General features: G+C 41.8%; 2 protein-coding genes across 6 annotated transcripts; both read left to right on the top strand.

Annotated features, from left to right (window-relative positions):
* The first annotated feature begins 2,768 nt into the window (after positions 1-2,768).
* LOC115193460 (NK1 transcription factor-related protein 2-like) lies at positions 2,769-4,282 on the top strand. The gene has a single exon (XM_029752145.1). It carries the CDS (start codon positions 2,769-2,771, stop codon positions 3,402-3,404), a length of 636 nt encoding a protein of 211 aa, XP_029608005.1. The 3' UTR covers positions 3,405-4,282.
* A 10,054-nt stretch (positions 4,283-14,336) lies between these two features.
* LOC115193708 (carbohydrate sulfotransferase 15) lies at positions 14,337-68,086 on the top strand. Of its 5 annotated transcripts, none has more exons than XM_029752640.1 (9): positions 14,337-14,578; positions 56,966-57,107; positions 58,035-59,027; positions 59,390-59,732; positions 60,611-60,754; positions 61,328-61,484; positions 61,877-62,033; positions 65,615-65,758; positions 65,928-68,085. In XM_029752640.1, the coding sequence occupies exons 3-9, from the start codon at positions 58,647-58,649 to the stop codon at positions 66,150-66,152; spliced, it is 1,551 nt and encodes a 516-aa protein (XP_029608500.1). In that variant the 5' UTR covers positions 14,337-14,578; positions 56,966-57,107; positions 58,035-58,646; the 3' UTR covers positions 66,153-68,085. The 5 variants fall into 5 exon arrangements, with proteins under 5 accessions (XP_029608500.1, XP_029608502.1, XP_029608498.1 ...); XM_029752638.1 differs by lacking the exon at positions 14,337-14,578 and adding an exon at positions 33,041-33,476; XM_029752641.1 differs by lacking the exon at positions 14,337-14,578 and adding an exon at positions 33,044-33,476 and having other exon boundaries at positions 65,615-65,762; positions 65,928-68,083.
* The last annotated feature ends 4,003 nt before the right edge of the window (positions 68,087-72,089 follow it).

Here is a 72,089-nt window from a genome sequence, read left to right as displayed (position 1 = left end):
ATCTTGACAATTGTTCCTACTTTACATAATATACATACACTTGCATGGTGCACAGACTAAAACGCATGCAAGGCGCGCGCACACACACACATCCACACACACACAGTATTTTACCATTGTTTACTAAAAATACATTTCAATATTATTACACAAAATCATCTAAAAGGGTCATTCAAGCAATAATACTTCTAATAGTTTACACAGTTTAGTTATGGCTTGGCCTTCTAACCTAAAAACGACTCTGTAATGATGGTCAGTTTTATCAGTGTTTGACATCCGCTGTGAATATTGACCCAGTGCTGGTGTCACCATTTCTGCCATCGCTAGGCTTCAATGTTTAAAACAATCCTATGCCACTGTGCATTCAATTCTAATCCCAAATATTTAGGTGCCAATCGATTGATTGTGAACATGAATATATCACAAAACGAGAGAAAACAATCAGACAACATACTGTATATGCGTTTGCTCATTGTGGGAACAGACTTGCCTGTAATCATGTGGATCATAGTTAATTTGTATAATAAATAATCCACTTTAAGATATAATTAGAATACAGGACTGTTGGGTTATCCAAATGTATTAGTATTGGAAATCTATCCCAAAGAAACCAAACTAAATACGATGGTGACTGAGGTCTCGCTTTATTTTTGTTGTGTGCACTAACTAGGCTTTTTTGGTGTCCCTTTTGAAGACAGCAACAGCAAAATTTGCCTACATGTAAAAATTGACTAAGAAACATTTACAAACCTTGAACATTCAAACTTTTTACAGATGATAATACTATTTTAAAAAAACGAATCATGGAGGGGAAATAGAGGATTGCATCACCAATTATTTTCATGGCAGGAGGTTTTTGCCAAACATTTTTATTTAGCAACCTGTCACCTATTCACTTTCGGTAAAGGGTAAAATATCATTGGATTTAATGATATGGGTGATTATCGACAAAATGATTTAAGTCAATTACAGGAGGTCTTGTGAAAGGCTAATGTGGCTGTCACGTGGGAGCCAGAAACCGCGTCTCTTCGAATCGAGCGGAGAGGAGACGCTTTAAAGATCTCACTCCGCTCACTCATCGACCTTCATAAGGCCAGACTGACAGAGAAATCTGAGGGCAGGTGCATTTTATGGGACAGACAGTTGACTAGTTTAACCAACGTTTAAAGAAGTGCAGAAAGTATGCCAAGTGACTACCCAGATGCGTAATAGCGCGCGAGAGTTCTCACCTCTTATCGCTGATCAATTTGGAGGGATTTAAAAGGATGTTGGATTCCAATGAGTCTAATGTGAAAATGACATCTAGTCATAGGATTTCTTTTTCTATAATTGATATAATGGACCCAAATAAATTTAATAGCAAGAAGATACTCGAACTTTTCCCTACAACGGATACGTTTCCTTCGCAGAACTTACGAGTGGCACGTTTTGAAGAGGATGCTGGCGCAGATGGAGAGCCGCCACTTGTGCGCACGGAAGCAGCAGGTAAAGATAACACAAAACTACAGACAACAATTTATTTTTGGTACATGTATACCCGCTGTTTTTTGTTTTGTTTTAGGGGAAAATAGAGAATCAACAAACGTATATAGCCCACGTAACGTGTATTATTCGTTCAGTTCAGCATAATATATTTCTTTAGCATTATAACATGAATAATGTCCATATAACTTATTTTCAACACAGGGATACAACACATTGTATAATATGTCCATAGTTAATACGACGTAGGCCTAATAGCCAATATGAGAAACATCTATCGCTTCTTGGTTCACTGATCAACTAAGAGTGTGGCTATTTTATATCAGATAAAGTGTTGTCATCTCTATATGACCTTCCCTTAATTTTCAAGGCTACGTTTCCTTTTAAGAAACTCACAAAGGGTTGCTCCCACTGCCCGTGTGTGTGATTGGCATTGGGACAGGCTGGCCAGATAATTGTTGAAATCGTCCCATTGAGGATGCCTCCGCTCGCTTTGATCGATATCCCATTACTGCTTCCTGCATATCTCCCTCCAGCACCTTGCAGGTACAAACTTCAAACCACATCCCTTTCTGATCCTAAATATCGTTCGATTAAAACTTCCCTTTAAATAGATTAGATTTATCGATCCACTAACACATTTGAAACTCCATTAGCACGTCATAGGTAGATGGTGAAGCTGGATTTGGCCTGGATTTCTTTCCGCAACATGACATTTGAGGCGATTTGTGATAAATACATGATTTAGGGATTAGAGGCTAAGCCACCCATAGTCCCCTTCTTAACCCTCGCTTCGTTCCACTCGCACAACTCCTGTTTTAATCAAACACATTTTACAGTTATTCTATTAGCTAGGCCTATTTTAGACTATGTATTAGTTTTAGGGATTTCAGACAGAGTCTTAAATATACTTTTATTTTCAATTTCAAGGATAATCCTTTCTTTTTCTAATTCTTACTTTACGCATGGATCTCAAATTAGTCTCGGTAGTCCCAGACCTAGAACATTGTTGTAGAAGGCAACGCGTCTGCCAAGGGAGACTAATCTGAAATAGGCAACTGTAAACGTTTAGGTGGAAGTTATGGATCTAGAGACGAGGGGCGGTCGGGTGGCGCTGTCCATTCAACACCATTTAGGGCCTACAGTTTTGCGCATGTATGCGGTTCCTCAACAACATGCCGCCGGCTTTTGAGATCTTATTTCCCTATGTATGAGGTCAAAAACATTATCGAATTTGCAGAGAATTTGTTTATCTTTTGGAAAGCCCATTTACAGTGCTAATGTTCATGTTTGTGTTCACAGGTGAAGACACAGGGACTGACCACTCAAGTAGCGCAGATCTTAAGCACCAGGCAGCCGTCAACAACCCACTTTCAGTACACTCAACGACTGAGCCAGAGGAGCAAGAAGAGGGGGCCGGGGACAGCATCAGCAGCAGCGCCGGAACTTCAGCCACACATGACCCCTCACCTCACAAACGGCGGCGCTCGGATCACGGTTGCGCCAAGCCGCGACGCGCCAGGACTGCCTTCACATACGAACAACTGGTGGCCCTGGAGAACAAATTCCGCTCTACGAAATACCTGTCAGTGTGTGACAGACTCAACCTGGCTCTGTCCCTCAGCCTCACCGAGACGCAGGTCAAGATCTGGTTCCAGAACAGAAGAACCAAGTGGAAGAAACAGAACCCGGGCGCGGACAGCACGATGTCGCCTGGGTCGAACTCTTTGGTCAGCGTCAACCCATGTCCTGTGACGTGTGTCTCGAGTTCAGCCAGTTACCAAACTTTCCCGTCCTTCAGCTCTGGGAATATGATCTTCCATACTGCCGCGGTTCCTTTGTCGTCCACTGGAGGGCTGTTACATCACTTCTTGCCCAATGGTTATCATCTCCAGCCGTCCTACTTTACCCCACATTTATGAGACCTGACCTACTTCGTCTATGGAGACTTGAGGATGGACACACCGAGATAGGATTATAACTAGGTATTGGACTCTCTCTCACAAAAGTGTCATTTTTAACACTGTCTGTTGAACGAGGTCATGACAGACATTAGTCTGCACCCTCAAATGATAACCAGAAGAATAACTTCAGACTCTTCCCACTGGCCAAAAACTGGTTGAATCAATGTTGTTTCCATGTCATTTCAACCCCCCAAAATCAATGTGGTGACATTGAATTAACATGGAAAACTGATTGGATTTGCAAAAAGTCATCAACATAAGGTAATTCCGTCCTTTTTTCACTCAACTTTTAACCTATAATCCAATGGCCAGGTCAAATTTTTGGTTGATTTCACGTTGAATTCACATTAGTTTGCAACTCAACAAAATGTAAATCAAAACTAGACGTTGAACTGACTCTGTGCCCAGTGGGTTGTTCGATGATGGAGAGTAATGTTGGGACAGAGCCTTTTCTGACACATGGGTGGTGAACAAGACTATTTATCTTTACTGTATCTGATGATGTATACCAACAGTCCATGTGGAGGTCTTGCTGTACAGCTGCTTATCATGGAGGGCCAAATAAATACGCAAACCTGCTGCATGCAGATATCTACATAATTAAGATCCTTCAGTGTATGTAGGAACTATAGAGATTGTTGGCCTGCCATAATGAACTGAAACAATATCCCGTTTTCTCTATCTCTGTATTTGACTCTATCTGGAGCAAAATGTAGCATGACACAAACCATCTCTCCTTACTGTATGTTTGGGTCTGTCACTCACAAGATTTCACTGTTCATATTTGTCCATTTTAAAATGAACACATGTAAATTAAAACATCTATGTAAAACAGATATAGAGTCGTAATATTTGATTAATTATGTTTTTTGTTGTTGCTAGTGTGAAGCAAGATGGAATTAATTGTTCAAAAACAGAGAATTTAGACTGTCCAAGAATGAACTACGATCATAGAGGGGATGCTGGTGAAGTAGGTTCAATGTAGATCAGATTAATTTGTCTCAATACCCCTTCAGGCCAGTATAGCTCCATGTTATTGATGTCACACATTCACTTTTTACTCCACTACAACTAATACTTAGTTTTCAACGACTGACTCAATTGCTGAATTCAGGTAAATCATTAACATTGACTAGGGTCCATGTTTCTGGTGATAATGCATTTGAGGTGAGTGTTGGTGAAATGCTTTTTGGGTCACAATAGGTTGATTATTTTGTTTTAGAAAGGTCATCTCTGTTTAGTGCAGATAATTGTAATTAGGTATTTTTTTTATTTTTATCAACGATGCCTCTCTGAAAAATCTGTAAATACTGCCATCTCCTGGATGAAAAAGGTAAGACTTCAGGGGGCCTACTTCATGCATAAGCACTCACACTAAAATCAGTTTTTACATGCTTCAAATACACACCATAACCACAGAGGGTCGCCATCTTCTCACGTTGTTTAATATACCCAATAAGCAGGGAGTGCATGAGGACAAAACAGATTCAACACAGATTTAACTACATATCTTGGTTTCACAACACTGGCACTTATTACCTAGTTTGTATGCTAGTAATATTGCTTATATAATAATGGTTTGTTGACTTTAAGTACACAATACACAACTCAAATGTACGTTAAAGTAAACTTGTAGGCTCCTTCGTTTTTAGTAGCTAGAGAGTCAACATCCATTTACTTGAATGTATAATTGTGACAAAATATTACTGTAACCTCAACCAAAGTACTTCAGCTAATGCGGTGTACATAGCAATATAAGTAGTCAGTATGGACTACATGGTTGGTCACTGACCTCAACATGGTGTTCCTCTGAGTCAAAATGGAAATATAACACAAACACCGAGAAGCTGGAATGTCATTACTGTCCGCAACTATGAGAGGTCAGCGAAGCTTGTAAGACCTGTGTGTGTGTGTGTGTTTATAGAGACATGTTTAACAGTGCCAAGGAATGCTCACCCTGGCCTCAACTCAACTTGCTATTGCAAACTGTCGCTGATCATCCATCATGATCTTCAGGAGAAGAAGAATACCAAGGCCTTCCCTCTTTTACCACCCTTTTTTTTACTTACTTCATACCTTCAATAGCTCTCCATAGCTCTCCATACATTCCATACCTCTCCATAACTTCCATAGCTCTCAATAGCTCTCCATACCTTCCATAGCTCTCCATACCTTCCATAGCTCTCCATACTTTCCATAGCTCTCCATAGCTTTCCATAGCTCTCCATACCTTCCATAGCTCTTAATACCTTCCATAGCTCTCCATAGCTCTCAATACCTCTCCATACCTTCCATAGCTCTCAATAGCTCTCCATACCTTCCATAGCTCTCAATAGCTCTCCATAGCTCTCCATACCTTCCATAGCTCTTAATACCTTCCATAGCTCTCCATAGCTCTCCAAAGCTCTCAAAACCTTCCATAGCTCTCAATACCTCTCCATACCTTCCATAGCTCTCAATAGCTCTCCATAGCTCTCCATACCTTCCATAGCTCTTAATACCTTCCATAGCTCTCCATACCTTCCATAGCTCTCCAAACCTTCCATACCTTCCATACCTCTTAATACCTTCCATAGCTCTCCATACCTCTCCATAGCTCTCAATACCTCTCCATACCTTCCATAGCTCTCCATAGCTCTCCATACCTTCCATAGCGCTCAATAGCTTCCATAGCTATCCATACTTTCCATAGCTCTTAATACCTTTCAGTTGGTAGAGCATGGTGTTTGCAACGCAAGGGTTGTGGGTTCGTTTCCCACGGGGGACCAGTACGGGAAAAAAAGAAAAAAAATGTATGAAATGTATGCATTCACTACTGTAACTCGCTCTGGATAAGAGCGTCTGCTAAATTACTAAAATGTAAATGTAAATGTAATAGCTCTCCACAGCTGTCCACAGCTCTCCATAGCTCTCCGTAGCTCTCTATAGCTCTGCGTACCTTCCATAGCTCTTACTACCTTCCATAGCTCTCCACAGCTATCTATAGCTCTCCATAGCTCTCCATAGCTTCCATAACTCTCCATAGCTCTCCATAGCTTCCATAACTCTCCACAACTCTCCATAGCTCTCCATACCATCCATAGCTTCCATAGCTCTCCATAGCTTCCATAACTCTCCATAGCTCTCCATATCTCCCTATAGCTCTCCATACGATCCATAGCTTCCATAGCTCTCCGTAGCTCTCCATAGCTCTCTATAGCTTTCCATACCTTCCATAGCTCTCTATAGCTCTCCATACCTTCCATAGCTCTCCATAGCTCTCCATAGCTCTCTATAGCTCTCCATACCATCCATAGTTTCCATAGCTCTCCATAGCTCTCCATAGCACTCCATACCATCCATAGCTTCTATAACTCTCCATAGCTCTCCATACCATCCATAGTTTCCATAACTCTCCATAGCTCTCCATAGCTCTCCATAGCTTCCATAACTCTCCATAGCTCTCCATACCATCCATAGCTTCCATAGCTCTCCATAGCTCTCCATAGCTCTCTATAGCTCTCCATACCTTCCATAGCTCTCCATAGCTCTCCGTAGCTCTCTATAGCTCTCCATACCTTCCATAGCCCTCACTACCTTCCATAGCTCTCCATAGCTCTCCATAGCTCTCTGTAGCTCTCTATAGCTCTCCGTACCTTCCATAGCTCTTGCTACCTTCCATAGCTCTCCACAGCTATCTATAGCTCTCCATAGCTCTCCATAGCTTCCATAACTCTCCATAGCTCTCCATAGCTTCCATAACTCTCCATAGCTCTCCATAGCTCTCCATAGCTCTCCATATCATCCATAGCTTCCATAGTTCTCCATAGCTCTCCATAGCTTCCATAACTCTCCATAGCTCTCCATAGCTCTCCATAACTCTCCATAGCTCTCCATAGCTTCCATTACTCTCCATAGCTTCCATAGCTCTCCATAGCTCTCCATAGCTCTCCATACCATCCATAGCTTCCATTGCTCTCCGTAGCTCTCCATAGCTCGCTATAGCTCTCCATATCTTCCATAGCTCTCCATAGCTTCCATAACTCTCCATAGCTCTCCATAGCTTCCATAACTCTCCATAGCTCTCCATAGCTCTCCATAGCTCTCCATACCATCCATAGCTTCCATAGCTCTCCATAGCTCTCCATAGCTTCCATAACTCTCCATAGCTCTCCATAGCTCTCCATAGCTCTCCATACCATCCATAGCTTCCATAGCTCTCCGTAGCTCTCCATAGCTCTCTATAGCTCTCCATACCTTCCATAGCTCTCTATAGCTCTCCATACCCTCCATAGCACTCCATAGCTCTCCATAGCTCTCCATAGCTCTCCATACCATCCATAGCTTCCATAGCTCTCCGTAGCTCTCCATAGCTCTCTATAGCTCTCCATACCTTCCATAGCTCTCTATAGCTCTCCATACCGTCCATAGCTCTCTATAGCTCTCCATAGCTCTCTATAGCTCTCCATACCATCCATAGCTTCCATAACTCTCCATAGCTCTCCATAGCTCTCCATAGCTACCATAACTCTCCATAGCTCTCCATACCATCCATAGCTTCCATAGCTCTCCATAGCTCTCCATAGCTCTCCATAGCTCTCCGTAGCTCTCTATAGCTCTCCATACCTTCCATAGCCCTTACTACCTTCCATAGCTCTCCATAGTTATCCATAGTTCTCTGTAACTCTCTATAGCTCTCCGTACCTTCCATAGCTCTTACTACCTTCCATAGCTCTCCACAGCTATCTATAGCTCTCCATAGCTTCCATAACTCTCCATAGCTCTCCATAGCTCCCATAACTCTCCATAGCTCTCCATAGCTCTCCATAGCTCTCCATACCATCCATAGCTTCCATAGCTCTCCATAGCTCTCCATAGCTTCCATAACTCTCCATAGCTCTCCATAGCTTCCATAACTCTCCATAGCTCTCCATAGCTTCCATAACTCTCCATAACTCTCCATAGCTTCCATAACTCTCCATAGCTCTCCATAGCTCTCCATACCATCCATAGCCTCCATAGCTCTCTGTAGCTCTCCATAGCTCTCTATAGCCCTCCATATCTTCCATAGCTCTCCATAGCTCTCCATAGCTCTCTGTAGCTCTCCATACCATCCATAGTTTCCATAGCTCTCCATAGCTCTCCATAGCACTCCATACCATCCATAGCTTCTATAACTCTCCATAGCTCTCCATACCATCCATAGCTTCCATAACTCTCCATAGCTCTCCATAGCTCTCCATAGCTTCCATAACTCTCCATAGCTCTCCATACCATCCATAGCTTCCATAGCTCTCCATAGCTCTCTATAGCTCTCCATACCTTCCATAGCTCTCCATAGTTCTCCGTAATTCTCCATCGCTCTCCATAGCTTTCCATACCTTCAATAGCTCTCCATAGCTCTCCATAGCCCTCCATTCTTAAACTATCAGCATAAAATGTGCAGCACATCTATTGCCAGAAGAATATGAACTAACCATTTATGGCTGACATTATTATACGGTTACAGATGTGTGTGTGTGTGTGTGTGTGTGTGTCTTGTAGGGGCCCTTGGAGGATGAACTCTCTTTGTAGAGCAGCCAGAGGGTATATACTGTGGTAGACCACCTATGTGATGTATGCTGTTCCTCATATGCATGTACTATCATCAAAAACCAGGGCCGTAGTACTGTGATACATGGCCACATCGCTCCACCTAGCTTTCAATTATCCTGGAAGCTTCTACCACACTGACTCCTTTGATCTGTTAGTCCTCTTTCTGTGGGTGAACTATTTTAATTAATGCCATGTCTTCTGAGGGCAGTGGAGAATTGCGAAGGGAAGGAGAGAGAGGTTGGTAGAACTATGAAATGAGAAAAATGGACTCTTGACATCAGCTTGAAGTCTGGAGGGTTGACACATTTCTGTCGACCGGATGGAAGACTCCGCTGTCAAGGGCAGAGGACTGTCAACACGTCACAGAGCAGCAAGCATCAATATCACCCTTCTACCTTTCTCAGTCGCCCTCCTCTCTGTCTGTTTCTCTCTCCCTCTCTCTCTCTCACTCTGTCTCTGCACACTCAATATAAACTCTTGAACACTTAGCCTATACTTACATTGCAGGAAAATGTCAATGTTCCTGTGCCAACAAAATGCATTATTTTGTCTTTCTAGTTTTTTTTAAAACAAAAACTCACATATGTAATGGATTGACATCAAGTAAACACTGACTTTTGATATCCTCGTAGCCTATAGGAAAAAATATAATAACTCACTGTGTTTTGCTTCTCTGCAAGGAGGATTGTTGCTATGTGTACATTACTGGTAAATGATCAGTCCCTGTCGTAGTGCACAGCGTTTCATTCCAACACAGTCATAAAACCAGGGAAAAACTGTACTGTCAACACTTGTAATCAATATTTGATGAAAGGCAGCATAATTCTGGATTCCAGCGGCTTTTAGCTGGAGGCTAGCCAATGACAATGCACAATGTCCATGGTGTCTGTTTGGGGTCATTTCGGTCCGGGATGGAGGAACCTGTTTAAAATTCATGTGATAGTATTCTCTGGGGCAAGGTCAGACGCTAATGTTACCAGTGTCCTCATATGCCTGAGGTGGTAAAGCGGGAAAATTACATCCACAGTCCCTGTTTATTTTCTTATCTATTTGACGGTAATGGACAGGCAGGAGAGTGAAGTAAACCGAAATAGCAGGTGGCAGAGAAGGCAGACCGAATCGTGTATGCATACCTCTGCCTATATTCTCCTGCCATAGAGGTCCATAGGGACCAGTTGCATTTCTATTGAGGGCCACAGGGCCAGAGACAGAGACAGAGGGAGACGGAGACAGAGAGGGAGAGGTAGACAGAGAAGGAGAGGGAGACAGAGAGGGAGAGGGAGATGGAGACAGAAAGGGAGAGGGAGATGGAGACAGAAAGGGAGAGGGAGTGGGAGACAGAGAGGGAGAGGGAGACAGAGAGGGAGACAGAGGAAGATAGAGAGGGAGACAGAGGGAGACAGAGAGGGAGAGGGAGAGGGAGAGGGAGAGGGAGACAGAGAGGGAGAGGGAGAGGGAGAGGGAGAAGGATAAACTTGCATGGAATTAAGATTCCAGTAAATCATATGGTGATACAGAATACATTATATTGATCTACAGAAATGAAAATTGGATGTCTGAGTGTTTGATTCAGCCAGAACTCAGTCTTCGGTGTGGAAGGTTTCCTTGTTGTCATGGATACAGAGGGTATGGGCTGCACTAATAAACATTTAGCTAGTATATCTTCTGAACAGGTTTCCACTGTAAACAGTATAGATACATTGATCTATTCTTTTTTCCCTTTGATTTACACTTCAATGATCACAAAACCAAACAAGTCATTCAAGTACATTACAAGGCATTTGGTGAGGGGAGGCAGGCTCATAGTAATGGCTGGAACGAATCAATGGAACGGTAGGCTATCAAACAAATCAATTCTACATTGTAGACTAGAGTCACATAACAGGTAGTGCAAACATCTGAAATGGAACGATATTCATACTTCTAAATTGAAGGCTTCAATTACGCTTTTAGCTTTTTGAAAGGGAAAGATCTTCCATCTTGGTGTTTGGCAAATAATTGCAGTTATTACTGTTGGTTCTCAACTGGGTTATTAATTCCTAATGAGAGAAGGCGACATCCATTTATACACATTCCTCTAAGCAGCAGAAGAAAATCAATGTTAGTATCAAGGTTGTTTTGATCAGAGATAAGCGTGGCACAGACAATAGGACAAGCAGCAGTCCTGATGTTGCCAGTAGCCACCCACACAAGTTGCATTCCATTGCAGGTCGCCAAGGTTATTTTTCCATCGCATATTTTTGCATTAGAATGAGGGAGACGAAAGCATGTCATCCATTCTGATCATATTAACTCTTTTAGCACCACTTTACAGCTAGTGTTTTAAAAACAAGAGTGCAATTTGTTGTAACCTGCAAACTTCTGGATACAGGTTCAGTTTAATTAGTGTCCTTATTGTTAACAGTTTGTTTCAGAAATAGAAAATCCTATTATATGGCTAGGAGAGAATATCATTTTATTAAATACTACTCACTGGAGCAGCAGTTTATCTTGAAATGATTTCACAATTACAATACTGTACTATACAATTCTGTATATACAAAACATTAAGAAAACCTGCTCTTTCCATGACATAGACTGACCAGGTAAATCCAGGTGAAAGCTATGATCCACTATTGATGTCACTTGTTAAATCCACTTCAATCAGTGTAGATGAAGGGGAGGAGACATGTTAAATAATTTTTACCTCTTTTTCTCTCCAATTTCGTGATATCCAATTGGTAGTTACAGTCTTGTCCCATCGCTGCAACTCTCGTACGAATGCGTCCTCCCAAGTGTCCTCTGGAACACAACCATGCCAAGCCGCACTGCTTCTTGACACACTGCTCGCTTAACCCGGAAGCCAGCCGCACCAATGTGTCAGAGGAAACACTGTACAACTGCTGACCGAAGTCAGCGTGCATGCACCTGGCCCACCACAAGGAGTCGCTAGAGCGTGATGGGACAAGGACATCCTGGCCGGCCAAACCCTCCCCTAACCCGGACGACATTGGGTCAATTGTGCGCCGCCTCATGGGTCTCCCGGTCGCGGCTGTCTGCGACACAGACTGGGATCAAACCCAGGTCAGTAGTGACACCTCTAGCACTGCGTTGCAGTGCCTTAAGACCACTGCACCGCTCGGGAGGCTAAATAATGATTTCTAAGCATTGAGACAATTGAGACATGGATTGTGTATGTGGGGCTATTCAGAGGGTGAATGGGCAAGACAAAAGATGTAAGTGCCTTTGATGAGGTATGGTAGTACAGTATGTGCCAGGCGCACTGGTTTGTGTCAAGAACTGCAATGCTGCTGGGTTTTTCATGCTCAACAATTTCCTGCGTGTATCAAGCATGGCTCACCACCCAAAGGATATCCAGCCAACTTTACACAACTGTGGGAAGCATTGGAGTCAATATGGGCCAGCTTTTGACACCTTGTAGAGTCCATGACCCAACGAATTGAGGCTGCTCTGAGGGCAAAAGAAGGGAAGGTGTTCTTGTTGTTTGATATACTCAACAATGCAGGCTTGACCTCAATCTGTCAGTAGAGTCTAAGATTGGGCTTGGTGCTCCACGAGTTATTGAATAAAGTGGGAACTGGGGATTATTGACTGTTACAAAGCATGATAAATATTGAAGTTCCATCTTTGTGTATTGGAGATAGTGTCGCACAACTGGGATAGTCTTCATCTTGCATGAGGTATGGTATATGTATGACTGTATCCATCTTTATTTTAAGAGCATGCTGAAGATGCACACTTAAACACCATCACCTAGGTACTTCAGATTAAATATTATCACATTAAACGTGTGTTGAACAGGGACACTATCAGTCATCTGGCAACATGGCTCAGACTACTAGGAGTTCCATTTGTAACGCCTGAATCTCAACTCGGAGTTGGGTTGCTTGATTGGCACACAGAGGAGTTCATGCAGGAATACAGATTAAGTTCAAGTTTCAAGTTTTAATGTCACATGCACAAGTACAGCAAAATGGCTTTCTTGCAAACTCCAAACCCAACAATTCAGGATTCATAATTAAAAAAATAACAAGGTAGAACAAAAACACACAAGATATAAAAATAAGAAGAACACGATAAACGTTGTAGGTTTCTGACTGACCTCCCTAGCAAATATGTTTTATTATTCAATATGCTAATAATCAGAGCCTAATTGATGAATAACTTTACCATTATGCTGGTAATTTGATGAAGAAAGAACATGCTTGACCAAGTAGTAGGAAAGCACCCCTGTAAGGCAATATCACAGTGCATTAAAGCATGGCATCGGCAATGAGAGAGCTAATGTCCCTTCCAGAACAAACCCCTTCTCTTAGAAAGGGATTTGAGGTGTGCATGCATTGCAGCAACACACACACTTGCAAACGCACACTACCAACCACTTGCACACGCACGCACACACGCACGCACACACACACACTGCGCATCACTTTCCAGCCTGCCTCAGTCAATCGGATAATACCAGTGGGCAGTCAGTGGAACGACATGGCTTATTCAAACAGTAGGTTGGTAAGATTGACTGAGTGCTTTGGAATAACGTAAAAGGCACGGCTCAAACGGAGAGGTTTTGGTGTATTTTTGTAATTTAAGCACATTATGAATACTATTTGAACACACATCAATTAGCATGCTATACACCTCTTAGCCTCTATTTCAATATTTTCACCCTGAAGAAATGGAGGTCTTTTCTGTGACTATTACATCATTTCATTGCATTTACAGTAGACTCAAGGGTAGACCCTCCTCCTCCCCAAGAACCTTCAAAATGGTTTGACCAACTCAGTTGCCTTACCAGTCTGTGTTCCTGTAGCCCCCTACCAATCAGGGACTGACCTGAGAGAGGTACAATATGCACCTCTGTCCGAGTAGCTGTGAAATTCCCCCTGGTTTCCCGGCAATTACAAGGCATTGTGAACTGTTCACAAACAACGTTCTGCACACCCTACTGTAGGTCATTAAATCACACCCACACAAGCCAGAGTCTGCTATCCTACAGTCCTACAGTCAACACATGGATCTACTACACCTTATTCCAGGGAGTATGAGGTGGTAGTGCTCGAGTCCCTTTCATTGTGGAAATTCGGATCACCTTACTATAGAACCACTGTGTATGTAACATGTTGCAAATATTTTGTGTCTTTCAATTTGCACATGTATTATGATCATGTCTGGTTGCTTACATAAAAAAAATATAGCAAGCTCTTTAAATCAATCTCATTTTTGTAAGCCACCGACAAAAGACACCTGGTGGCTAAATGAGGCATTCAGGCATCCCAACTCCATCTGGTTGCATTGCTCCAATTCTTCTTCACAGTTTGCTTCATCTTCAACACGGCAGGACTTCCCATCTAAGCATAAGAAGATCAGAACTGGTTCTCCAAAATCAGACAGCTGCCAGCTTGGATGAAAGTTACCTTCCCTGGAGTAAAGATGTGTTTGAAAGGAGTTCAGTCACAGAGGAAATCAAAGGAAAGAAACACAATGCTGATTCCATCATTTCATCTCTCTGCCAACAACTGGAACTAATTTCACTGAAGCAAGTCATCTCACACAAGGAGGTGCGTATCCTATCCTGTTATCACTTGTCTGTTAGTGTGAAGATCTTCATACATGCATAAAGGCATTTCTAAAAGATGTGGTGTCACAGGTGTGTACAGTAGATATAGTGAAATACGTACCGATTTGTTACTCAACTTATTGAAAGGCCTCTAGATGTTTTTTGAGACACATTTTACACTGGGTTTGTGAGTGTGTGGGCACGCACTGCCAAGACTTGTGCAGTAGGTGACTGCACCTACTGCATCAAAGTCCCAGTAGTGCATCTGTCTGCCAAACTGAAATCTGTCAACATTAATATTCATTTGTTTACTAGTATTGAGTAAACTGTAGTCTGATGTGTTTAAACATCTGGCAGAGGCTCTGATGACTAAGGTATAAACTTGCTTGTGTCACATACTAGCTCTGAACTTTATTTTTTTAAAGTACAAATGTAAAAATGCAGATTAATATCCTCAGTTAAATCAAATCAAATCAAATTGTGTTTGTGGCATGCTCCAAATACAACAGGTGTAGACCTTACCGTGAAATGCTTACTTACAAGCCCTTAACCAGCAATATAGTTCAATAAATAGAGTTAAGAAAATATTTACTAAATAAAATTTAAAAAAATAAAAAAAGTAACACAATAAAATAACAATAACAAGGCTATATACCTGGGGTACAGGTACCGAGTTAATGTGCAGGGGTACAGGTTAGTCGAGTTAATTTGTACATGTAGGTAGGGGTAAAGTGACTATACATAGATAGTAAACAGCGAGTAGCAGCACTGTGAAAAACAAAAGGGGGAGGATGTCAATGTAAATAGTCCGGGTGGCCATTTGATTAATTGTTCAGCAGTGTTTTGGCTTGGGGGTAAAAGCTGTTAAGGAGCCTTTTGGACCTAGACTTGGCGCTCCGGTACCGCTTGCCATGCGATAGCAGAGAAAACAGTCTATGACTTGGGTCATAGTCTATTTTTTGGGCCTTCCTAGTATATAGGTCCTGGATGGCAGGAAGCTTGGCCCGAGTGATGTACTGGGCCGTACACACTACCCTCAGTAGAGCCTTACGGTCAGATGCCGAGCAGTTGCTATACCAGGCGGTGATGCAACCGGTCAGGATGCTCTCGATGGTGCAGCTGTATAACTTAGGATATGAGGACACATGACAAATCTTTTCAGTCTCCTGAGGGAGAAAAGGCGTTGTCGTGCCCTCTTCACGACTGTCTTGGTGTGTTTGGACCATGATAGTTTGTAGGTGATAAGGACACCAAGGAACTTGAATCTCTCAACCCGCTCCACTACAGCCCCGTCGATGTGAATCGGGGGATGTTCAGCCCTCCTTTTCCTGTAGTCCACGATCAGCTCCTTTGTCTTGCTCACGTTGAGGGAGAGGTTGTTGTCCTGGCACCACACTGCCAGATCTCTGACCTCCTCCCTATAGGCCCTTCTCATCGTTGTCGGTGATCAGGCCTACCACTGTTGTCAGCAAACTTAATGATGCTGTTGGAGTCGTACTTGGCCATGCAGTCATGGGTGAACAAGGAGTACAGGAGGAGATTAAGCACGCACCCCTGAGGGGCCCTCATGTTGAGGATCAGTGTGGCAGATGTGTTGTTGCCTACCCTTTCCACCTCGGGCGGCCCGTCAGAAAGTCCAGGATCCAGTTGCAGAGGGAGGTGTTTAGTCCCAGGTTCCTTAGCTTCGTGATAAGCTTTGTGAGCCCTGTGGTGTTGAACGCTGAGCTGTAGTCAATGAACAGCATTCTCACATAAGTGTTCCTTTTGTCCAGGTGGGAAAGGGCAGTGTGGAGTGCGATTGAGATTGCATCATCTGTGGATGGGGTGGTATGCAAATTGGAATGGGTCTAGGGTTTCTGGGATGATGGTGTTGATGTGAGCCATGACCAGCCTTTCAAGCACTTCATGGCTACCGACATGAGTGCTACAGGGTGGTAGTCATTTAGCTTTGCTTTCTTGGGTACAGGGACTATGGTGGTCTGCTTGAAACATGTAGATATTACAGACTCGGTCAGGGAGAGGTTGAAAATGTTAGTGAAGACACTTGCCATTTGGTCCGCGCATGCTCTGAGTGCACGTCCTGGTAATTCGTCTGGCCCAGCGGCCTTGCGAATGTTGACCTGTTTAAATGTCTTGCTCCCATCAGCTACGGAGAGTGTGATCACACAGTCATCTTGAACAGCTGATGCTCACATGCATGCTTCAGTGTTGCTTGCCTTGAAGCAAGCATAAAAGGCATTTAGCCGATCCGGTAGGCTCGCGTCACTGGGCAGCTCGCGGCTGTGTTTCCCTTTGTAGTCCATAATAGTTTGCAAGCCCTGCCACATCCAACGAGCGTCAGAGCCGGTGTAGTAGGATTCAATTTTAGTCCTGTATTGACGCTTTGCCCATTTGATGGTTTGTCTGAGGGCATACGGGGATTTCTTATAAGCGTCCGGATTAGTGTCCCGCTCTAGTGTCCCGCTCTAGCCTTTAGCTCAGTGTGGATGTTGCCTGTAATCCAGTCTGTGCTAGCAAAACAGTCCTGTAGCGTAGCATCCTCATCATCTGACCACTTCCGTACTGAGTGAGTCACTGGTACTTCCTAATTTGGTTTTTGCTTGTGAGTAGGAATCACAAGCAAAAACTATATTAGGAAGTAGCAGTGACTCTTACCAGACGTAGCTGTACTGTTCTGCCGATGCACGGAAAACCCACTCAACTGTATAGTATCCGTGTCGTCGTTCAGCCCCGACTCAGTGAAACACAATATATTATAGTTTTAGGATATTCTCGAACGGAGCTCATCCAGTTTATTCTCCAGTGATTGCATGTCGGCCAATAGAATAGATGGTAGAGGTGGGTTACCCACTCGCTTACGAATTCTCACAAGGCACCCCGATCACTGCCCCCTGAACCTCCGTCTTTTCTTCATGCGAATGACAGGGATTTGGGCCTGGTCTCGGAGAAACAGGATATATTTCGTGTCGGACACATTAAAGAAAAATCTTTGTCCAGTTCTAGGTGAGTAATTGCTGTTCTGATATCCAGAAGCTAGTTTCGGTCATAAGAGACGGTAGCAGCAACATTATGTAAAAAACACACAAAGTAGCACAGTTGGTTAGGAGCCCGTAAAATGGCAGCCATTCCCTCCGGCGCCATTCTCATTGGCTAGTGTACTATACTATACTATTCTATACACTATACTATACTCATCGGTTACTATACACATAACACTATGCTATAAATACAGAATGAATACAACAAATCATCTTAGAGTCAAGGTCTATAAAGTATGATTATAGACCCATATGGTTCTCCCTGTTAGCCCTTGACATGTCTCTCTCTATCCTCTTACAATACAACACCCCTAACCTCAAATTACCCTGACACTGTGACTGTGATTAAAGTGAAAAGGTTGCCAAGGGCACGGCAGCTCAACTACTCCCTTGTATTAGGCCATGGCCTGTCATGCCTTGAGCTTCCTGTCACAGCTGGCTCTGTACAAAGAACTGTAATGAAGAGCATTATCAGTCCGTTGTCCCTGGTCATAACCAAATTATCTGTTTTATTAGGATTCAACAATCCCATAACAATTGCTGCTCTCTTTGTTGGCTAGATAGCGCGCAACAAAAGGATATAGAACAGAATGTCTTGATATCTGGAAGAGAAAGACGATTCATATTTTCATATCTGCAGTTTTGTGACTGTTCTGAGACTGGGTTTTCTCAACAATCTATCTTTGTGATAACTCCTCCAAATACAAAATTGTTCCCTTTCTAATCTTATTAATACACTTTTTTTAATGTCTCCCTCAAGCAGATCTTTCTCATGGAAATGTGACAGCAGCATACAAAGCGACTGAAAAGCACAAAAAGATACATGCTTGAAGGAGAAAATGAAGGCAATCTTGACAGAGAAGGGAAGGCAACAAACCTTATTACAAATCAGAAATCTCACAAATGTAAACAGCACACGCTAAAGACAAGTGGCATAAAATGCATACCAGTAGGCTCCAATTTCTGCACAGCATCAACAAACCTATTGCATTCTATAGCCTACACCTATACTATAGTCTTCAAAGAGTTTATAAGATAAAGATATACAGATGGAGATATATGTCTGTTGCAGTATGCAGTAAGCTATAGTGTTGTGGATGAATCAGCAGGATTAGTTCATACAACTCAGAACTACTGCTACTCTTATAGCTCATTATCACTCCACTATTTTCCTCTAAGCTATTCTCCTGAAGCTAGCCTTGTTGTGGTGTCATGGAATCGTTAAGTCAATATCAAAATGGAGTCAGAGACAAACTTGATTTAGAACGGGGCTTGGAGTCTAGTCTGACATTTTAGAAAACATTTGGATTGTTTCCCAGGCCTGACTGCACTCTACTTCAATTTACAAGACAGTCAGGAAATGGCAAGTCAGTGTTTGAGTGATGCAAGCAACAAGGCCTGAATAAATCCATGGCAAGCCATGAAGATAAAGCTTGTCCACTCCACATTTTAATGCTTCAACTCCCTTTCCCAAGTCTTTGGGAGCACATTGATGTGGTTCTATGGCCATTGGCCCCATTGCAAGTGCTGGATGAAAATATATTTTGTAAGAGAAAGCCTTTCAGCTAGGGCATGTGGGGGATCTAATCATGGTTAGAGAAGGGATTCCGTATCCTTGAGTCATCCTGAACTTCAGCCTGAACCCAGGATAGGCTGAAAGGAATATGTTTCTCATCACAGGGACTTGGCCAAAAACTAATTACGTAGACTCTCTCTGTTCAAACACATCCTAAAGCAGACTCCCAGAGAGGCTCAGGTCATTGGCCACGTACTGTTTGTCCTTTGGCACGTCCTCTTTTGGAATACCTTCATAATGATACTTTAACATTTTTACAGAATCATACATTTCATGTTTACATAGACAATCTCAAAGTGCCACATAAAGCAAACGGCACTTTTGGCACGTCCTCTCCAGGACGAAATCAGTACAGCCTAATGTCCCACTATATTTGTCAGGCTGAAACATGCACTCCCTCTCTATATTAGGCACAGCATTCTCATCTCTCCACTCACAAAAGCTACAGTGCTGTAATGTTTTCCCTAGAATGCATTTTGTTGTTGGTTTGGTCCAGTCAAAGGTCAGCTGCACAGATAACATTCAACAGAACACACAGTTAACTACAGCACATCCTGTCAGAATCAAAGGCCTCAGTGCTGTCAGTGCCTTCACTCGCTAACGCAATCATTTATAGACGTCCCTTCAAAATGGCTTTGCCAACGAACTAATGACTGACGAATGAACTTCAATGTTATTCTATATATTATATAGGCCCAATGATATAGATAGGAGAGGCAACACCATAAATCATTTATTCTGCAAGAGGGTACCGCTAGCAGCATCCTCTGAACAAAAGTCGACTGAGTTCCCAGAAGACCCGAGGCATGGTTACAACAATGTTCAATCAGTGCTAGAGATGAATCACTGAACCATGAGCAGAGATTCAGATTGTTTTGTGATAGATTACAGGCAGAAAGGCAAAGGCTACAGTCGTAGTGTTTCTGCTGTTGTAGAGATCATTAAGACATATAGGGACTCACAACAGAATCGGAATAACACTTCATACACACTCTGTTCTTTATTACAACATCTTATCTCTGATGTGGTTCCTTGAGGGGGCAGGATAAAGGCCAAAGAATACCACTTGTCATTGTTGATGAAAAATAGAGTTAAAAAATAATGTTTTTACCGTTTAATCTATTGTGTTTGTATCTTCAGGAGATGACTAATGGAACATATTTCATATAACTACAGTATATGTGAGAATAGAATAACACTTTGAGAGAGAAACACAGGCATTAGTTTTGTTATATCTTCAGGAGGAAACAGGCATAAGAATTTTCCACGACAAAGCTTCAGTTTGAAAACCCTCTTCATTCAGAGTGAGATGGATTTATCTTCCTTGTGCAGGGACGGACTGGGAGAAAAAAAACGGCCCTGGACTTTGATCCAGACCGGCCCACCAGAACCGGTCCCTGTATACTCCACAACGGCCGCCCTGCTAATGCACGCATGTACACACACGACCAGCCCATAATACAGCCACCTAGCTGCATCAACCATTGATCACTATCGCAGTACTACTTTAAAAAGGCTGCAGAACACACACACAAACGCTGCACATTTTCATAAAACTTCTACAGAACACACACTGAACTTGTCACGATCAAACTACCTCACGTCACATGAAGCCTAGGGTAAAGAAGAGATGTTTTAATATCCACAATACTCACTGAAACACAGAACTGTCAAACTGCTGCTCAGGATCAGCTGACTGGCTTCACTCTGTCAAAGTACTGAACAGCAATATTACAGACAGGAAAAAGAGACAGAAATGTAAGAGTAAAATAATGGTAAGTAAACAAGTTATAGGAAATATGTCGCAACTACCCTTTTCTTTGGCAGAGTGGCTTCCACCTCCTCCAGCTCTGTGTCCTCATCCTGTTCTTTGATCTTCTTATTTGCAAACTGAACAAATGTGTCTGTAGCTGCCTTAATGGTGTCAGTCTCTTGACATGCCTTTCAGGGTTTCCTGTGTAGCCACAACCATTCGATGGGCAGACAGGATGCTCATCTCGCTTGTCTGCAGGTATTTGGACAGTGGTGACGTGTTCTCAAACATCCAAAGAAATATAGTATTGTCTCATACCGGAGAAGAACCTCAGTAAATCCTCTTGCCTTCACACGATCACATGTTGGCCTGTCCTTGTATGGCTGATAGTGTGAGGAGTACTTCAACATAGAGACCCTGGTCTGGTTTTCCAAAGAATCCAAAGACCTTCTTCAAAGCACTATCCTTAGCCCACCAGCGTGTTTCTCAGATTGGAGATAGGCGTCTGTGTCGCGTGTCCTGGCTCTTCTTCTCCCACACGTCCATCTTTTGGTAGGATTTACGGAGTAACACAGCAATGTCGTTAAGGAGAGCAAACAGTGACCCACTTGCTAAGACAATTTCAGTTCAATTTCAGTTGTGTCAGACAACCAGAATAAGGACATGTGCACAGCACCATACATGTACTTGATTGGGGGACTTTGAGAATAACAGAGTAGAGAAGCCCTTATATTTGCCCTGCATATTGGATGCTCCATCCGTAGCATCGCCAATGCACTTGCTCATGTATAATTTGAGTTTATCCACAGCATCTGTCAACAACTGGACAAAGTACTGTCCAGTGGACGCCTCACACTTCACAACAGCCACGAGCCTCTCTTGAACGACATCTGTCACATATCTCACAATGACAGAGCACTGGTCTTGAGAAGTTATGTCCTGAGTTGTGTCGATCTGGACAGAAAACATTCCAGCTTGCTCAATTTTACTTGACATGGTCTCTTGGATAATGGTCTGAATTGTGTGAATGACGGTGTTGACAGTATTTTTTGAGAGGAGTGTGATTAGAGAACCTCTGCCTCATGCCCCAGACTGATGTAGGTTCTTGCTTTTCTCAAAGCATTCGGTGAGATGTTCTTTCAAGCAGACGTCATACATTCCCAGCAGTATTATCATCTCTAAGAAATGACTGTGATCGATACGGGTGTCCTCTGATGTATACGCAGCCTCAGACTGCATCCCCCTGTAACTAAGCCCCCTCTTACCAATGACTTTCACTATGTCTACAACACGTTCCAGCACCTGCCTTCTCCTGCGTACCTGCTCTGTGTGGGCAGATACCTGACTGCCACTGAGCAGACTTTGACTGTCTGCTTTGGAGGACCTTAAAAAGTATGTCTCAGCACTACTTCTGTGCATGTTGCTCTTCTCATGCTGTTCTACCCTTTGGTGAACATGTTTCCAATCTGTCATTCCACTCATAAAAATACGGCTGTCAGTAGGATTCGCAAATGCCATCCAAATTGAACAGTGCAACGCATAGCTTTCTTCATTGTATGACAGACATTTCCGATTGGTGCTGTCTTTAAAACAGAAAACCCTCTGTGCCACAGAGTTTTTTTATTTCTGCATTGGGTGGAAACCAAAAAATGTTTTTAGGTCATCTGACTTGGGTCTATTGAAATAATCAAAAGTTGGTCTGGCATCCTGGCCTTCCCTGAATCTCTCTTCCCCTGAAACTGGACTGGGCCTGTCATCAACCACAAAGATCCTCTCTTCCAATAAAACTGGACTGGGTCTGTCATCAACAATACTCTCTTCCACGGAAACTGGACTGGGCCTGTCATCTACCACAAAGATCCTCTCTTCCAATAAAACTGGACTGGGTCTGTCATCAACAATACTCTCTTCCACGGAAACTGGACTGGGCCTGTCATCAACCACAAAGATCCTCTCTTCCAATAAAACTGGACTGGGTCTGTCATCAACAATACTCTCTTCCACAGAAACTGGACTGGGCCTGTCATCAACCACAAAGATCCTCTCTTCCAATAAAACTGGACTGGGTCTGTCATCAACAATACTCTCTTCCACAGAAACTGGACTGGGCCTGTCATCAACTTGGATATTAATAAAATAATATACTATATAAATTAACTAATAAAAGCCCAATTTTGAAAAACTACAAAAACACAGCAGCAGCCTCACTATTTCATATCAAGTGAATGAATGACAACACAACACGTTTTTTTTGTGTGGCTTTACTCGCCGTTCACACCGGACTGTTGGCATGATGATGAGTTTCAATGCATCGTCTAGTAAGAGGTGAAGTGGCAGGAACTGTGGCGATGAGGATCATTGCTAGCAAATCATTGTAGCCATATTCTCCTGCACAAAATATGAATTTGAGAAGGAAAGGACTTGATTGGTTTTACAGTATGTATACTATTTGCAACCAAAGTGTCACGGATCCCTCTGGAAATTTCATTACGCACACCTGGCCCCTATTCCCAGTGATTAGCAATTGTATAAGTGTGTCCTTTGTTCTCCAGTGTCCTGTCGATTATTGTTACAATGTCCGTTCCTTCGTGTGAGTACCTGTGCTATGTTGTTTTGGCTTTCGTGCCATGTATATTGTGCAGATGATTACGGGTCTCGTCCCGTGTGATAATCATTGTGCACATGTGTATTTATTCGAGGTACTTCTCGCTCTTTTGTTTGGGTTTCTACCCTGTGTTTTGTACACGTGTTTGTTTGGTCTTTGTCCCCGTGCCTGTACATGGCACGCTGTAATTTGGGGCTTAATAAAAAACCTTATTACACATTCCTGCGCCTGTCTCCCGAATCCCTTTATACCAGAGCGACAGAATAATCGACCATTAAGGGAGACAGCAGGAATGGCCCATCTGACGACGCTGCGACTGGTCCGTCCGGCGCCGCCGCAACTCCGGCAGCTGCAACTGGGCCGTCCGACGTCGCCACAACGGGTCCGTCCGACGACACAACTTCAGCAGCTGCAACTGGCCCGTCCGATGCTGCCACAACCGGTCCGTCCGACGCCACTGTAACTGGTCCGTCCGACGCTGCCACAACCAGTCCGTCCGACGCCACTGTAACTGGTCCGTCCGACGCCACTGTAACTGGTCCGTCCGACGCCACTGTAACTGGTTCATCCGACGCCACTGTAACTGGTCCGTCCGACGCCACTGTAACTGGTCCGTCCGACGCCACTGTAACTGGTCCGTCCGACGCCACTGTAACTGGTCCGTCCGACGCCACTGTAACTGGTCCGTCCGACGCCACTGTAACTGATCCGTCCGACGCCACTGTAACTGGTCCGTCCGACGACGACGCAACTTCGGCAGCTGCATCGGGTCCTGATCGACCCGCACTGCGTTCCAGTGATCATCCTCGTGGCCGGTGTCGTTACACTGCTGGTGCAGCTTGTCGGGGGGGGTACTGTCACGGATCCCTCCGGGAACTTTCATTACGCACACCTGGCCCCTATTCCCAGTGATTAGTAATTGCATAAGTGTGCCCTTTGTTTACCCTTGCCCTGTCGATTATTTTTCCAATGTCCGGTGGTCATGTGAGTACCTGTGCTATGTTGTTTTGGCTTTCGTGCCACGTATATTGTGCAGATGATTACGGATCTCGTCCCGTGTGATAATCATTGTTCAATTGTGTATTTATTCGAGGTACTACTCGCTCTTTTGTTTGGGTTTCTACCCTGTGTTTTGTACACGTGTTTGTTTGGTCTTCGTCCCCGTGCCTGTACATGGCACGCTGTAATTTGGGGCTTAATAAAAAAACGTATTACGCATTCCTGCGCCTGTCTCCCAACCCTTTATAGCAGCGCGACAGAGTGGCTGTATAGACATGAAATAACATTTGCTAATTAACGTTTGCATATGTCTAATGCAATTTAGCATTTAGAAAGACAAGGCAAAAGCAAGCAGAATCCAACGAAAATGCTTATTTAGCTAAGTACAATTATACGACAGTAAATCACTGATACTCAAGTGATTGCCATTTCCCAAGAAATCCAGGTGTTGTTACACATGGTCTGCCACTGCGTGGATGATCTTTCTTTTGGTGTTTTTCAGAGTCAGTAGAAAGGCCTCTTTAGTGTCCTAAGTTTTCATAACTGTGACCTTAATTGCCTGCCGTCTGTAAGCTGTTAGTGTCTTAACGACCGTTCCACAGGTGCATGTTCATTAATTGTTTATGGTTCATTGAACAAGCATGGGAAACAGTGTTTAAACCATTTACAATGAAGATCTGTGAAGTTATTTGAATTTTTAGGAATTATCTTTAAATGACAGGGTCCTGAAAAAGGGACGTTTCTTTTTTTGCTGAGTTTAGTGCTACTACTACCAAATAAGTTGGTTTGTTTTTTACATTTACTTGCATTTGAGTGAAGACTTTTGACTCTTTTGTCTCTTGACTTTTCAGCCCCACCCTTACGTTTTTTTACTCTGCTTTTCCATTTTCTATTGTAGCAGGTTTTCGAGCTGTTTCTGTCAATATGTTTGTGAGTGTGAGCGAGACAAAGGGGGCGGGGCTAAGGGTTGCATAGATGTTCGTTTGGAATAGACCAACGGGCCTGGGGGAAAGGTGGGGTTGGCCCATGTCGCTCAACCTTCTGCCAACTTTTTTATTAGTTGTAAAAAATGTATAAGGCAGGTGGCCCACCAGCCCAGAGGGTGACCAGCCCACCGGGAGTTCTCCCGGTGCTCCCGATGGCCAGTCCGCTATTGTCCTTGTTTGATGGCATGAATCATCTGAAGTGTAATTTGGGCTCTTCATGAGAAAGAGTAATGTGTGTACACATGAAAATGGAGTTTCCTATCCTGAGCCAATCCAGATGTGTTTGTGTTTAGTAATTTAATGATATGCGCATGAGTGCATCAACCCCTGTCTAAAAAAGAGTTTCAATAACAAACCAATTAAATATCGATCAGAACTGATTATCCAGTTAACAGGATTCGCCTGAGAGCCTGAGAGAGTTGACAGATGATGTGATCCAATCGGCATGCGGACTCAGCCTCCTACAGTGAAATGTGTATAAATCTGTATCGCTCAAGCCGGGAATTATCAGCAATTAGACTCAGCCTCTCATGAATATGGATTTGCGCTGGTGGGAAATGATTTATTCAAATTAGTGTTTATCTCTGTGTGCGCAGAGCCATGGACCTTCTCCGGCTGGCTTTTTCACTTGTCAGAAATGAACTATCTCACCTTTTAATGCCGCAACTGCTGGGAGTTTGGAAAGATGAACATCGTGCAGCAATCAACATTTAATTTATTTTTCAGCCCAAGAAACAGATGTAATGGATTGGGGGAGAGCTCGATCTCCACAGAAAAATACATTTTCTTCTCAAAGTAGAAGAAACACTACAGAAGACTAATTCACAACATTTTATGCATAGACCGGTCCTTAGTAGGAAGGATTGTTGACATATATTTGACATGTCTATCTAAAAGCATAATTGAGAAATCATTAATCAAAGTTGGTATATTTATGACATTACCCAGGCCTCCTTTAAGACTCCATAATGTTTCATCTGTAGATTCTACAAAGCAAAACTTGGTATCCTATGAAGCTTTACCGCTTGTTCTGTAATATCAATAACACTTTATTTACATTAATATATGAATATGGAAAAATGTGTAGAATAATTTCTAAATGATATTTTTAGATATAAATATATTATTATATAAATATATTTCAACAATCCTTCCTCCAAAGGACCATTCTATAGATAAAAAAACAAAAACATGGTCTCTTTTTGTTCCGTGTGGATTCACTCAGAAAACTTCTCTGAAAATAATGTATTCACCACCTCAGTCTATAACTCCAACCCTGCATATACCTTATTAATAGAGCAGTTCAATGACTCATCACAGTAAATGTTAGCAGTCTCTAACAACAACACTCAGTATCATTTACCCTACAATTGTCCACTTCTACATAACCTTGGTTGTCACAGAATGTAATATTATGTCAAGAGGATCGGCCTTGACAGACTGTTTGGCATTATCAAGAATAATGGGAAGTGGTCTCTGATTCCATTAAAAACCAGGGGATTCTGGGAATATTTTCAATCATTCTAGCTATTTCTCGCCAAATCTAAATAGCATCCCTGCTTCATATGGCCTTTGAAGGCAAAAGAGACCACGTTAAATAAGTTGTTAGAGTTCTTATGGAATCCAAAACACAGATGATGATGATGGTCCTCTTACTGTCAAAGGTCATTGCAACTCCCCCCTCCAATGTTTCTATTCCCCTCATCTAGTCTTCTAGACATGTCATCTCCAATAATGTGAGTGGTACATTTTGCATGTCATACATGGACCGGTTGTACATTTCAGGCCCTGCTCTCAATTGCACCCCCTGCTCAGTCAACTCTGCCTGTCAAAATGGAACCTGCCTTCATTACAAGCCGATGCATTCTCTACAATGAATTATATTCAGTCTAGTTGTCTTATACAGTTGCTGTATAACACAACTGTCTGTATTTGCTTCTTTGCACACTAGAGTCTTTTGACGTCTGATGATGGAATAGAATGCTAATCACATCACTTTAAAGGTGGGTCTAAATCCTAATAGCCTCTGTATGATACAGTTCATAATTCACTAGTCTCACCGTGATATCGCCATGTCTTATGTGACCATGTAGATTCAAAGTAGTCGAGGAAACGTGTGGGTAGTGAATCTTCTCTTTTGTTCCCTGAACACCACACAGTGTGTTTCAATTAGCTGCAATGTGATGTGAAGTACGCGTCAGCTGACGGTTGAAAGGTTGTTTGTCATATTTCAGTCTGTGGAGATCATAACAGGTTACCGTTACAGGAACGTGACTGTAGTCAAACGGACAAGCTTCACGGAGTCCTCTAAAATATGTTATGCGCTTGATACAGATGTATAATCATATCTTCCATCACCACTGCAAGACTACAGTCTCATCTGAAGAGATTTCATTACAATCTCTTGTCTGGTAGCCACTTTAATGTTCTATGCAATTTGGCATGTAATGAAAATCGATTGCTGTGATGAGGATCCTTTTGTTCTATGTGGATGGCTATGGTGAATTACTGTTTAATTTTCTAGGAGAGTGTCTGCTACAAATAATACAGTATATCAGCAAAAAGCCTTACCCCACTGGGCACAGACGTCAATTCAACATCTATTTCACGTTGGTTCAACGTAATTTCATTGAAATTACCTGGAAAAAACATTGCTTCAACCAGTGTGTGCCCAGTGGGACTAGTCATATTTACATATCTACCTCAATTACCTCGTACCCCTGCACATCGACTCGGTACTGGAACCCCGTGTGTATAGCCAAGTTATCGTTACTCATTGTGTATCTACTATTACCCTACTATTACTTTTGTTTTATTTTTCTATTATTTCTCTATTCTCTTTCTCTCTGTATTGCCCTACCCTGGAGGCTCTCACTGGACTAGAGGTTTTTGAGACACCAAGGCTGTGTTTCTCTTGAAACTATGGTGTACACTTTGGTCATGTCGAAAGCATGAAAAGAGAGATTGCTATGGTGAAGCTTACCCTGCCGCCAAAGCCAAATCGCGTGCGTGCATGCGCACGCCAGGATCCACACGTAGAACCACAGCAGTAGTGATGACAGTCTGTGTGTCTAAGCAGTTTCACAGTAAGACCAGCCAACCACACTGCTGACGCTAGTCCATGAAGAAGGAGATGACAGGTGAAACGATAGACTTCCTGATGGAAGTTTCAACATCACTGTCACTTTATATCTTCAGTGTGAGGTTTTGCATCTACACAATCTAAGTTACATAACAAAACAATCCCCATCAAAATCTGTCAGTTTAAGCTAGAGATATCAGCTTTTTTTGCATTTGATGCATCTCAATCCACCGCATCTGCGGTGAAAGGTGGCAGAGCTAGAGCGATGTTAGTAAGACCATGAGACATCACAAAAATCGGTCTTCTCATAAAAACATCTATAGCATCCAAACGGTTTGACCTACTATTAAGGGGAGACTATCACAAACACGATGGTGTTCTCCGTTTCATTCTACGACCCCCATAAGTGTCACGGTACTTATCGGAAGTTAGCCAATTGTTTTTTTAATTAATGGAAGTATGAAGGTATTTTTGTGCCTACCCAAAAAAAGGAGTTAAGACTAGAGTCTTAGACTATAAAGAAATAAAGAATTTGACAGCCAAATTGCAGTAAAAAGCTGCCTTGGCCTTTACAATCTCAGTTTCTCAGATTTATCAAGGTCAGTTGCTTATTCAGTTTCTACCTTCTCCCTCCACAACCTAGTCTCAGGGCAGTTCGGAATATTTGGTACGTAAATCTGTTCCCCTCCATTTAGGTTGGTACATTACTTTATGTTAGGTTACATTATGAATGGAATAGTGGTCACACAATATCATATGAATTAGAGGGGGTAAGTTATAATACGGTCATACAATAACATATGAATTGGATGATGTAACTTATCATTAGTATTACCGGCGTATAGTAATATACGTCTTTTTCTGAGACAAGGTTGCTTGTGTCAACAACGAAGGAGAAAAGAGAACTAACAACAATGAGAATTTACGTAAAAGGTTAGGTGAATTGGGTTAAGATTAGAATAAAGGTTAGGGGAAGGCGTAGCTAAAAAGCTACAGTTGTCGACAACACGACTTGAACACGCAAATTTTGGATTGCTAGATGATTATGGTATATGCCCACCCATCCTCCTTCCTATAATTTCTGTCTTAAAGTAGAAGTTCACTTTATTTAGTAAAATAGTATTTTACCTGATTATGTATTTTTGCTGAAGGTAATTATGCTGCATTCACGTGCTAGTTGGAACTAGGAAACTCTGAAATGTACAATTTGGTTGTAGGTATTCACGTGCCGTGTTCAACCAGTTAGCAAGTCAGACATTTCTCAGTTTCCTAGTTCTGACTTGCACATTGTCACGTCTGTCGTAGGAAGAAGAGGACCAAAGTGCAGCGTGTGTGTCGTTCCACATTTTATTTATACTGTGAAACTATGCAATACATAAATACGCTGAATGGAAAAATAAAATAAAATCGTGAAGCAGAGATGAACATATACACAACTCTAAATTAATCACCCACAAAACCCAGGTGGAAAAACCCCTACTTAAGTATGATCTCCAATTAGAGACAACGAGGACCAGCTGCCTTTAATTGGAGAGCATCCCAAACAAAACCCCAACACAGAAATACAAAACTAGAACCTAAACATAGAAATAGAGAACATAGAAAAAAAACTGTCACGCCCTGACCTACTCTACCATAGAAAATAACATCTTTCTATGGTCAGGACGTGACACACGTGAATGGTTGTTATTTTTTTTATTTAACTAGGCAAGTCAGTTAAGAACAAATTCATATTTTCAATGACAGCCTAGGAACAGTGGGTTAACTGCCTTGTTCAGGGGCAGAACGACAGATTTTAACCTTGTCAGCTCGGGAATTCTATCTTGCAACCTTCGGTTACTAGTCCAACGCTCTAACCACTAGGCTACCTGCCGCCCCATAGGATTATACCATTACCCAAGTGGAGACTGTTTAATATGGAATTAAACAGTCTCCACTTGGGTCATGGTATAATCCAAGGTGTGGCTATGGGGGAGGTTCCAATAACGCTGTGTTTGTGACATCTCATATACCAGTATACGACTGGGAAATGTCCACTTGAACGCCCCTTCAACTGTTAGTTACTAGTGGGAAACTCGTCTATAATCCCTGTGCTCCCAGTTTCCTACTTCCACCTCTGACCTCTGTAATTTGTCAGTAAAAAAGACAACAACAATGGCGGCCTCTTCAGCAGCTGTTGATAATGGTAAGATCAATATACAAATTGATGATACAAATGTATTCTGTTCATCTTCCATTTGGTTTAGAAAGTAAAAGCAGCTTTTTGTGGGGAAAAAAAGCAAAACAATCACATGTCTTCTAATGACCTCAATGTTTGATGGTGTTTCCCAGTTCATTAGGCGAATGCACTAACTCGTATTTACGACTTCACAACTGCAAATGAAGGTTCTTAAATGGTTCTTCCTCAGATCTTAAAGTTCCTTGGAGAACTCTTGCCCGATAAAGCACCTTTGAGTTAAGTTTGGGGTTCTTGGATGTGGCATCTGTGGTTCTTCAGAATTATTAAAGGTTATTGAAATGCTGGAAGCCTGCAGATGTGTCCCTTTATTAGCACACAGCAAATTGGTCAGTGTTAACTAGAGTTGATATTTCAGTGTAACATTTGTAGTGTTGATTCAAGAGTTAAATTAACACTATAAAGAGATAAACTAACACTCAGTGGTTTAAAAGAACCACAGTGTTGGTGTTCATGACCACAGTTGACCCAAAACTATGCCCATTATTATCATATAATATAATAAATAAAGGTGAAATAAAAAATAAATAAATAAAAATATTTCCCAGCATGCTTTATTGCAGGTAGATTTTTTTAATAGTTTCTTTCAATATCTACAGTATGTTTTTGCATGTACATTGATTGATTAAATAATCTTATGCTACTCAAATATAAATAACATAGCATTTTCTAAACTATTCCAATCTGTTACTTGGACTTATTGTACCCGTTACTGAAATGGTTGTTCCAGTTTAGACGTTAGCTTAGTCTTCCCAACCCTGGCTGTCATTCTGAAACAAGTTGCAGCTGAATAAAAATGTAAAATGTTGAATATCCTCACTCTAGTTGGATTCCAAAAGGAATTACACATCACTTTGCAAACCAGCATAATGTGATTTACAAGCCTGATGTGGTCTGTAAAACATGAGTTTCAGGTCACTGTATTAGGGTAAAACTAGGCCCTCAACAGAATATCTTAAGAAATTGTATTGTTTTAAAAAGTACCATTTTTATCACAACATATTCACCTTAGGTCTCATTTGGTGAAGGTCACAGGAATGAAAATGAATGAACGCAACAAGCACATCTCAGTCACTAGCAAACACAGTCAAGGGTGATACTAGTAACTCTAGAATTCACTCGAAAGGCACTCTGGGAAATGTGGAAATAAGGCTTAATTACATAATTTTGGAACTTTTTTTTTTCTGTTTCTGTTTTAAAACAGATAAAAAAAATACAAACTTGGTAAAGTTTGGCTTAAAACCCTACATAATCACAACTTTACCAAGTTTGTATTTTTTTTATCTGTTTTAAAACAGAAACAGAAAAAAAAAGTTCCAAAATAAAAATAAATCTTCAATGGGATTTTACATGAAAAGTGGTTATCAAATGCTAATTTGTGTTCTATTGCGAAAGGTTTTAAATAGTTTTTTTTGTGATTAAAACATATTCAAAAACATATTCAAAGATGACAAAAAATGTAATGTGATACAATTTTGTATCACTTATTTTCAATTTAAATCCGTAAAATAAAATGATAGCAATACCAATGCTAAACATACAGTCTTGGAACTGTATGTTGACAATGGTTAAGGTAAAATTCAATTCCTGTCTTGGAGGGCTGAAACATTTCTGGTTTTGGATTTTGTTATGATTTTTTAAAGAACCATCCCATCTATGGTTCTTCAGAGGCCATAAAGTGGTTATCTTATGGCATTGCCCTCAAGAAAGCTTATTTGGTTACAATTTGATCTTTGATTTTAAAAGAAGGGTAATTACCACCTTTCCACTTGGTTATGAATGCAGCATGAATACTTATGTCTAGACAGATATTTAGTAACTTTTACCAGTGTTGGAATTGCTTATGGCGAGGCTGGTCAGAGCCTGGTAGACCCTACCTAAACCTGTGCCAAGTAGGCTAAAATACTGTATATTGGCAGGAACGCCTGTTTAGGCAGAATCCTTTTTATTTTGGACTCTGTGTTTTTTGATGGTATTGTCAGCCTTTTTGAAAATGTTCCTAAATATTTCTGCCAACCTTAATTTATGAACCTAGTTTTGCATCATAACTAGATTTAATCAGTCTGCAGCTTTTCAATGAAGGATAGTAGAAGGGGCTAGAAATGTAGACACTGGTGTCGCCTACAGTAGGAATGTTCGTTGTATTGCTGTGATTATTGCGGCTGTCCAATACCCAATTCCTCTCTTCCCTTGGTCACTTCCACACTTCAGACTCTTGCAGCTCGGTAAAAATAATCTGGAGGAGAGACGAGATGCTACATAGGTTATTGCTTTCCGGGATCCTTGGGATGTCCATACCTTAAACCCTAACCTCAACTGTTCCCTTAATTTAACCCTTTTGAATTTGAATTTCAATATAGTGACGTCAGAGTGTGAACATCCGAAGGATCCCATTTAGATCCTTGCTTGATAGTCACTGAACGCCCGCGCTATACAACCAGTGTTTGATAGAGTGCCATTCAAAAGAACGCAGTTGTGAATTCATTATAATGTGCCTGTGTAAACTCGTATACCTTACCTTATTGAGACAAAACGGAGTTCATTTTGTATTACTAGAATGGATATGGAATGTTCATGAAGAGCGCGCAAAGAAGTCGCGTTGATTGATTCATCGGATCTTGAACGTGAGTAACAGCAATATAATTTGGCCACTCGTTATTACCAGCATGTGTAGGCAGCATTTGACCGTTTTTTTTGTTGTTGCCCGATATGCAAATCAAACAAAGTTTGTGGTCTAACTGTGGCATAATAATGAGAGCATTCTCTCGTAGAGTACTGCTATTCCACCTAGAAATATTTACCCTATTCAGGGATTGTACTATATATAGCCTTCACTCCAACTTGTGATGACTTTTATGAATAAAATAAATAATGGAACCGGCAATGTACTTGTTTCTGATAACCAACTTCAACATTTTGCAGAAAATTAAGTTTTGGAAATTAGCCTATCCTGAATAAATTTCAATGCCCATGCCAATATTTTAGCGACAGTGACCATTTTTGTGAGTTGTCAACATTTTAATGTTCTCATCTTGGAATCAAACTAGAGTTTCAACACACAAAGAGCAGCCAGTTAGTTTAATGCTTTGTGGATATGTACTCCTATAATAGATTGCATTAGAAGACCTATAAAGACAAACTGCTGCCCTCAGGTTGAACTTAAAGTGTACCCATTAATTGAAGATTACATCCACTAACACATTATATCTAACACACTATTGGGGCCAAATTGAATGGCAAATTGCATTTCCACCTGCCACTGAGCATAAACTGGTGTAATCAACATTGTTTCCACTTCACTTCAACCCAAAAACTAAATGTGATCGAGGTGGAAAACTGGTTGGATTTGCAAAAAGTCATCAATGTAAGGGAATTTCGTATTTTTTTTCACTCGACTTTGAACCTAAATCCAATGACATGGTGAAATGTTTTGTTGATTTCACATTGAATTCACCATAGTTGACAACTCAACCAAATGTAAATCAAACTAAATATATTATGGAGGTGCTTTCTCAGATAGGAGCCGTGTCAGAAAGCTCTTCTTCTGAGGCAGACTTATTTTTCCTCAGTGAACAGCTGTAGAATATCTCTGTGTCATTCCTGGGGGTTGAATCCTCTTCTAGTCCACCAGAGACTAAACCACAAAAGGCTATTCCATGAGGTGGAATTAACAAATGAATTTCTCGGCACATTAGAAATGTAGTTTTTTCTCTCTCACAATTTAATCGTTTCATTACTTTATATCTGACTACACACACACACACACACACACACACACACACACACACACACACACACACACACACACACACACACACACACACACACACACACACACACACACACACACACACACACACACCTGTCAGGTAGGATGGGAATACCATATTGCATGAATCATCCACCGGTATCCAGAGGTGTTTGATGTCTGAATCAGTGGTACAATCTGTCATCTGCCAGATGTCAGAGTGCCCACTGTTTCCTTCTGACGTTTTCTCCACTTCCTCTCCCCCTCCTGTCTGAGAGCTGTGGTAGGCTATTGCTCAGTGCTCTGACATGAGGCCATGGTAGGTAGACAGATGACCTTTGGATAAACCTGTCTCTGTGGACTCATGTTGACTTACGCTTAAAGTGCCTTTGAGCAAGCGGTGGGTCGGCGTTAGGGAGAGGTGGGTGGTTGAGGTTGGAGGACCTCGTCTTAACTCGGTCTCCCCAGTTTCTGTTTTTCCAAGTTTGTGCCCTACCCTGGAGGCTGACTCACTGGAGGTTTCTGGTCACCCATAGGCTGAGCAAAGGTCTGGAGCTTTTGAGACGCCAAGGCTGTGTTTCTCTTGGCATTATGTTGTACACTTTCATCATGTTGAAAGCATGAAAAGAGAGATTGCTATGGGGAAGCTTACCCTACCCTGCCGCCAAGGCCAATTTGTGGGAAAAAAATACTTAGTCATTTTAGGAATAGCTTTTGTGTGTGCGTGTGTGCATGCACAACCCATGATCCACGCTCAGAACCACAACAGGGGTGATGACAGTCTGTGTGTCTAAGCAGTTTCACAGCAAGAGCAGCCAACCACACTGCTGACACTAGTCCAGGGAGAAGGAGATGACAGGTGAAATGATCGATAGACTTCCTGATGGATGCTTCAACATCACTGTTACTTTATATCTTCAGTGTGACGCTTTGCCTCTAAACAGTGCCAGTGTCATAGAGTGCTGTAGTACAGTAGACCTCCTTGGAGAGCTTCTGCTCTTTACTATCCATATACTGTAGCTACATCCTCGGATTGATGGGCTCAGTGGAGGAGTAGGCATATTAGCCTGACACCTTGACTTGTTTTTGAGTCATGAAGATCGTTATCTGTTGTTTTATGGGTAACGCTAACACAAGCCCCACCCCTTCCTCCATGGCAGCTATTGATTGACTTGATCGATGCCCAGTTAGTGATCAGGCAGAGAGACTCTATTCCCCAAGGGCTACTCACATTTAATAGGCTGTGCTGACATCATTTATCTTCTGTGGGCCATAACAAAGATTTAGTGCATTTGCTATCGGCTGTTTCAGGCCATTCACTGTACATCTAACCACAGGATTCCATGATATGCCCCCCCCCCCCCCATCAAATACATTACTTTGAATAGATAGATACAGAGACATATATCTACATTTATGGCTCTAGATACTTGTAATCTATTTTACAGTGGTTTGTCTGTTGCCATGTTATGCTTTTCCCCCATTCAGTCATGGTTCCACAGCTTCTGTATTCCTCGTATTCCCCATTGGTCCATTGCCCCCTGTCCTCTTTCCCCCTCACTGAAAATGCATCTGTTAAACAGTAGGAGGAACATTTCAACATAACCCTGGTTGTTATGAAGTTTTAATGACATTAAAGCACCGTGCAATGGTCCCACACTTCAATAGAAACATACAGATCTTAGCTTAAAACCACAGCTTGGTGCCAGATGTCTCAGCACTGGACTGCAATGACCTGCTGTCCTGAACTTGTCAAGACCTCACCAGTGAAAACAGTGTCTTCTGGGAATTACTCTTACAACACTAGGCTAATTATCCTTATCTCTCAAGTGATAGGACATTGACATACAATATGGGTCTTATAGACTCCTTTCAAGCCCCCATTTTCCCAAACTAGCGGTGGCGACCCCATGTGGGGTCACCTGATTTGAAAATGAGGTCACGAGAGAAACTCTGAAATAAAAAATTGCGCTTGGTTCATAGAATCGGGGTGGTTACGCCAGTTTGGGAACCCTTGTGCTAATGTAATAGTTGCTGCCGGTAAGAGTCTTTAGTTGCATATATATTCAACCCGTGTCAATGGGGTTGTGAGTTCATTAACTTACAGACACAACCCTCCAATAAATGTCAGAAGTTAAAATATTGAGGGAAAGTTTTTTGTGGTTACATGTTGATTATATTTTCAGAAATTAGAGAAAATAGCCTGATGTTGATATATTTCAGTAGTGAATCACTCTCTTTCTCTGTAACAAAAATAATGGTGGAAAAAGGAAACCTAATCTGACCCAATGAGGTAAATGAATCAGATTTACAGATCTCTGTGTTCTTCTAGAACACATTTTGGTTCCCCTGCCAACATCTAACCGGACTTACTCTGGGCCAGGCCTAAGGCTATGTCCCTGACAACATCTAATTGGACTTACTCTGGGCCAGGCCTAAGGTTATGTTCTCTACCTGGATGCACTTATTCTCAATGGAGGGTGATGAACGATGTGCTGTTATTCCAAAGCGTTCCAGTCCTTTTTACCACAAAGCCTAGTTTTTACTTATTGTTTTGCACAATATAAATCACAAATCTCCCCTACCAGAAGGGGATTCCTCTCTTATCACACTCTTTTGCAATGGTTCAGTGTTTTTGTGCCATCTCTTTCCCAATCCCAGAGAAGAATCTTCTCTGCTCTACGACCGGTAGCCCCTCACAGAGTGTTCTGAACAAGACATTCCTCTGGAAGTGGTAAACATGTAGACAGGATTAGTTCACTTTCTTACTCTCCTCTTTAACTGCTTTGCCAAGTCTCTGGAACGACGAGTATTAAGAGTGAGATGGACTGCACAACAAAGTCAGGCAAGAGTTGTCTATAGTCAGTCAATGTGAGAGGAAGGAGAAATGTTGAAGGGGTAAAGGAGACCGAGTATGAGGAGAGAGAGGATAATACTTTTTAATGTAATATTTTATCTGAAATAATGGCATGATTGATAAAGAGAACACACTCTCTGTAGTATTTTATTTCCTTCTCCTTTTCTGTAGTCAATTCTGCCCAGAGCAGATCTTTGTGAAGGCTGTAAATACCAGGGGTGTAGTGCTGCCAAAGCGCGGAGGAGTGGCGCTCCCTCACTTTTTTCAATTTAAGAATACACAGTGCTGGTAAAACTATTTCTGGAAAATGTATTCGGATAAATTCTAAATAAATTCTATTTAATTACCACAAAAATTCCATAAAAAATTATAGAATCACAAACCAAATAACTATGTATAGTAGCCTAGAGGTAAATGGTGGTTTCTTCCCTGTCTTCTCTCTGATGGTGGCGAGAATGATGAACAACTATAGACTACATGTGTGCAATGCGAAGGCCCGTCGGAGACTTGACCACTTTGGCCAATCAGAACATTACAAAAAAATCCAAATTCACTGTGTCTGCCTTGACGTTCATAAAACTCCACGGACCCGTCTTGCGCAGTGGAACCCAGAATGAAATGTGACCACTTGGTTACACCGTTCTGCCAAGGACACTCCAACCAGAGTGGCCACCGCATAGCCCAAGGAGCCTGACTCTCTGGAAGTTGCTGTAGCCCTGCTTGGGATATTTAGCCTACATTGGCTATAGGTTGAGACGCAGGGCCGTTCTAGCTTGGTATGTCAGGGTGGTCAATTGGAAATGTGAATTGGGCCAAGTTGGAGGCAATAATGCATGTAGGTTATAGTTTATTGAGATGCATGAATACACCACACCAAAAGCTTGATTTTATGGCTGTTTTAAAACAAATTTCCTGCAATTATTTATGTTCATTGCTTGTTCAATTGAATTGATAGAATGTTTAATCTATGCAAATAAATGATATGAATTGATAGTTCACCTCTCTGCTTTCTTTTGTACAGTATATTGTAACCATGTGTTCAAGCTAATGTAACACATGGGATATGAACCTAGGTCTCCCACAGGAGCAACCAATGTCTTAGACCAATAGGAAATTCCCAGTTGGGCTGAGGGCAGACACTGGTTTTGAAGTTCGCAGGCAGGGTTACCTGGTTGCGTGACCATGACCGCCTCATGTCCGCAAAACTAATCAAATCAAAGTTTATTTATAATACAGCGTGTAAGCTACACAATACAATGAAATGCCTAGTCACAATAAAGTTATCCTTGCAAACAGTGAAAAGGAGGGCCGAGCACAGAGCAGGTTGAGTGCTTCCTAGTTCCTTGGTGTCCAAATCACCAACAAACTATCATGGTCCAAACACACCAAGATAGTCATGAAGAGGGCACGACAATGCCTATTCCCCCGCAGGAGACTGAAAAGATTTGGTATGGGTCCGCATATCCTCAAAAAGTTATACAGCTGCACCATCGAGAGCATCCTGAATGGTTGCATCACCATCTGTTATGGCAACTGTTCCATATCGGACCGCAAGGCGCAACAGAGGGCAGTGTGTTTGGCCCAGTACATCACTGGGGCCAAGCTTCCCACCATCCAGGACCTCTATACCAGGCGGTGTCAGAGGAAGGCCCTAAAAATGACCAAAGCTAACCTAGTCAAAGACTGTTCTCTCTGCTACCGCACGGCAAGTGGTACCGGAGTGCCAAGTCTAGGTCCAAAAAGGCTTCTTAACAGCTTCTACCCCCTAGCCATAATACTGCTGAACAGCTAATCAAATGGCTACCCAGACTATTTGCATTGACCTCCCCACCTCCTTTTTACATTGCTGCTACTTGCTGTTTATTATCTGTGCGTACCCCTACCTACATGTACATATTACCTCAATTATCTCAACTAACCTGTACCCCCGCACATTGACTCGGTATTGGTACCCCCTGTATGTAGCATAGTTATTGTTATTTTATTGTTGGTCTTTTATTTTTTTACTTTAGTTTATTTAGTAAATATTTTTTTAACTCTTCATTTTCTTAACTTCTTTGTTAGTTAAGGGCTTGTAAGTAAGCATTTGATTTGATAAAATGTCATGTTACATCACATAATGAAGGATTAATTAGCATTTTACATAAGATAACAAAATATGATAGCATAGTAGGCCTATAACGCTACTGTTACACCAAAAACACCTAATTTCTGATGAGATTTTAGGATGGTTAGCCGATATACAGTTCATTTGGAAAGTATTCAGACCCCTTGGCTTTTTCCACATTTTGTTACATTACAGCCTTATTCTAAAATGTATTAAATTGTTAATTTCATTCATTAATCTACACACAATATCACATAATGACAAAGCCAAAAAAGGTTTTTAGAAATGAGAGCAAAGTTATAAAAAAAACTATCACATTTACCCAATAATTCAGACCCTTTACTCAGTACTTCGTTCAAGCACCTTGGCAGCGATTACAGCCTTGAGTGTTCTTGGGAATGACACTGCAAACTTGGCACTAGAGGTCGACCGATTAATCGGATTTGGCCAGTTAATTAGGGCTGATTTCAAATTTTCATAACAATCGGAAATCTGTATTTTTGGACACCGATATGGCGATTTAAAAAAAAAAATGTATTTATTTAAATATTTTTTTTACACCTTCATTTAACTAGGCAAATCAGTTAAGAACACATTCTTATTTTCAATGATGGCCTAGGAACGGTGGGTTAACTGCTTTGTTCAGGGGCAAAACGACAGATTTTTACCTTGTCAGCTCGGGGATTCAATCTTGCAACCTTACGGTTAACTAGTCCAATGCTATAACCCCCTGCTTTACATTGCACTCCACGAGGAGCCTGCCCGTTACGCGAATGCAGTAAGAAGCCAAGGTAAGTTGCTAGCTAGCATTAAACTTATCTTATAAAAAACAATCAATAAATCATAATCACTAGTTAACTACACATGGTTGATGATATTACTAGTTTGTCTAGCCTGTCCTGCGTTGCATATAATCGATGCGGTGCACATTCGCAAAAAAGGACTGTAGTTGCTCCAACGTGTACCTAACCATAAACATCAATGTCTTTCTTAAAATCAATACACAAGTATATATTTTTAAACCTGCATATTAAGTTAATATTGCCTGCTAACATGAATTTCTTTTAACTAGGGAAAATGTGTCACTTCTCTTGCAACAGAGTCAGGGTATATGCAGCAGTTTGGGCCGCCTGGCTCGTTGCGAACTGTGTGAAGACTATTTCTTCCTAACAAAGACAGCCGACTTCGCCAAACGGGGGATGATTTAACAAAAGCGCATTTGCGAAAAAAGCACAATCGTTGCACGACTGTACCTAACCATAAACATCAATGCCTTTCTTAAAATCAATACACAGAAGTATATAATTTTTAAACCTGCATATTTAGCTAAAAGAAATCCAGGTTAGCAGGCAATATTAACCAGGTGAAATTGTGTCACTTCTCTTGCGTTCATTGCACGCAGAGTCAGGGTATATGCAATAGTTTGGGCCGCCTGGCTCGTTGCGAACTAATTTGCCAGAATTTACGTAATTATGACATAACATTGAAGGTTGTGCAATGTAACAGGAATATTTAGACTTAGGGATGCCACCTGTTAGATAAAATACGGAACGGTTCCATATTTCACTGAAAGAATAAACGTTTTCTTTTCGAGATGATAATTTCCGGATTCAACCATATTAATGATCTAAGGCTCGTATTTCTGTGTGTTTATTATATTATAATTAAGTCTATGATTTGATATTTGATAGAGCAGTCTGACTGAGCAGTGGTAGGCACCAGCAGGCTCGTAAGCATTCATTCAAACAGCACTTTCGTGCGTTTTGCCAGCAGCTCTTCGCAATGCTTCAAGCATTGCGCCGTTTATGACTTCAAGCCTATCAACTCCCGAGATTAGGCTGGTGTAACCAATGTGAAATGGCTAGCTAGTTAGCGGGGTGCGTGCTAATTGCGTTTCAAACGTCACTCGCTCTGAGACTTGGAGTAGTTGTTCCCCTTGCTCTGCATGGGTAACGCTGCTTCGAGGGTGGCTGTTGTCAATGTGTTCCTGGTTCGAGCCCAGGTAGGAGCGAGGAGAGGGACGGAAGCTATACTGTTACACTGGCAATACTAAAGTGCCTATAAGAACATCCAATAGTCAAAGGTATATGAAATACAAATCGTGTAGAGAGAAATAGTCCTATAATTCCTATAATAACTACAACCTAAAACTTCTTACCTGGGAATATTGAAGACTCATGTTAAAAGGAATCACCAGCTTTCATATGTTCTCATGTTCTGAGCAAGGAACTTAAACGTTAGCTTTCTTACATGGCACTTCTCCAACACTTTGTTTTTGCATTATTTAAACCAAATTGAACATGTTTCATTATTTATTTGAGGCTAAATTGATTTTATTGATGTATTATATTAAGTTAAAATAAGTGTTCATTCAGTATTGTTGTAATTGTCATTATTACAAATAAATAAAAAAAGTCGGCCGATTAATCGGGATCAGCTTTTTTTTGTGTGGGTCCCCCAATAATCGGTATCGGCATTGAAAAACCATAATCGGTCGACCTCTACTTGGCACACCTGTATTTGGGGAGTTTCTCCCATTCTTCTCTGCAGATCCTCTCAAGCTCTGTCAGGTGAGATGCGGACCGTCGCTACACAGCTATTTTCAGGTCTCTCCAGAGATGTTAGATCGGGTTCAAGTCTGGACTCTGGCTGGGCCACTCAAGGACATTCAGTGACTTGTCCTGAAGCCACTCCTGTGTTGCCTTGGCTGTGTACTTAGGGTCGTTGTCCGTTTGGATAACGCCCCATTCTGAGGTCCTGAGCGCTCTGGAGCAGGTTTTCATCAAGGATCTCTCTGTACTTTGCTCCGTTCGTCTTTCCCTCGATCCTGACTTGTCTCCCAGTCCCTCCACTGAGAAACATTCCCACAGCATGATGCTGCCACCACCATCTACAGTAGGGATGGTGCCAGGTTTCCTCCAGACATGTTGCTTGGCATTCAGGCCAAAGAGTTCAATCTTGATTTCATCAGACCAGAGAATCTTGTTTCTCATGGTCTGAGAGTCTTTAGGTGCTTTTTGGCAAACTCCAAGTGGGCTGTCATCTGCCTTTTACTGAGTGGCTGAAACATCTCAATGATGATCAATGGAAACAGTATGCACCTGCGCTCAATTTTGAGTCTCATAGCAAAGGGTCTGAATACTAAATATGGTAATTCCGTTTTGTTTTTTTAATACATTTGCAAAAATATCAAAAACATTTTTTTTTTGCTTTGTCATTATGGGGTATTGTGTGTAGATTGATGAGGAAAACAAATATTTCATCCATTTTATAAGGCTGTAACGTAACAAAATATGGAAAAAGTAAAGGGGTCTGAATACTTTACAAATGCACTGTATGCTTTGATTGAAACAAAATACAAGAAAGGCCATAGTTTGTTAATACCATCTGCTCTAATTCACTCTAAATGAATATTCCCATGAAACTTATTGAGATCAATCAAATCATTGCTATGGAGATGCAGTTTGGATGTTTCACCGTTAAAACTTGAAGAATAATCATTCACCATTGACCGTGATGATGGCCTATTCTGAAATTAGGTAGCCTCCTGTATGTTTGGTGTTTGAGGGTATTAAAATACAACCTTTTTCTTCAGACAATATGTGTGGGCATATGCAGATGTTGCAATTGGAGGATGCATTTTCTATAATGATATGCTATTCAATTGGCTACATCTGTCGGTACAAACTTTGATTGAGGAAATGTTGACGTCTGAATATATGCCGTTTTAAAAGAAATACTTCACACTCCCATTCCAGAAAATGGATGAAAGCGAGTACTTTAAAGGAAGGAGACATCCCCTATGATAGCACTTTGTGTCTTTGAAAGCCTACCTAGGAATCCCACTGGGCTGCTGCCTGTCACATTCTCCCACAGCACAGAGAGGGGTGAAGAGGGGGCTGATTGCTGTGTGTGCGTGTGCGCGTGCGCGTGTGTGTGTGTGTGTGGATGGATATGGAGGGTGTGATGGAGGCTGTGAAATACAGGTGACTGCCTAACCTACTCCCAATTAAATGCCACAGGGCCTGATATTCATGAATTACACAAGAACATGTAAATCTGCCATTTTATATGAATTACAATCTACCTTTAATATCGGACTGTCACAGCATTGTGTCTTCCTGGCGGCGGTGACCCTCTCTCTTCAAGATGTCTGAGGATTGGGCATGGAGAGAGACCAGGGGTAATGGTCAGAGGGACATACACTGACAGGTGGAATATGGAATGGAATGGAGTAGGGAACAGTGTGTGCGTGTACACATGTGGTGAAGTTATTTGTCACATGCTTTGTAAACAACAGGTGTTGACTAACAGAGAAATGCTCACGTTCGGGCCCTTCCAAACAATGTAGAGAGAAAAATAATAGAGAAAGAATAACATGAAGAATAAATACACAATGAGTAACGATAACTTGACTACATATACACGAGGTACCAGTATCGAGTCGATGTGCAGGGGTACGAGGTAACTGAGGTAGATATGTACAGTACATATATGTAGGTGTAAAGTGACTAGGCAACAGAATAGATAATAAACAGTAGCAGCAGCTTATGTGATGAGTCAAAAGAGTTACTGCAAAAAGGGTCAATGCAGATAGTCCGGATAGCTTGCCGTGCGGTAGCATAGAGAATAGTCTATGACTTGGGTTGCTGGAGTCTTTGACCATTTTTAGGGCTTTCCTCTGACACTGCCTGGTATAGAGGTCCTGGATGGCCGGAAGCTCGGCGGCAATGATGTATTGGGTCGTACCCACAACCCTCTGTAGTGCCTTGCGGTCGGATGCCAAGCAGTTACCATACCAAGTGGTGATAGAGCAAGTCAAGATGCTCTCAATGATGCAGCTGTAGAACTTTTGGAGGATTTGAGGGCCCATGCCAAATCTTTTCAGCCTCCTGAGGGGGAACAGGCGTTGTTGTGACTTCTTCATGACTGTGTTAGTGTGTGTGGACAATGTTCGTTCCTTAGTGATGTGGACACAAAGGAACTTGAAGTTCTCGACCCACTCCACTACAGCCCTGTCGATGTGGATGGGGGCGTGGTTGGCCCTCCGTTTCCTGTAGTCCACATTCAGCTTCTTTGTTTTGCTGATGTTGAGGAAGAGGTTGTTGTCCTGGCACCACTGCCATGTCACTGACCTCCTCTCTATAGGCTGTCTCATCGTAGTCGGTGATCAGGCCTACCACCGTCGTGTCATCAGCAAACTTAATGATGGTGTTGGAGTTGTGCGCTGTCATGCAGTCTTACAAGAGGGGACTAAGCGTGCACCCCTGAGGGGCCCCCGTGTTGAGGGTCCTCGTGGCAGATGTGTTGTTGCTACCCTCACCAACTGGGGCCAGCTCGTCAGGACGTCCAGGATCCAATTGCAGAAGGAGGTGTTTAGTCCCAGGGTCCTTACCTTAGTGATGAGCTTGGGAGGCACTATGGTGTTGAATGCTGAGCTGTAGTCAATGAACAACATTCTCACATAGGTGTTCCTCTTGTCCAGGTGGGAGAGGGCACTGTGGAGTGCAATAGAGATTGCATCATCTGTGGATCTTTTGTGGTGGTATGCGAATTGTAGTGGGTCCGGGGTGTCTGGGATGATGGGGTTGATGTGATCCATGACCATCCTTTCAAAGCATTTCATGGCTACAGATGTGAGTGCTGTGGAGCAATTGTCATTTAGACAGGTTATCTTAGCGTTCTTGGGCACAGGGACTATGGTGGTCTGCTTGAAACATGTAGGTATTACAGAATAGGTCAGGGAGAGATTGAAAATGTCAGTAAAGCCACCCGCCAGCTGGTCAGTGCATGCTCTGAGTACGTGTCCTGGTAATCCGTCTGGTCGCAGGGCCTGTGAATGTTAACCTGTTTAAGTGAGATCACACAGTTGTCTGGAACTGCTGGTGCTCTCATGCATGGTTCAGTGTTGCTTGCCTCAAAGTGAACATAGATGGCATTTAGCTTGTCTGGTAGGCTTGTGTCACTGGGCAGCTCGCGGCTGGGTGTCTCTTTGTAATCCGTGATAGTTTGCAAGCCCTGCTACATCCGACCATCATCAGAGCCGGGGTATTAGGATTCAATCTTAATCCTTTATTGACGCATTGCCTGTTTGATTGCTCGTAGGAGGTCATAGCGGGATTTCTTATAAGAGTCCGGATTAGTGTCCTGCTCCTTGAAAGTGGCAGCTCAACTTTTAACTCACTGCGGATGTTGCCTGTAATCCTTGGCTTCTGGTTGGGATATTGTGACGACCCTCCCACTCTGTCTGCCGTATTCTTTCTCTTCGTTCTTGTTTTCCTTATTAGGATGTCGGCGGGCGGAGCTGGGAGGGTCGTCAGCGAAATGGGACACAGCTGGGCTTGGGTGTGTCCCAGGATAAATACACCTCTTCCCTATTCATTGAGGAGACTCTCTCCATGCAGACACACTGATAGATTTTGGTTGTGGCATTTTTGTGGCTGTTTTGTTTGCTTGCGTTGGCACCTTTCAACACCCCTCATTATCACATTTATGCCCGCAACCACTCACTTACACTACTGATTACTGACTACACACACCATTGCTAATTGTATTTAGTTTACTTTAGTTAATAAATATATTTTGTTATTCCTTATCTCCACGTTGTCTCCGTTTTTGTTACGAACTTCGAGCCGGTTCGTGACAATATGTGCGTACGGTCACTGTTGGGGGTTTGTGTGTGTACCTTGGTGGACAAGTGTGTGTGTGTGGGAAAGGGAGAGACCTACTGTAATGGGCTCCTGGAGACATCCCTCCTCTGTTTACAGAGAAAGTAAAACATGAGATTTGGGGCTGCTGGGTTTCCATGGCCCTGAGTCTGTAGGCATCTGGCTTGTAACTGCATATCATTACAAGGAGACCTGCTATTTTTAAAGTTTTCATTTGTGTATTCAAGTGTTTCCATGCCCTCCTGAGTGTGGGGGGTCAGGTGGGTTTTACGTTAGCTCATTCCTCAGCGGTAGGGCAGACTGCCCCCCCCCCCTCCCCCAACAACAAAAATAAGACACAGGAGAGAGGGCAGAGCCCAGCTTTCAGCTTTATATTTCCCCTCCCTCCTCCACCAGTACCAGTACAGATGTAGGATCTTAATTTGATCACCTTGTTGCATAGCGCCGGGATGATACCAGTATCGCAATACTCATTAGCGTGATGGCAAGTAAAACAAAACACAAAGCGGATTTAACTTCTAATGTTGGAAACTAACATCATTATGTTGTTAGCAATTTTGCCATGGAAAAGATATTATGAAACTGGTATCATCCCGGCCCTACTGTTGCAGGAAAACTTGAAATGTTTTCAGGAAATGCAGGAAATGTAAAACTTGTAGTGTATTTGAGGTTTAAAAAGACTTCTGAAGTTTGTAATTTCCACTTTGAAATTTCAGAGTTGGTTTTCCCTTACTTAAAATGTATCAACCACTATAAAATGTTCATAAATTATAATCCACATAATAATTCACGTTTCCTGTTGCTGCAGGGTTATTTTCCCATGCTGTAGCAAACTGGCTTAAATTAAGATCCTACATTTGTACTAGTACCACCACTGATCTCTCATCCCGGAGACACAGTTTATGTATGCTCTGCTTGCATGCAAACTACATACTGGACCTACACCTTGTTTGCCTGACGACTCATACTGAATTTAATTCCGCTGTTCTATCGATCCCTACTTACAGTCAGCTCAAAAAGTTTTGGGACAGTGACAAATGTTTTATTGTTTTGGCCCTGTACTTGAAATGATACAATGACTAGTCTGTCAGCTTTAATTTAGGTATTTTCATCCATATCAGGTGAACTGTTTAGAAAGTCCAACACTTTTTGTACATAGTCCCCCACATTTTAAGGAGACCAAAAGAATTGGGACAAATTCACTTATACACTACATTACCAAAAGTATGTGGACACCTGCTCGTCTAACATCTCATTCCAAAATCATGGGCATTAATACGGAGTTGGTCCCCCCTTTCTACTATAACAGCCTCCACTCTTCTGGGAAGGCTTTCCAGCCACAAGAGCATTAGTGAGGTTGGGAACTGATGTTAGGCATAGCTCGCAGTCGACGTTCCAATTCATTCCAAAGGTGTTCGATGGGTTTGAGGTCAGGGCTCTATGCAGGCCAGTCAAGTTCACCCACACCGATCTCGACAAACCATTTCTGTATGGACCTCGCTTTGGTGCATAGGGGCATTGTTATGCTGGAACAGGAAAAGGCCTTCTCCAAACTGTTGCCACGAGGTTGGAACCAGAGAATCGACTTGAATGTCATTGTATGCTGTAGCGTTACGATTTCCCTTCACTGGAACTAAGGGGCCAAGCCCGAACCATGAAAAACAGCACCAGACCATTATTCCTCCTTCACCAAACTTTACAGTTGTCACTATGCAATTGGGCAGGTAGCGTTCTCCTGGCATCTGCCAAACCCAGATTCGTCTGTCGGACTGCCAGATGGTGAAGCGTGATTCATCACTCCAGAGAACGTGTTTCCACTGCTCCAGAGTCCAATGGCTGTGAGCTTTACACCACTCCAGCCGACGCTTGGCTTTGCACATAGTGATCTTAGGCTGGTGTGCGGCTGCTCGGCCATGGAAACCTAATTTTTGAAGCTCCGGACGAACAGTTCTTGTGCTGATGTTGCTTCCAGAGGCAGTTTGGAACTTGGTAGTGAGTGTTGCAACCGAGGACAAATTATTTTTATGCGCAACACGCTTTAGCACTCTGCGGTCCCATTCTGTGAGCTTGTGTGGCCTACCACTTCGCTGCTGAGCCGTTGTTGCTCCTAGAGGTTTCCACTGCCTCGGTACCGGGGAAGCTCTAGCAGGGCAAAAAATTTGACGAACTGACTTCTTGGAAAGGTGGCATCCTATGACGGTGCCACATTGAAAGTCACTGAGCTCTTCAGTAAGGCCATTCTACTACAAATGTTTGTCGATGGAGATTGCATGGCTGTGTGCTCGATTTTATAAACCTGTCAGCCACGGGCTAAAATAGCCAAATCCACTCATTTAAAGGGGTCAAATTACAACACTTTTTTTTTTACATAGTCCCCCCATTTTAGCGAACCAAACGTATTGTGACAAATTCACTTATGTGTATTAAAGTAGTCAAAAGTGTAGTATTTGGTCCCATATTCATAGCACACAATGATTACTTCAAGCTTGTGACTACAAATTTGTTGATGCGTTTGCTGTTTGTTTTGGTTGTGTTTCAGATTATTTTGTGCTCGATAGAAATGAATGGTAAATAATGTATTGTGTCATCACTCGTATTGTAAATAAGAATATAATATGTTATTAAACACTTACACATTAATGTGGATGCTACCATGATTACGGATACTCCTGAATGAATCGTGAATAATGATGTATGAAAAAGTTACAGATTCACAAATATTATACCACCCCCAAAAAATGCTAACCTCCACTGTTATTGTAATGGTGAGAGGTTAGCATGTCTTGGGGGTATGATATTTGTACGTCTGTAACTTTCCCACTCATCATTTTAACCTCATAGTCATTGTATAATTTCAAATCCAAAGTGCTGGAGTACAGAGCCAAACCCCCCAAAATATTTGTCACTGTCCCAATACTAATTTATTAATCTGCCATCCTAGAAGTTGTTTGTGTGAGTACGTTGCGTTGTACAAAAAAAATGATCAGTGATTGGAACGTCTCTAACAAATGTAACCAATCAGAGTATCAAAGTTGATAACATCATCGTGTAGGCTCTGGTCTAACCCTTCGGTTTCTGGGACCAATCAGAACAGTCGGAATGTGTTTGCGTTCATAAGCATAATGCTGAAGTTACACAGCTGGCCTCACTCAGCTCAAGTCAATAGATTACAATTTATCTCCTTGGCAGGGAATGAAAGCCACGTATAAATCTTGATATTTGCTCCTGCAGGCCCTAATACTCCAATTTAATTCAGAAAACAGAGAAAGAGACAGTGAGACAGATTGGCCAGAGCGGATGTGGATGGGTAACCAGGCAACCACCTTGTGGAGAGGACCCTTTTGGGGTAATTGTATTTCTACCTCAGCTCAAGAGCATGTAGACATTGTGAGTAATCCAAATGGAAATTGGACTCACATCAACCTTTGTAACATTGAGCACTCATGGTGGCTGCAAACATCTGCTCGGATATCCACAAAGATTCTAGATTATGGTAGAAATGACTGTGGGTGTGTGTTACTGTATCAATCATTCCCTTCCATACGGGAAAAAAATATTTAAATATATATAAAATGTATTTTAAATACATTTACATATTTCCTGAAATGTATGTAATGCCTGATATTATTAAATGAATGGCAATGACATCTAGTCTACAGGGTGGCCAAAGTGGTTCCTAATGCAGCTTCTTAAATTCCTCTCTATGTATTGTAGGGCCCTATAAAAGGTATTGTAATGTCCTATAAAGCATTTTGTAGGGCTCTATAAAATCTGCGTTGTGGAGAACACGGACGGGATCACAGAATCCAGACATTAAAACTGAATTCAACAATATGTGGCGCAGCGGTCTTAGGCACTGCATCTCAGTGCTAAAGGCGTCACTACAGACCGTGGTTCGATTCTAGGCCATATCACAACCAGCCGTGATTGGGAGTCCCATAGGGTGGCGCACAATTGGCCCAGCATCATCCGGGTTAGGGTTTGACCAGGCTAGGAGCTGTAAATAAGGATTTGTTCTTAGCTGTCTTGCCTAGGTAAATAAATGTAAAAAAAACAACGCTTGGCTCTCGACCTTCGCCTCTCCCGAGTCCGTACGGGAGTTGCAGTGATGAGACAAGACTGTAACTACTACCAATTGGATACCACGAAACTGGGGAGAAAAAAGGGGTGATTTAAAAAAAAAAATACTATTCTATTACTATCACTTTCAACACATTTAGTTGATTTCTGTAACGACTGTCGTAACGAGGGGACCAAAGCGCAGCGTGTTGAGTGCTCATAATGACTTTTTATTTTAACACAGAACACTAAAGAAAATAACAAAAGCGAAAACGATCAGCTCACAGTTCTGCCAGGTACATAGACTAAACAGAATACAACTACCCACAAACACAGGTGGAAAAAAACCCTACTTAAGTATGATCTCCAATTAGAGACAACGAGGACCAACATAGAAATAGAAAACTAGAACTAAACATTGAAATAGAAAACATAGAAAAACACAAAACACCCCCTGTCATGCCCTGACCTACTCTACCATAGAAAATAACATCTTGCTATGGTCAGGATGTGACAATTTCCTACTTTTTTAATATTAAAAAATGTATTGAACTTAGTAGGAAATCAACTAAATATGTTGAAAGTAATAGTAATAGAATAGTATTTTTTTTCACCCCTTTTTTCTCCCCAGTTTCGTGGTATCCAATTGGTAGTAGTTGCAGTCTTGTCTCATCACTGCAACTCCCATACGGACTTGGGAGAGGCGAAGGTCGAGAGCCATGTGTCCTCCGAAACACAATCCAACCAAGCGGCACTGCTTCTTGACACAATGCCCATCCAACCCGGAAGCAAGCCGCACCAATGTGTCGGAGGAAACACCGTACACCTGGCGACCGTGTCAGCGTGCAAAGCGCCCGGCCCGCCACAGGAGTCATTAGTGCACGATGAGACAAGGATATCCCTGCCGGCCAAACCCTCCCTAACCCGGACGATGCTAGGCCAATTGTGCGCCACCCCATGGGCCTCCCGGTCGCGGCCGGCTGCAACAGAGCCTGGACTCGAACCCAGAATCTCTAGTGGCACAGCTAGCACTGCGATGCAGAGCCTTAGACCACTGCGCCACTCGGGAAGCCAACCATTCAGTATTTTGCCCAAGTTAATCATAAGACATGAACAAAATGCATCAGTGATTCGTATTTTCATGCAACTTTCTGAAATTGCACAGGCATGCCCCTGTTTACAGTGCCTTCGGAAACTATTCAGACCCCTTAACTTTTTACACATTTTGCTACCTTACAGCCTTATTCTAAAATGGATGAAATGGAAAAAAATCTACACACAATACCCCATAATGACAAAGCGAAAACAAGTTTTTAGAAATTTTAGCAAATGTATTAAAAATAAAAAACAGAAATACCTTATTTACATAAGTATTCAGACCCTTTGCTATGAGACTTCAAATTGAGCTCAGGTGCATCCTGTTTCCATTGATCATCCTTGAGATGTTTTTAAAACTTGATTTGAAGTCCACCTGTGGTAAATTCAATTGATTGGTCATGATTTGGAAAGGCACACACCTGTCTATATAAGGTCCCACAGTTGACAGTGCATGTCAGAGCAAAAACCAAGTCATGAGTGAGAAGGAATAGTCCGTAGAGCTCTGAGACAGGATTGTGTTGAGGCACAGATCTGGGGAAGGGTACCAAAACATTTATGCAGCATTAAACGTCCCCAAGAACACAGTGGCCTCCATCATTCTTAAATGAAAGAACTTTGGAACAACCAAGACTCTTCCTAGAGCTGGCCGCCCAGCCAACCTGAGCAATCAGGGGAGAATGTCCTTGGTCAGGGAGATGACCAAGAACCCTATGGTCACTCTGACAGAGCACTTGAGTTCCTTTGTGGAGATGGGAGAACCTTCCAGAAGGACAACTGTCTCTGCAGTACTCCACCAATGAGGCCTTTATGGTAGAGTGACCAGACTGAAGCCACTCCTCAGTAATAGGCTCATGACAGCCTGCTTGGAGTTTGCCAAAAGGCACCTAAAGACTCTCAGACCATGAGAAACAAGATTCTCTGGTCTGATGAAACCAAGATTTAACTATTTTGCCTGAATGCCAAGCATCACATCTGGAGGAAACCTGGCACCATCCCTATGCTGAAGCATGGGGGTGGCAGCATCATGCTGTGGGGATGTTTTTCAGCGGCAGAGACTGGGAGACTAGTCAAGATCGAGGGAAAGATGAACTGAGCAAAGTACAGAGAGATCCTTGATGCTGCTCCAGAGCACTCAGGACCTCAGACTGTGGCGAAGGTTCACCTTCCAAAAGGACAACGACACTAAGTACACAGCCAAGACAACACAGGAGTGGCTTCGAGACAAGTCTATGTATGTCCTTCAGTGGCCCAGCCAGGAGCCCGGACTTTAACACGATCGAACATCTCTGGAGAGACCTGAAAATAGCTGTGCAGCGACGCTCCCCATCCAACCTTACAGAGCTTGAGAGGATCTGCCAAGCTTCTTTTTTTAACCTTTTTCCTAGGCAAGTCAGTTAAGAACAAATTCTTATTTTCAATGACTGCCTAGGAACAGTGGGTTAACTGCCTTGTTCAGGGGCAGAATGACAGAGTTTTACCTTTCAGCTTGGGGATAGCGTCTTACCCAAGAAGACTCAATGCTGTAATTGCTGCCAAAGGTGCTTCAACAAAGTACTGAGTAAAAGGTCTGAATACTTATTTAAATGTGATATTTCAATTATTTATTTTAAATTATTATCAAAACATTCTCCAAACTTGTTTTTGCTTTGTCATTATGGGGTATTGTGTGTTGACGAGGGGGGAAAAACAATTTAATCAATTCTAGAATAAGGCTGGAATGTAACAAAATGTGGAAAATGTCAAGGGGTCTGAACACTTTCCGAATGCACTGTATGTGCGGGGCGAGCGTATGTCTACACTTTGTGTAGCTGTTAGCGATGATGCTAATGTTAACCTTCTTCTGGTAGTCTAAAAACGGGTAGCTGGAGCCATCTAAGCAGTTGGCTGTATCAGAAGTGATCTTGTGTGTATGTGCAACTGTGTGGTGGTAAACTACAGAATAAAACTCTTGATATGGACACATCAATACCGCCTCTACTCTCATGACTGTCACTTCTGTAGGGCAGGGTTTCCCAAACTCGGTCCTGGCCCCCACTCTTGGGGGCACGTTTTGGTTTTTACCCCAGCACTACAACAGCTGATTCAAAGAATCAAAGCTTTATGATGAGTTGGTTTTTGAATCAGCTGTGTAGTGCTAGGGCATAAACCCAAAACGTGCACCTAGGGGGGGCCCCAGGACCAAGTTTTTAGAAATCCTGCTCTAGGCCCCCTTGACTAGAGCCGTTGTCACCGCCGCTGGAGGGCCACCGCAGCCGATACTCCCCTAGTCGGCCCTCACCTGAGAGACACTACTCCAGGCCCCCCCGGCTGGAGCCTACATCACGCCGCACCGCCCCCCCCCCCCGTGGTGGTTTAGCCGCTTTCCCAAAAGACATCCCTCTAGTCCCCCTAGGCTATATGCAAGGGAGCATCGGCTTTGCTTCTGCTCCCCGGAGAGACCTTAGCTCCCCAGCAGATGAAGACAACTGCAGAGTGCACAGTCCACCACACCAAGGTCTGCACCCCCCTCAGCCAGATCCTCGACTAGCTGTGAATACCGGTCGGCTGTGAATGCCCTCACCCGCAAGTACTTAATGCTGATTGTTAAGGTTCTGACTCACTACAAGGCAGATGTGTCCATATCCAGTTTTATTTATCTTAATTACCACCACATGTAGTATTAACACAGAAACATTCTCTTCAGTGATTTTGAAATCGACTTGTGGTTCTGAAAGGCAATAACAAACAATGTTGTAAGCTATGCAACGGAAATATCTACTCAGGAAAGAATGGCGTAGCATCTATACAGGGATATTCACATAACAGCATACACATTTACAGCAGTGTATTTATAAACATATCTCAGAGAGAGAACTAATTACTTAGACAGGCTAGATTTATGGCCCTCTCTGCTGACTGGTGGAGATCTTATCTGAGTCTGGTGCCGGAGTCATGAATCTTACTGTGCATGCTGGAGCATGGAGGACGGTCTCTGAAACTTCTAGAACCTCTCGCCAGCTAGAGAGCTTATCAGATAAATCAAATGCGCATGCGGAAGCGCTCCAGGGGTCTAGAATCTTCTACTAACTTACTAACTTTAGCTGGCTTATAACACACTCTCTTCCAGTAATAGTAACATGCACCTCATACTCCTTTGTTTTTACATTGCTGCTACTCGCTGTTTATTATCTATGCATAGTCACTTTACCCCACTACCCCACTTTACCCCACCACCCCCGCGCATTGACTTGGTACCGATACCCCCTGTATATAGCCTCATTATTGTTATTTTATTGTGTAACTTAAAAAAAAACGTTTGTTTATTTAGTCAATATTTTCTTAACTGCATTGTTGGTTAAGGTCTTGTAAGTAAGCGTTTCACGTTAAGGTCTACACCTGTTGTATTCGGTGCATTGATTTAATTTGATACTCATAATTATAACGATGCAATAGGCCCATTAAAGCGGCAATATGTAACTTTTTAGAAATGTGTGTTATAGAGCTGTCATTCTCATTGAAAGCAAGTCTAAGACACGGTAGATCTGTTTTATGTGCCATATGTGTATGCTTCCTGTTCTAAAGTTTTGTTTTTGCGTCTTTTACTTTTGGTTTTGTACACCAGCTTCAAACAGCTAAAAATACTATATTTTTGGTTATGGAAATGATATTTCACAGCGGTTTAGATGGTATAATGATTCTCTACACTATACTTGCTTACTTTGTCTCAGAAACTGAAATTAGGCAAACTATTAGATTTCTGCATAGTGCATCTTTAACTGGCCATTCTGAACTTAGACTTATGCATTAAACAGGCAAACAATGCTACCAGCTGGCGAAAGAACAAATAAGTTACAGATGTAACAAGATAAATTGCGCTAGCCAGGTACAGTATCAGTAGGATGCAGTGAACATCATCAATGATCCCCAACAATATAAACCCCCAAACTTACATTGCGGATGCACGCACAACATTTCCTAAAAATAAACACAGGCAACTTGGTTGCTAACCAGAACTTGCGCCATCTTCTTCAGTGACGCGACGGCTTTGTGTGGCGCTGTGGGCTGAAGTGGGTGCTGACAGGCGTCTCTTGGCAAGATGCACGGACTCCTCTTTGGGGCACCTCAACATCTCAAATATAGCAGGTCAGAATCCGGCGATGCGAAGGACCATGTAAAAACGTCTAGCTGGAACTCTTCTGTGGTTGGCTGGATATGCACTCACTATACACTTAATACTGATTGGTTTTGGTTCTATCCACTGTAGTGATGTTCGATTAGCACATGACAGTGAGGCCCATCACACACACACACACACACACACACATACACACACACACACACACACACACACACACACACACACACACACACACACACACACACACAGCTGTTTCCATTTTAATGTTTTATGTGATTGGGGTTCTAACAAAGGGAGAGTAAACAATCATTAGGAGCCATGCAGAGCAATGCACAGTAATATATTCCATAGTATTAATATACAAACATAAGGCATAATATTATACCTATAAATGATTGCTATAATATAGTATGAAACACAGGGATATTTACATGCCATAAGAAAGAACCATGTGAAAGAAATAGAGACATGTAAGGCCTAAGGGGATTAAGGCATAGCTCTCTCTATTTTCTGGCTACATATCTTATCTAATGGCATAGCTACTGTGCATGCGCTAGAGCAGAGAGCAGACTGGAAAGTTAAAGAAACTCTACAGTCACCACGGTAGCATGTGATAAACACTTCTAATATAAAGGTCATTGCAACTCTCAATATGTAGAATTGCAATAGGCTACTGATAATATGGCAATACAAAGACATGCATGAATGTTTTATTTAATTTTAAAATGTTTTATTATTGTTGTATTTTTTATTTTTTTTTATTTTTACCTAAAACTATACATCTTACAACGCTTTAAGAGTGTGCAAATGCCAAGAATGTGCAAAGCTGTCATCAAGGCAAAGGGTGGCTATTTGAAGAATGTCAAATATAAAATGTATTTTGATTTGTTCAGCACTTTTGTGGTTACTACATGATTCCATATGTGTTTTCCATAGTTTTTATGTCTTCAATATTATTCTACAGTGTAGAAAATAGTAAAAATAAAGAAAAACTCTTGAATGAGTAGGTGTGTCCAAACGTTTGACTGGTACTGTATGTATTTTTTGAAATACTTTAAATACATTTTCCGATGCATTTAACATATATTTTGTTATACATTTAAAAAAAAAAAAATGTATTGACTTGAACTACATTCCGTAATATATGTTGGAATGTATTTAAAATGTCTTAAAGCTGCAATATTTTTTTTAAATCTAAAATATATATTTTGATATATATTTTTTCAGTTCTGGCTCCCACACTCCCACCTCCCCTCACAACCTCCTCAGCTCCGTCCTCCTTCTCAGGCCCTGTCAGTTTCCCACGCAAGTTCCGTCACAGATGCTTCTATATGGGCTTTAATGGTTGCCTTGCCCTCTCTCCTTGGTACCTTGTCTTTACTCTTTCCTTCATATTGTCTATCCTAATCTCTCTGTCCTGCACATCCCCACCCCCCATCCCCTTCTTCTCTCTCTACAGAAATCAAGCCTACAATTCGGATGTTTGATGCTGGCTCTGGCAGACAATAACTTTCCATGGGTTTTACAGAGAGAGGACAGGAGACCCTCTCCATCAGCAACACCAAGATCAAGACCAGGAGAAGAACACATTCAGCTGAGATGTAGGATACAAACCTTTATACTACATAATGATGCATATAGCTCAGTTGGTAGAGCATGGCGATTGCAATGCCAGGATAGTGGGTTTGATTCCTGTGACCACTCATATGTAAAACATGTATGCGTGCATGGCTGTAAGTCACTTTGGATAAAAGCATATTCTAAATGGCATATGCTGTATCATATTATACATTGAATGTGTATTTTAACTAAATGTATTTTTAATTGCTGTACGCTATAGGTCGTATGACACATGGCTCAAGTAAAGTGTAACCCACAGTTTTTGACAGCCAGTGATAGAAATATAACGTGATTATTTAAATTCACTGAAGTGTTTAGTGGTCTCTGTTTAATAAGGCCCAAGAGCGAATAGAACAACACTTATGCAATGAGAAATAACACTGTGAAATCATTGAATGTACCAAGTGTAATTCACTGTATCTGGGCAGGGGTTTAATTTCAACGTCCAGAGTAATTGTTAACGTGTATAAACTCTGGAAGAAAAGAAAGCAGAATGAATTATGGCTCCAGGAAGTGTGATGGAAGAGGTTTTGAAACATTTGGTCGGTCCTGTGTCTGGAATTCTTCAACACACAGGTCCAGAAATAATACTCGCTTTCTCTCTCTAACTTGAGGGAAAGACTTTGCAGCACTGCTCGTCCACCTGTATCAATACAGTACACTTTTGGTGTCACGAGAAAACCTTTAATCTCCAAAACATACCATTTTCATGGATCAACCTTGTATTTCCCTGTAGGATAGAGATCTGGCCAGTTCTAAAATGTTGATGTTTATTTGAACCTATAGTGATGAAACTGTCTTCTAAGGACTTTGATAAGCCTCAAATGCAGAGGATGAAGGTGCAGACTTACCATTATGCTCTCACATTATAAGCTTTTGTACCCACTGTATTATCCTTCTCCCTAAAGCAGGGGAGCGTTATCCGACAAGAACTCACACTCTCTGCTATGAGCTGCATGTGAGGTTGTCATGAGTAATTGGGCTGAAGTCACCCTTGCTAGTGGAGGAAGAAGAATTCATCTGAGATGACTCATGTTCGATTGCCCCTAACGGAACCCTCATCCTGGAATAATACTTAGCACCTGGTCAGGAAACAGCTGTGAGCTGTCTATTACAAAGTCCAGGGCCCCCCAAAACACTACACCATTGAAGGGGAAAAACTAATCACAGATTAATTGAGAATTGCCGTGTCCAAAAGTTTCCTCTGTTTTAAGCACCATATGTGGTGTTACAGTACCTGGTGTGCCTACAGCAACATTTGGAGCAAGAGTGTGCAAATGATAGATGAACCCTCCACTGCTCCTCCACACACCTCCATCCCACAATAGATGTGCCTTGACGGCAGATGTGCCTCGAAGTCCCTCCCCTCTGACATCCCCATCCCCCTCCACACAGCCCTGTTCCATCCGGTCTACAGCATGTCTCTCACAGACTACAAACATGGTGCCATTCCTCAAATGGACTACACATATGGCCCACCCTGCCCTATGTAAGTTGAGAACTACAGGAAGAGACGCACAATGCCCTGTTTGGACGATGGGGATAACAGCCGCAGAGGCCTGACCAGTGTCCTAGAGTTGAGGCGGGTTCCTCTATGGTCATTGGGGCCCCTGAGGAGTGTCAGAAAGGTCAAGGTTATCAGCTTCCTGCTAGGATTGACATTGACCTTCCTCATCATGGCTTCTTACATCTTAACCTGGGATAAAAAGGGTCTGATGCTGACCCTGTCACCGTTCCACCTCAGGACTATAGTCAACCCAAGCAGCACCCTCTCCCATAACCTGTCTTCTACCAAGGACTATGCCAACATTAAGCTCCTGGTGAAGTGCATTACATCTAAGCTTGAGTTCAGCCCAAGGAAGCTGCCTCCTCTGAAGGACATTGTCAATACGGACTCTCATGTGAGTATGAGCAAAGTGTCTGGCCTGTTGTTTCATGTGTGCCGTTTTGTCTCAGGACGAAAATCCTTTCAAGCATTTATAATAGCAAATAAGATTCTTTGTTCTTTATTCTTTGTTAATTCTATGGTTTTTACTAGATTAATTGTAGTTTTTCATGTTGTTTGTCTGTAATTTTTGTAATGCCTTGGCGCTGCCTATCTTGGCCAGGACGCTCTTGAAAAATAGATTTTAAATCTCAATGAGCCCTTCCTGGTTAAATAAAGGTTAAATAAATAAAATAAATAAAAGATAATAGCATCATTACAATTGTCTAGAAGTGTTTGAAAAGTATTTTGACGATTTTTCTGTTTTGTACTTCCAAGTTGTTTTCCGTTATTCCTCGTCAGTTCCTGCCCAATATCAAGAGTCCATGCTGGTATGAGGAGCTCTCTGGGAAAACCAAAGTGGATCCTTACAGTAAAAACTTGTATGCAGTTCGCTCTAAGAGTTTCCGGACTGTCTGTGACTACCTGAGGAAACATTTCCAGGAACACTTGTACCACAGTGACGACAACAAGCAATATCGCCTGCGCTGTCTGCCATATTTCTACATCATTGGCCAGCCCAAATGTGGCACAACGGACCTGTTTCACCGACTGCTGCTACACCCGGAGGTCAAGTTCACCACCATGAAAGAGCCCCACTGGTGGACAAGGAAAAGGTTTGGTAAGCACTAGTCCCCGTCTTTATTTTGGTAGAGCTGCCCAGAGAACTTGGCTTCCATTGATTTGGATGGAAAACTTTTACATTGGCTTCAACAGCCTTTTCACCCTGCCAAAATACATTTCTAGGGGGAACCACCAGTGATGTGTGGAATAACTTCTTTCCATTTATATTCATATTATATCTATTTTGAGGTAATACTGTGTGCTTCTTTTCCTAATTATTGTACCTACATTCTACACTATGTACACTAGTAACAATATAACTGAATGAAAACCCAAAGCGTTGTCTGTTTTATGATAATCATCTGCTTATAATTTTCCTTTTTCAAAGATTTGTACCGAGTGAGTATGTGTTGTTCTGAAACTCTACTGTAGTGTGTGGGTGATGGATGAGACCAGGTCCAGCCATCCAAACTAGTGTCTGTTGTAATTCATCTAATTGAATGAGATGTTTCAGAGTCTGAGAGGCAGCGTAGGTGTCAGATCACACTCTGAGGAGAGCTATACTGTTGATCACGCAGAGCGCATTGATTTCAGTCTCCATTGCCAAGTGAGTTTGTGGGCGTTCAAAGCAGCAGGGGGAAATGGTTTTGGATGTTGATCTTTGTGCTGACAATTGAATCAGAAGGGCATCTACATCAGGTCTCCTGGGGCCATCTAGTATGAAGTCCTGATCTTCTTTGAGCTCTGACAAGTTTGAAAATATGAACAGAACTTCCTCTCAGACTTTGATCACCTTTGAATGACACAGAAGTTTTGGTACAACACTTTTTCATTTGCTTTTGAGAAGGTCTATGATAGATCATAGATGGAAGTAGACGGTAGTGACATTTGATTCAATGATGACGTCATTGACCATTGTGTTGCTCTCCCTTGCAGGTATAATCCATCTTAAAGATGGCCTCCTAGAACGCTTCCCTGTGGAGGATTACCTGGACCTGTTTGAACTGGCTGCCTACCACATCCAGGAGGGAATACTGGGGAATACCTCTGGAGACCACAGCCAGCGACACATTATTACAGGTAACCTACAGGTCATCGTAGGTCATTTATATCTACTGGATACATATTGAATTATAATAATTAGGTCATTTTTTAAAATCTTTAGAAACTCTGCTTTCAACAAAGTGTGTGTGTGTGTGTGTGTGTGTGTGTGTGTGTGTGTGTGTGTGTGTGTGTGTGTGTGTGTGTGTGTGTGTGTGTGTGTGTGTGTGTGTGTGTGTGTGTGTGTGTGTGTGTGTGTGTGAGAGAAAGAGATGTTGTGTGATTACAAACCTCATTCAGTATTCCCAGCCAGTCTAGGACCTTCGACACTGATTAACACCAGAAGACTGTTTGTTTCTCCTTCCTCCATTATCAGTTCTCACACTCCATTATTCACTCCATTCCCTCTTAATTGGCTCGGCACTAACCAGCACGATAATGCCAACACTCAAAACTGACATTTAAGGACAAGGTTTTGAAGTAGAATGTTGTTGCTAAAGCCACCATAAGGTCCAGTGTTATTTAGGAATCATGAGAGGCTTCCACTGTTGTGTTATATGCAATGTCAAGTGTAATCCCATAATGGGTATCACAAATATGTTTGATTGACAGGTGAAGCAAGCGCATCCACAATGTGGGACAACCAAGCCTGGAGCTATCTCTATAACTACCAGGCAGATGGGGAGCCTCCTTTCCTGGCCCAGGACTTCATCCACGCAGTTCAGCCCAACGCTAAAATCATTGTCATGCTCAGAGACCCAGTAGAGAGGTAAATATGTGGGAATTTTAATTTGACCAATTTCTCACAGTCGGAAAATAATCATGCAGCAGCAGGAAATGTAAATGTTTATAATGAATGGACATTTTTGTAGGGGGTTGATAAATGTTTTGTTAGGGCAAATAACGTCTGACGTTTTTAAGTGGAAATTACAAACTTTAGAAGCCTTTTTAAACCTTGAGTACACCATTCTCACACAACAGGGTGCTCACGGAAACTTCTCACACAACAGCGTGATCAAATTAAGTCCTACACCTGTAGGACTAAGTAATGTTTTGGCATGCTGTCACATAGTTTTTACTATAGGAATGTCTGTGCATTTGGTTAATGTAGCTGAAGTAAGTATGTTTTCTGGTTGGTGTGTGTGTGTCCCTCTGCTTTAGGTTATATTCAGACTACCTGTACTTCAACATGGCTAACAAGTCTGTGGAGGACTTTGACCTGAGGGTCTCAGAATCCCTACAGCTGTTTGAGGCTTGTTTAGCAGAAAACTCTGTGCGTTCCTGTGTCTACAACACTAGCCTCTCCAATGCCATGACGGTGAGTGGGACTCTTATGAATAAATAATAAATATGCCATTTAGCAGACATGCTTTACTCTTATTGCTGGCATTGAAAATGTACAACACTCTCAACTGTATGTCCATGCTGAGCGATTAGGGATGAGGGCTTTTTGAGGTCGGTTCGATTTCGGTTAGGTTATTAAAAAATAATCATGGTTTTTGATTTTGGTATAGATCATTTTTTGTAAACATTAAATGCATTATGAAATAATGACATTAAAATGATTTTATAGCTTTTTAAAGAATATCCCAAAGCCAAAAATAGTGAACATTGAATTTCCAAAACATTGAAAACATTCCAGTGTTTCTGTCAGGTCCACATTGGAGAGCTGTCTGACAAAATCATTTTACCAGTTCTTCAAGTACAGTGAGCTCCAAAAGTATTGGGACAGTGACAATTGTTTTGTTGTTTTGGCTCTGTACTTTAGCAATTTGTATGAAATTATACAAAGACTATGAAGTTTAAGTGCAGACTGACAGCTTTAATTTGAGGGTATTTTCCATTTAGAAATTACAGTACTTTTTGTACATATTCCCTCCATTTTAGGAGACCAAAACTATTGGTACAAATTCACTTACATGTGTATTAAAGTAGTAAAAAGTTAAGTATTTGGTCCCATTTTCATAGCATGCAATGACTACATCAAGAATAGAATATGTTTCTAAACCCTTTTACATTTATGTGGATGCTACCTTGATTACGAATAATCCTGAATGAATTGTGAATAATGATGAATGAGAAAGTTACAGACGCACAAATATCATATCCCCAAGACATGCTAACATCCTCCCCTGTTATTGTAATGGTGAGATGTTAGCATGTCTTGGGATATGATGTCTCTGTGTCTGTAACCTTCTCACTCATTATTCACAATTCATTCATGATTACACGTAATCCTGGTACTGCAGCATCCACATGAATGTAGAAGTGTTTAGAAAAGTATTCTTATTCTTATTTATAATAAAAGTGACTCAAAAATGACACAGTACATTATTTACCATTCATTTCTATTGGGCACAAAATAATCTGAAACACAACCAAAACAAACAGCAAATGTATCACATTTTAGGGAAGACCCAGATGCAGACAGTGTCGAAGTAACAAAAGTTTATTACTAGAACAGGGGCATGCAAAACGACAGGTCAAGGGCAGGCAGAGGTCAGTAATCCAGATCAGAGTCCAAAAAGTACAGAATGGCAGGCAGTCTCAGGGTCAGGGTCAGGGCAGGCAGAGGTCAAATAATCCAGGGTGGTGTGACAAGGTACAGAACAGCAGGCAGGGTCAGGGTCAGGGCAGGCAGAATGGTCAAAACCGGGAAAACTAGAAAACAGGAAGGTGGGCGACACCTGGAGGGGGGTGGAGACAAGAACAAAGACGGGTGAAACAGATCAGGGTGTGACAAAATGCAGTCAACAAATGTGTAGAGTCACAAGCTTGATGTTGTCATTGTGTGCTATGAATATGGGACCAAATACCTAACTTTTAACTAATTTAATACACATACAAGTGAATTTGGCACAATACGTTTGGTCCCCTAAAATGGGGGGACTATGTACAAAAAGTGTTGTAATTTCTAAACTGTTCACCTGATATGGATGAAAAATACCCTCATTGAAACTGACAGTCTGTACTTAACCTCATAGTCATTGTATTATATCAGTACTGGAGTACAGAGCCAAAACAACAACAAAAATGGTCACTGTCCCAATACTTTCAAGACTGTTTATTACCAACTACTACAACTATCAATGGAGTAGAGCTACCTCACAAACTTCCTCTATCCCTCTCATCATTGTGTTGTGTACATTCCTCTCTCATGCGGTCTGTGTGTAGGCTATCTGTCTGTCAGAGCCGGGAAGAACAGGCACAATGGATAATGGTAATTGTAGTTAATTACCATGTTTCTCTTCTGAACTAGGTTGAATATTTGCCTTATGAAAACTACAACTAAAATGTGCCTATAATCCAGGGTCCCACATAGTTCTTGGCTTAATTTCTCTCTTGAATGATTTGATTTCTCTCTAGAGAAACAGAGCGTTGAGCTCACAAAAAACAAACTAAATGGAATTCAAGTAATTGAACCGACGTTGGTCAATCGGTTGTTTAATAACAGACCCCCCCCCACCCCCCCACCCCACCCCCCGCTCAGCACTACCGTAGGTATTCAAGGTAAATGCATTGGCATGCCATATCCTGTTGTATCACTGTTCTTGGTGGATAGTGTATTGTCTAGATGGAAACATAATAAAATTGTGCCAAAGCAAGAAGAAACACTTAGTTCGACTGCATTTATTAAGAGATCTGATTATGTAAACAAAGTGCATACAAAGTTAAGCAGAGATGGCTTTGTCTATGCCCAATTGTAATACTTAACTAAATTGATTCCATGCCAAATTGTAATACTTAACTGAATTGATTTCATGCCAAATTGTAATACTTAACTAAATTGATTCCATACCAAATTGTAATACTTAACTAAATTGATTCCATGCCAAATTGGAATACTTAACTAAATTGATTCCATGCCAAATTGCGATCCATAACTCAGGCCTTTATTTTCCATGTCTAATAGGATTTGTTATTCAAATCACGGCCACTTCCAGGAAGGTGGTGAAACTGTGCTGTGACATATGCCTCAGTAGATCTACTGACTTGATACCTGATTAACTAATCAAGAACCGTGAAGTTTTCTTTCAGAACAGATTTGACTGAGATGCACTTACTTTAAGTCATTTAGGAAGTAGTTGTCTCTGGAAATATTGGCATTTATTTCCAGAAATTCTTATTACTGTTTTAACAATTGTACTAGCTTGAAATTGATATTGGCTCAGTTTTATACAGGCACAGTATGTATGCTTTGTTTAGTTTATTAGGATCCCCATTAGCTGTTACACATGCAGCAGCTACTCTTCCTGGGGTCCACAAGTTTTAATGCTGTAAACATTTCCTTACTTGGGTGCATCTGTCATAGCCTGGGGCACAGCTAGTTTACATAGGAAAAGCACAAATCTAGATACCTACTGCCAGAGATGTTCACACTGTTCTACATGCATCTCAGCCTGATTTGTGGTAGTAATGTTATTGTATTGGTGCCAACATGGTGCTCAGAGTTCCGTGTGCACCTATTGAGGCACATCTTTTCGAATTAAAATGTATTTGACGTTCAGCACCGTGGATGTCATTGTCAAGCGACATGGATGTTAACCTACAGTAGCTCCACGTTTACATTTTACTTCTGAATCCATGCGGTTGAGCTTATGATCATTTTTAAAATATGTAAAGTTCATCATCTCAGAAGGTGCCTCTTCTCTCTTTGCTGCATCTGGAGACATAATTACTTTTGTCGGTTGGTCTCTAGCACTCCCTGCAGGTTAGCTTGTGTACTGTTAACAGGAGTCATGCTGTGGTCTCTAGCACTCCCTGCAGGTTAGCTTGTGCACTGTTAACAGGAGTCATAGCATGTAGCTTGTTCTCCACCTTCACAATGAAGCCTTGGTAGAAGAGTTATGGAAATCATATAGAAGTCTTACCTGCAGTGTTTGTTGTGATCCTCTCCAGGTCAGACTGAACCTAGGACTGTATATTGTCTTCCTGCTGGACTGGTTGACTGTCTTCCATAGAGATCAGATCCTAGTTCTGCAGTTAGAAGATTACGCTGCCAATCTGAGACTCACCATACATAAAGTGTTTGACTTCCTAAATGTGGGTACGTACCGGGATAAAACCAGTTATTCGACTGATTCTACATCAACATCCTAGGTGTGTCCAGAGCCAGGACACAATGTTGGTGATGCATGTCTGCTTCTTCCTCTGTGTGAATTACAACATCTGCTGATCCTGTACATGCCTGTCTGTACTGCATGTCCCTCAGGGCCTTCATCTGAGCAGACAGAGGCAGCTCTCACCAAGAGGCCCATGTCCAACACACGGAGGGCAGCAGACAGGAGCCTGGGCCCCATGCTACCCAGCACCAGGGACCTCCTCAGGGAGTTCCACCAGCCATTCAACCACAAACTGGCCACAATCCTGGACAACAAGGCCTTCCACTGGACAGAGACATAAGGAATGGCTCCATCTCAGATGGATACAGACCTGAGGAATAAGTCCTGTACTAAATCCCCCATGGTCATTTGAGTCCTATGAGATGAACTGTCAAGTGGGATAAGCCATGGACATGAATTAAGTCACAATGGGAGAACATATAGTCAGTAACATGTCTGAGGTGCTCTGAAGACCTGAACAATGCATCTGTCTAGTGCTTGAAGTTTTTCCTTTTGTTTACCTTTCGTGTTGACGCATTGATGGCGGTGCCCTTATACTGTATGTTGGAGAATAGTTGGCTTTTTGTAGGAGAGACTCCTGGAAAATGACTGGGGTAGAGCCTGGTGGACTACTCCCTCTAGTGGGAAAGCTTTGACACGACAAATATTGAGAGTAAAAAGAGAGCCTTCACATGCTAATGATTGATCATTTTGATATACTGTTTGCCACTGGGTATTTCCCTCTCAATCATTGTGAAACCATTATGTAAGAAACAATATGGGAGCCAACAGCACAATGGATTTTATCATGATGTTGCCTTCAATTTTCTTTAAAAACAAACATGAAACACCCTGTCTTCAACGCCATACACTCTTCTTTTTAACTACATTCAATTAGGTAAAGGGCGAAGAAGTGACCACATGGTCATAACCTGCTTTTTTAATGTGAAATATGTTGATGCCATTCTACACTGGCCTAGACACACAATGGACACATCCTCACACCAGAGGGCAACAGAACCACAGAGACACGCTATGGAATCTAATTTCCCGCCAATGCAAGTCTATCTTCTCACCAAAGACTGGCATATTTGTTTCTAACTTATATTTTCTGGTAGTTTTCTTGTTTGTACACGCTCTGCACATGGACACATTTTACGTAAACTCAAGCGTCAAGCCTAACTTGCCTGACGGGCCGCCCCGAGGTGGTGAGGGTAGGCGACAACACATCCGCCACGCTGACCCTCAACATGGGGGACCCTTAGAGGTGCATGCTTAGTCCCCTCCTCTACTCCCTGTTCACCCACGACTGTGTGGCCGCACATGACTCCAACACCATCGTTAAGTTTGCCGATGACACGACGGTGGTAGGCCTGGTCACCGACGATGATGAGACCGCCTATAGGGAGGAGGTCAGAGACCTGGCAGTGTGGTACCAGCACAACAACCTCTCATCTTGGAGCACCAAGTCTGGGAGCTAAAGGCTCCTGAACAGCTTCTACCCCCAAGCCATAAGACTCCTGAACAGTTAGTCAAATGACTAGCAGGACTATTTGCGTTGACCCCCTTTTTTTTTGCACTGACTCTCTTGCACTGGCTCTATGCACACTCACTGGACTCACACACACTACACTGACACTCCGTCCAACACACACGCTCACACACACAAAACACATGCATATTGGCGCCACACGCACACACACACAAACTAACACATAGAAACACTTTCACACTTTTCACATACGCTGCTGCTACTCTCTTTATTATCTATCATGATTGCCGAGTCACTTTTACCCCAACCTACATATACATATTACCTCACCTCAACTATCTTGTACCCCTGCACATTCGGTACTGGTACCTATTGTATATAGCTTTGTTATTGTATTGTGTTACTATTGCCCTTTTTTATTTAGCAAATTGTTCTTACTTTTTAACTCTGCATTGTTGGGAAAGGGCTTGTAAGTAAGCATTTTACGGTGAAGTCTACACCTGTTGTATTCGAGCGCATGTGACAAATAAAATGTATTTGATTTGATAACTTACCAGCCACGCACTTGAATCTCTAGTCAATTTTTTATGTGTCTCAGCACAGGTTGACGTGTTTGACTCAAATCACACCCTACACTGAGTATACAAAGCATTAGGAACACCTGCTCTTTCCATGACATATACTGACCAGGTTAATTAGTTTTGTGGCAAACAGTTTTGTGGCAAACTGAACTTCTGGCAAACAATTCTGGGAAACTTGTGGCGAACATTCTACTGTTTGCTGCAAACTCATTATGAATATGCAAATTAAATTATATCTTTGGTTACTTTGTATATTAACCAAAATAAAATGCCTTTTCTACATAAAACAAATAAAATATAACTTTAAATGAACTTCCTTCTCACAGAGAAAACCTACTTAATATACAAAATACAAAACAACATGTATTCAATGTATTAACAGATACAAATAAATCCAATACATCTTTCTTATTTCACATTGAAAACATTATGCCAAGTGCTACTGTAACAGTGTAGGTTCCGTCCCTCTCTTCGCCCCAACCCGGGCTCGAACCAGGGACCCTTGCACACATCAACAACTGACACCCACCGAAGCAACGTTACCCATCGCGCCACAAGAGCCACGGCCCTTGCAACGCAAGGGGAAACCCTACTTCAGGTCTCAGAGCGAGTGACGTCACTGATTGAAACGCTATTAGCGCGCACCACCGCTAACTAACTAGCCATTTCACATCGGTTACACTACAATATTAACTTTGAAATCATCAGCATGCTAATGAAGAAAAGAGCAAAGACTGAATATTTCTCAAATAAATTGATTCATATTTTCATGTATAGTAGCTATAACATTTACATGTGAGAAATGTGAACACTATGGGGATGTTGACCTTAGGATGTTTAAAGGGGCAACTACAGAAATTATGTGAGCCAAGTGATAACTGAGCAATGAGCATTGAAACCCAGTTCAGAGCTATTGACTTTCTGAGTGAACATTGGAGATTGCGGACCTGTGGAAGTCCTTCGTCTGAAGCTTGTTGATTACATGCACTTAAACAATCAGAAATTACAAAACAAAAGCATCATTAAGATACTGAGAACATTTTATATTTTGCCATCTTAAAAGGTAGACTCAGTAGGTAATGGGCAGGCTTGGTAATCTGTCTTTTTGCTTGGTTGCTTTTAGAAAGAAACAAAGAAGGAACAACCCACATAACAAATACTACAGTTAACTATAGAATACTATTGTTCTTACTATATAATTCTATAGTATTCTGTAGTTAACTGTAGTATACTCTACTACACACTGTAGTATCCTTTGACCGTGAAGTGCTTACTATATAATTTCATAGTATACTGTAGAATACTATACTACACACTGTATTGATATGCTAATGTGCATTTGCATATGCCATGCCCATTCCCCTCTCCATATCCCAATTTGTGCCACCTCTGACTGAAAAACCTGCATGCCAAGTATATACCAGCTATAGTGTTCTCTACAAGTTATAGAAAAGAGCAGAAGCGCTGAACCTAACTGGTCAGACCACCATCCTACCTATCTACCTACAGGTTATGGACAATTTGCTTGTTTAGTCTTTGTCCAGTAAGTTTCCTCAAGGAGAAAGCCCCCAAAAAATATATAAAATGTGTTTAATTAAAAAGGTAATAAACAAAAGGTAATTTAAAAAACATCACAGTAAATCGTTTTTTCCCCCTCATTAATCAACACACAATACCCCATAATGAAAAAGCAAAAAAGGGTTTTTGTAATTTTTTATGAATGTACTAATAAAAAACGGAAATATTACATTTACATAAGTATTCAGAGTCTTTACTCAGTACGTTGTGGAAGCACCTTTGGCATCGATTACAGTCTTGTCTTCTTGGGTATGACGCTACAAGCTTGGCACACCTGTATTTGGGCAGTTTCTCCCATTCTTCTCTGCAGATCCTCTCAAGATCTGTCAGGATGGATGGGGAGCATAACTGCACAGCTATTTTCAGGTCTCTTCAGAGAGGTTCGATCGGGTTCAAGTCCGGGCTCTGGCTGGGCCACTCAAGGACATTCAGAGACTTGTCCCGAAGCCACTCCTGCGTTGGGTTGGCTGTGTGCTTAGGATCGTTCTCCTTTTGGAAGGTCTGAGGTCCTGAGCGCTCTGGAGCAGGTTTTCATCAAGGAACTCTCTGTACTTGGCTCAGTTCATCTTTCCCTCGATCCTGACAAGTCTCCCAGTCCCTGGTGCTGAGAAACATCACCACAGCATGATGCTGCCACCACCATGCTTCACCATAGGGATGGTGCCAGGTTTCCTCCAGACGTGACACTTGGCTTTCATGCCAAAGAGTTCAATCTTGGTTTCATCAGACCAGAGAATCTTGTTGCTCATGGTCTGAGAGTCCTTTAGGTACCTCCCTGACCAAGATCCTTGTCCCCGATTGCTCAGTTTGGCCGGGCGGCCAACTCTTGGAAGAGTCTTGGTGGTTCCAGACTTCTTCCATTTAAGAATGATGGAGGCCACTGTGTTCTTGGGGACCTTCAATGCTGCAGAAATGTTTGGTACCCTTCCCCAGATAAGGTATAAATAAGGTAAGTAAGGTATTTTTGTTTTTTATTTTTAATACATTTAAAAAAAAAAATAAAGCTGATTTCACTTTGTCATTATGAGGTATTGGGTGTAAATTAATGAGGATTGTTATTTTCATTTAATCCATTTTAGAATAAGGCTATAACATAACATGTGGAAAAAGGGAAGAGGTCTGAATACTTTCCGAATGCACTGTAAATATAATAATACTACAGTATGCTATAATATTTTTTCATATGGGAACACGTGATCAAGATGAGCTAGCTACTAGTTTAAAGCAATGAAACATTTATTGAAATAATTAATGTATTGGCTACTTTTATGAGAATAATACATGCATTTGCTTACCATATCAAGCTTGAAGTTGATACACTAGTTTATCACTCACAAAAAGTGTTATGTGTGAATGCACCACAAACATATTTCCAGGGTGTTGATGCATCCTCTTCTCAATACAGCTTCTTCCAACACCATGGGTAGGGGAAGATTATCCATCTGCAAAAATGAAGTTTTGCCATAATATCAAGTCAGCTCATATCGTTGCTAGCTGTTGTGCTAGCTAACATGCTACTGAACAGTGACAATAGCATATTGACATGGATATTGGTATTAAAAGACAGCAACTTCTTCACCTAAAAATAGATGTTATAAAATATCTGGCAAATCATTACTTTTCTAGCTAGCTAGTAGCTATCACACTCATTGTGCAAAAATATCATAGTTAGCTAAGCGCTAGTGTCATAAAGTTCGTCGTCTGAGGAGGAGAAATCATCGGACCAATATGCAGCGGTGAAATTGCTCATCTTCTTATTTATTAAAGAAAGGAAAAAATACTCATACAAAAACAAACGACGAAAACAGTCCTGTAAGGTGCTCAGACTATACACGGAAACAACCATCCACAAACACAAGAGAAAACTAACCCACTTAAATATGGCTTCCCATTAGAGGCAACGACAACCAGCTGCCTCTAATTGGAGGTCGTTCCAAAACCCCAACAGAGAAATAGAAAAACTAGAAAAACCACATAGAAATAGAAAACATAGAACATAAACCAAAAACCCCGAAACACACTAAACAAACACCCCCTGCCACGCCCTGACCAAACTACAATAAAAAATAACCCCTTTTACTGGTCAGGACGTGACAGCTAGCCCTAGATAGCTAGCTAGCCAGCCAGTGGCGCTGACAGGTTGAAACTGATATACCAACAAAATGTGTCATTCTATCCCATAAAACATGACATTGCTAACCAGGCTAACACAATTTGAAAGTTTATTAGGTAGTTTAATTAATAAGTTGTTAGACACTCAGCAGACAACTTTGGTAGGTAGATCGCTTGGTTTCCATTTCCAACTGATTTGTCTTCTCCCCCTGACTGGTCGTCAACAGTTACTGGTCTTCAAACTCCTGTGTTCCCCAGAAACGACTTCTGGTAAACTGTTTGCCACTAGCGGCAATAGATATTGTTAACATTAAAATAAAATCTCGAGAGAATTGTTTGACAGAAAACAACTCCGGCTTCCAGTAAAGGGAGAGTGTTCATTGAGCCAGAGTTAAATCACTGGCCCCTGGAATCACTCTTTTTGTCTCTATGGACTGTTTGCTAGGTCGTAGATGGAGAAAAAAATTATCACGTAGGCAAGCGTATGCCATAGATCCAAACAGAGGCAA

The sequence above is a fragment of the Salmo trutta genome, chromosome 5 (genome assembly GCF_901001165.1).
Source record: "Salmo trutta chromosome 5, fSalTru1.1, whole genome shotgun sequence".
Lineage (NCBI taxonomy): Eukaryota > Metazoa > Chordata > Actinopteri > Salmoniformes > Salmonidae > Salmo > Salmo trutta.
Note: the sequence above shows the minus strand (reverse complement) of the source record. Positions and strands in the feature narration are given on the sequence as shown.

Coding starts and splice junctions, on each gene's coding strand:
- LOC115193460 (XM_029752145.1), top strand. CDS start 2,769: ATGTTTGTGTTCACAGGTGAAGACACAGGGACTGACCACTCAAGTAGC.
- LOC115193708 (XM_029752640.1), top strand. CDS start 58,647: ATGCCCTGTTTGGACGATGGGGATAACAGCCGCAGAGGCCTGACCAGT. Junction 59,733..60,610: donor GTGGACAAGGAAAAGGTTTG/GTAAGCACTAGT, acceptor TCTCCCTTGCAG/GTATAATCCATCTTAAAGAT. Junction 62,034..65,614: donor GCCTCTCCAATGCCATGACG/GTGAGTGGGACT, acceptor GATCCTCTCCAG/GTCAGACTGAACCTAGGACT.